Below are 72,089 nucleotides of genomic sequence, written 5' to 3' on the forward strand. Positions count from 1 at the left end.
GCACTTTGGACAGCACAAAACCATGCTGCTTGTCACCAGGCAGTTCTGGTGGCCAAGGGTGAGGGAAGATGTACGGGAATTTGTACGGAGGTGCGACCGCTGCCAGAGGGCAAAGGGGGAGAAGGCTGCCCCCGCAGGGTTGCTGGAACCCTTACCCACGCTGGGAAGACCCTGGGAGGTGGTGTCCATTGATTTTATGACAGATTTGCCCAAGTCAAGGAGGAAGACAGCAGTCATGGTAGTAGTCGATCTACTGACGAAGATGTGCCATTTCATAGCTTGCTCACATGCGGTGATGGCAGAGGAGACAGCCAGGTTGTTTGTGGATCACATCTTCAGGCTGCATGGGGCTCCCTCGAGGGTCATCTCAGATCGCGGGAAACAATTTACTTCCCGGTTCTGGAGGAAGCTCATGAGCTTGTTGCAGGTCGAGGAGGGCTTCTTGACGGCGAGACACCCGGAAACCAACGGGCAAGCACAAAGAGCGAACAGTATACTCCAGCAATACCTATGCTGCTACGTCAGCGAGAGACAGAACGATTGGGTAGAGAAACTAGCGCTGGCTGAATTTGCGTACAATAACGCTGAACATGTGTCCACGGGAATGAGCTCGTTCATGGCCAATTATGGGTGTCACCCCAGGGCCTTCCCGGGGAGGGGGGAGGAAGGATGGAGTGTACCTGCGGCAGAGCAGTTTGTGGAAGAAATGGAGGCCTTGCACCAGCAACTCAAGATGAACTTGGAGCGGGCCAAGGAAGTTTACAAGAGGCAGGCAGACAAGCACCGTTGGGAGGGGAGGCCATACGGGTGGGAGACCGAGTGTGGTTGTCCACCCTAGGGTTACCCCTAAAAGGAGGGAGCAAGAAGTTGCAGCCAAGGCGGCTGGGACCTTTTGAGGTAACACAGCAGGTGAACTCTGTGGCATTCAAGCTCAAGTTGCCCAACAGCATGAAGATACATCCGGTGTTTCATAGGTCCCTACTCTCACCGTACAGGGAGGGGCGGGAATGTCCGGGGCGGGAGGGAGGAGTCACCACCCACCCGCGGGTAGAGGAGAGGGAACACCACAACCAAGCCACGGAAATACTCGATTCAAGGTGGCGAGGGCGCCAGGTGGAGTAATTGGTAGCTTGGGAGGGAGAACCCAGGTCAGAAAACACGTGGGTTCCTGCTGAAGCGATCAATGACGGTTATCTGGTGGAAGAGTTCCACAGCCTGTTCCCAGATAAACCAAAACCACTAGCGAGATTCTGGGAGGAAGAATTTGGAACCACAGACGATGAAGAGGACTTTGTGGGTTTTCCTGCCTCCGAAGAGGAGGGAGGGGAGGTGTCCGAGGGAGAAGAATCAGACTGGGAGGCCCACACCGCGGGAAGAGATCGGCGCGGGTGGGAAGCGGGTTTTGAATCCTCAGAGGAGGGCGACAGCTCCTTCAGGGGATTCCCCGCATCGTCGGCCGAGGAAAGGGACGAGGTTGGATCAGAAGGTCGGGCCGGGGGTGGAGGGGGTCCTGGGGGGGAGGTGGATGTCAGGGAACTGCCATCAGAGCTAGAGGCGGAGGCAAGGCTCCAGAGGGATGCTGGAGAGGGTCCCAGTAGGGAGAGAGGCAGCCCATCTGCTCAGGAAGGAAATCAGCTAACACCAGGGGAGAAGGGGGGCAGATGGGGGAATCAGCGAGGGGGCTCCAGGACTCTTTACCGGAGACCAGCGGGGAGAGCACGGGTCCTCCGCTACCCACACCCTCCCTGCGCAGAAGACTTCTGCGCAGGGAGAGTAGGAGGAGACTTGGCGTCAAAGAACTTCTTTGCTGGAAGAAGTTCAAGAAACGCCCACTGACGGATTCTGCCAGCGACTGAGACAGCCACGAAGTGAAGGGCTGTCCAGACAGAAAGGGTTCAACCAGGTAACCTAGCCAGGAGTGGCGGCAACTTACGCACGAGCAACCCCTAGAACCATTACAACTTGCTACATCGGGGCCAAGAACGGGCCACATGATTTCCTGAAATGATTTTGCAAAGTTTTTTGCAGATAATGTCGCTCAGATTCTGGAAGAGGTAGATGCCACTGTGGGAGCAGGGCCGGGGCGGGAGAGTGCTAGAGTCCTGTCTAGTCAAATTGTGTGGGATCAATCCCAATCTGTTACCTCCAAGGATGTGGACAGGCTGCTTGGACGAGTGAAACCAACCACCTGTCTCCTTGATCCTTGCCCATCCTGGCTTATAAAAGCTAGCCGGGAAGGGCTGGGCGATGGGCTTCATGGGGTGGTGAATGCTTCCCTCCATGAGGGAGCCTTCCCAGACCAGCTTAAAGAGGCAGTTATTAAACCACTTCTTAAAAAAACATCTTTAGATGCGGCCACGATGGCCAACTATCGCCCAGTCTCAAATATTCCATTCTTGGGCAAAAGGTGATTGAGCGGGTGGTTGCTGAACAACTCCAGGCACGCCTGGAAGAAACGGAGCATTGGGTCCCTTCCAGTCAGGATTCAGGCCTCATCATGGGGCTGAAACTGCCTTGGTCGTACTGGTTGATGATCTCTGGCGGGCTAGGGACAAAGGTGAGAGCTGTTTCCTAGTTCTGCTGGATCTCTCAGCGGCGTTTGATACCATCAACCATAACATCCTTCTGGACCGTCTTGAGGGGCTGGGAGCTGGGGGCACTGTCATATAGTGGTTCCGCTCCTTCCTCCTGGGCCGTGTTCAGAAAGTGGTGGTGGAGGATGAGTGTTCAGACCCCTGGGCTCTCACTTGTGGGGTGCCTCAGGGTTCTGTCCTCTCCCCCATGCTTTTCAACATCTACATGCAGCCGCTGGGAGAGATCATCAGGGGGTTTCAGTTGGGTGTTCATCAGTATGGAGATGATACCCAGCTCTACCTCTCTTTCAAATCATAACCAGTGAAGGCGGTGAAGGTCCTGTGTGAGTGTCTGGAGGCAGTTGGCGGATGGATGGCGGCTAACAGATTGAGACTGAATCCTGACAAGACAGAAGTACTGTTTTGGGGGGACAGGAGGTAGGCAGGTGTGGAGGATTCACTGGTCCTGAATGGGGTAAGTGTGCCCCTGAAGGACCAGGTGCGCAGCCTGGGAGTCATTTTGGACTCACAGCTGTCCATGGAGGCACAGGTCAAATCCGTGTCCAGGGCAGCTGTTTACCAGCCCCATCTGGTATGCAGGCTGAGACCCTATCTGCCTGCAGACTGCCTCGCCAGAGTGGTGCATGCTCTGGTTATCTCCCGCTTGGACTACTGCAATGTGCTCTACGTGGGGCTACCTTTGAAGGTGACCCGGAAACTACAACTAATCCAGAACGCGGCAGCCAGACTGGTGACTGGGAGCGGCCGCCGAGACGATATAACACCAGTCTTGAAAGCCCTACATTGGCTCCCAGTACATTTCCGAGCACAATTCAAAGTGTTGGTGCTGACCTTTAAAGCCCTAAACGGCCTCGGTCCAGTATATCCGAAGGAGCGTCTCCACCCCCATCGTTTTACCCAGACACTGAGGTCCAGCACCGAGGGCCTTCTGGCGGTTCCCTCATTGCGAGAAGCCAAATTACAGGGAACCAGGCAGAGGGCCTTCTCGGTAGTGGCGCCCTCCCTGTGGAACGCCCTCCCACCAGATGTCAAAGAGAACAAGAACTACCAGACTTTTAGAAGACATTTAAAGGCAGCCCTGTTTAGGGAAGCTTTTAATGTTTGATGTATTACAGTATTTTAATATTTTTTTGGAAGCCGCCCAGAGTGGAATTAATTTTCTACTTAATTCTTTATACTTTTCTATTTTAATATTGTTTATATTCTTCATCAGTTCTTGAGCCGTGTTTGGATGAATCATACCTTCCTGCTCCCATTTAATCTGAATTATCCTTATCATTCTTTCTTTGTCGCTAATCATCAGTTTATATAACATCCCTGCTATCCCTTTCTCCATTATTTGTCTTTTGTTCAGCACCATAAAGGTAAAGGTAAAGGTACCCCTGCCAGTACGGGCCAGTCTTGACAGACTCTGGGGTTGTGCGCCCATCTCACTTAAGAGGCCAGGGGCCAGCGCTGTCCGGAGACACTTCCGGGTCACGTGGCCAGCGTGACATCGCTGCTCTGGCGAGCCAGAGCTGCACACGGAAACGCCGTTTACCTTCCCGCTAGTAAGCGGTCCCTATTTATCTACTTGCACCCGGGGGTGCTTTCGAACTGCTAGGTTGGCAGGCGCTGGGACCGAGCAACGGGAGCGCACCCCGCCACGGGGATTCGAACCGCCGACCTTTCGATCGGCAAGCCCTAGGCTCTGAGGCTTTTACCCACAGCGCCACCCGCGTCCCTGTTCAGCACCATATCTATTTTCATTTCTGTCCTCATCGTTTCCTCTGCTCTTTCTGTTTTTACTAAATCATAAAGTCCTTGCACTTTCAGCCAATATTGTTTTCCTATTTTTTCTAAAAAAAGTTTTTTTGTAATTAAATTCCCTTCTTCATCGAATATATCTTTTAATTTATAAAATCCCTGATCTTCTAATTTCTTCCACCAACCTGGTTCCCTTTGACCCTCCTGCATAACGGCGTCCACCTTGAGTATTGTAATGGTTATAGGGGTTGCTCGTGCGTAAGTTGCCGCCACTCCTGGCTAGGTTACCTGGTTGGACCCTTTCTGTCTGGACAGCCCTTCACTTCGTGGCTGTTTCAGTCGCTGGCAGAATCTGTCAGTGGGTGTTTCTTGAACTTCTTCCAGCAAAGAAGTTCTTTGACGCCAAGTCTCCTCCTACTCTCCCTGCGCGGAAGTCTTCTGCGCAGGGAGGGTGTGGGCAGCGGAGTACCCGTGCTGTCCCCACTGGTCTCCGGGGAAGAGTCCTGGAGCCTTCTCTCTGATTCCCCCATCTGCCCCCCTTCACCCCTGGTGTTACGCTGATTTCCTTCCCCAGCAGATGGGCTGCCTCTCTCCCTGCTGGGCCCCTCTCCAGCATCGCTCTAGAGCCTTGCCTCTGCCTCTGGCTCCGATGGCAGTTCCCTGGCATCCACCTCCCCGCCCAGGACCCCCTCCACCCCCGGCCCGACCTTCTGATGCAACCTCGTCCCTTTCCTCGGCCAATGATGCGGGGAATCCCCGGAAGGAGCTGTTGCCATCCTCTGAGGATTCAAAACCCGCTTCCCACCCGCTCCGATCTCTTCCCGCGGTGTGGGCCTCCCAGTCTGATTCTTCTCCCTCTGACGCCTCCCCTCCCTCCTCTTTGGAGGCAGGAAAACCCACAAAGTCGTCTTCGTCGTCTGTGGTTCCAAATTCTTCCTCCCAGAATCTCGCTAGTGGTTTTGGTTTATCTGGGAACAGGCTGTGGAACTCCTCCACAAGATACCCGTCATTGATTGCCTCCGCGGGAACCCACGTGTTTTCAGAAGGTCCCAGCCGCCAAAAGGTCCCAGCCGCCTTGGCTACAACTTCTTGCACCCTCCCTTAAAGGGTAACCCTTGGGTGGACAACCACACTCGGTCTCCCACCCGTATGGCCTCCCCCTCCCGACGGTGCTTGTCTGCCTGCCTCTTGTAAACTTCCTTGGCCTGCTCCAAGTTCATCTTGAGTTGCTGGTGCAAGGCCTCCATTTCTTCCACAAACTGCTCTGCCACAGGTACACTCCATCCTTCCTCCCCCCTCCCCGGGAAGGCCCTGGGGTGACACCCATAATTGGCCATGAACGGGCTCATTCCCGTGGACACATGTTCAGCGTTATTGTACGCAAATTCAGCCAGCGCTAGTTTCTCTACCCAATCATTCTGTCTCTCGCTGACGTAGCAGCATAGGTATTGCTGGAGTATACTGTTCGCTCTTTGTGCTTGCCCGTTGGTTTCCAGGTGTCTCGCCGTCGAGAAGCCCACCTCGACCTGCAGCAAGCTCATGAGCTTCCTCCAGAACCGGGAAGTAAATTGTTTCCCGCGATCTGAGATGACCCTCGAGGGAGCCCCATGCAGCCTGAAGATGTGATCCACAAACAACCTGGCTGTTTCCTCTGCCGTCACCGCATGTGAGCAAGCTATGAAATGGCACATTTTTGTCAGTAGATCGACTACTACCATGACTGCTGTCTTCCTCCTTGACTTGGGCAAATCTGTCATAAAATCAATGGACACCACCTCCCAGGGTCTTCCCGGCGTGGGTAAGGGATCCAGTAACCCTGCGGGGGCAGCCTTCTCCCCCTTTGCCCTCTGGCAGCGGTCGCACCCCCGTACATATTCCCTTACCCTTGGCCACCAGAACTGCCTGGTGACAAGCAGCATGGTTTTGTGCTGTCCAAAGTGCCCCGCTGTTGGGTTGTCGTGGAGTTGTTGTTGTTGTTGTTTTAAAATAATTTTTTATTAAGATTTTTTTAAAAAAAAGGTTACAGAGAAAAAGAAAAAAGAAATGAAGAAAAAATATAATTAGAAAACAGACAATACAATAAAAAACAATACAAAAACAATACATAAAAGAAAACAGTACATAAAAACCCTTTACTTACTTTCATTCACTTACTTCCTTGACCTCCTCACACCTCCCATTTTTATATTCTAGTTCAGTTAGATATTTCAGCAAATCCTTTCCAGCTTTATTTTTATATTAATCATAATCTTAATATACTGTAATTTAATTTCTCTTCTTTCATCAATTCACTTTTGCTTAATCCTTTATATCTTTCCTGCTAAAAGCACATAGTTTTATTCCAACATCTTTCTAACATTCCTTAATTTTACAATATTTCTGTAAATAAACTTTAAATTTCTTCCACTCTTCTTCCACCGACTCTTCTGCTTAGTCTCGGATTCTGCCAGTCATCTCAGCCAGTTCCATGTAGTCCATCATCTTCATCTGCCATTCTTCCCGGGTGGGTAGATATTGTTTTTTCCAATACTTTGCGATAGGTATTCTTGCTGCTGTTGTGGCATACATAAAGAAAGTTCTATCCTCTTTTAGCACCAACTGGCCGACCATGCCCAGGAGAAAGGCCTCTGGTTTCTTCTGGAAGGTATATTTAAATACCTTTTTAATTTCATTATAGATCATCTCCCAAAAGGTCTTAATCTTTGGGCATGTCCACCAAAGGTGAAAAAAGGTACCTTCAGTCTCTTTACATTTCCAACATTTATTATCGGGCAGGTGATAAATTTTTGCAAGCTTAAGCTTAACTGGAGTTATGTACCACCTGTAAATCATTTTCATTATATTCTCTCTTAAGGCATTACATGCCGTAAACTTCATACCTGTGGGTCGTGGAGTTGTTTCAGTACTTTTCCCCTCAAGGTCTCCCCCGGTACGTACATCGCACCCTTATAGTACAGTAGCCCTTCCTTTTCCTCAAACCCTCCATGGTTTTCCCTTCCATCCCGGAGTTCCCTGATTTTAGTTTGAGCGAACTCGTCGTTTCTAGTAAGCCCGGCCAGTTCTCGTTTCCCAACCAACGCTCCCCCCCACACCCATCGGTTCTCGGGGAACACGTGTCGGATCTCCGGCGGTCCCTCTCCTTCCATGTACTCCGGCTTCCGGGAGAGAGCATCTGCTCTTACGTTTTCCTCTCCCGGCACGTACCGGATCTCGAAGGAAAACTTGGAGAACGCCTGTGCCCATCGAATCTGTCTCTGCTTGAGTACTCGCGCGGTCCTCCAGTATTCCAAGTTCTTGTGATCCATACAAACCTGGATCTTGTGCTGTGCCCCTATTAACAGATGTCTCCATCGGCGAAACGCTGCATAGATAGCTAGCAGTTCGCGGTCATACACCGTGTAGTTTTGCTCCGACTTGTTCAGCTTCCTCGAGAAAAAGGCACACGGCCTCCAGCCCTGCTGGGCCCCTGGCTGCAAAAGTACCGCTCCGATGGCTCGGTCTGACGCGTCGGTCTCCAGCCTCATGGGCTTCTCCAGATCCACGTGCAGGAGCTGCTCTTCCGAAGCGAACGCCTTCTTCAGTCTTTCAAAGGATTGCTGGGCACTTTCTGTCCAGGCAAACTTCTTTTTGCTACTGAGACAATCTGTGATAGGCGCTGTCAAGTGGGCGAAGTTCTTGATGAACTTCCTGTAGAAGTTGCTAAACCCTAGGAACCTCTGCACGTCCTTCCGGATTTTGGGGGCCTTCCATTCCAGCACCACCTGCACCTTGCTTGGGTCCATAGCTAGGCCCTTGTCTGACAACTTGTACCCCAGAAACTCGACCTCTCTGGCGTGAAATTGGCATTTTTCCAGCTTGACCCACAACTGGTGCTTCTGCAGTCTCTTTAGCACTTCCCTGACGTCTCTGACATGTTGCTTCTCATTGTCCGAATAGATTAAGACGTCGTCCAAAAAGGCTACGCAGTTCTTGTACAGCAATGACCCCAACACGTGGCGCATGAATGCTTGAAAGCAGGCGGAGCCCGACTGTAATCCAAATGGCATAACTAAGTACTCAAAGGCCCCCAGGGGGGTGAACATGGTGGTTTTCCATTCGTCCCCCTCCCTCATCCTAATCAAATTGTACGCTCCCCTGAGGTCCAGCTTGGTAAAAAATTTCCCCTGCCTCACCCGTGTTAATATGTCGACAATCCTGGGCATTGGGAAGGTTCTGATACCAGGTTCAAGGCCCTGTAATCTACGACTAATCTGGGCTGATTAGTATCCTTTTTGTGCACAGAGAACACCGGACTGCCCCCCACCGCCTTTGATTCCTGCATCTCCTGGTCAGACATGGCATACAGCTTACCCACCGGCAGCTGAGCCCCTGGGAGTAAGTTGATTTGGCAGTCAAAGGGCCTATTGGGGGGGTAGTCTATCCGCCTCCTTCTCGCTGAAGACTTCCTTCAGGTCAGCATATTGTGGTGGCACCTCCCCTTTTGGCTCCACAGCTAGCCCAGACACCCTGGCCACTGTCATCCTTGGGTTCTCCCCCCCCCCAGACAGTGTTCCAAGCAGTAAGCTGACCCAAAGGTGACCGACCACTGATGACATGACACTACTGGATCATGCAGTGCCAGCCAGCTCATCCCCAGTATTATTGAGGGTCCTGCCAGTGTGGCTACGTGAAAGGCAATTGTCTCCGTGTGCCTGGAAACCCTCATTCTCATTGGTGGGGTCTGGTGTGTCACTCTCCCCCCCCCCCGAAGTTCCCTGCCATCGATGGTGGTCACTTGCAAGGGAAAATCCAGGGGCAGCAGGTGGAGATGGTGCTCCAGAGCGAAGTCCCTGCTGAAGAAATTGCAGGAGCTGCCTGAATCCAGCAGCCCCTCCACCTTGACTGGGTGCCCATTCGGGAGTTCTAGCACCACTTCTATGGCTATAGCTCCCCTGGGAGGGTCAGGCTGGGGCACTTCTATTGGTTGCTGGCCTGGCTGCTGTCCCCGCTGGTTGGCAGCCAGGCGTTGTCGTTTCCCTGTGCCTGCCCTTCCTCCCCCTTCTCCTCACAGCCAGCAGCTCCCACCATCCCTTGCCATGCCTTTCTTTGAGGGCAGACCCTGGCAAAATGTCCTGGCCGTTGGCAGAGGAAACACTTCTTGGTGGTTTTCCAATCCTTTCCCTCCCTCTTGCGAACTTCACTGGAGTTTGAAACCATTCTCGCACGTACGCGCCATCTATTTCCTTTGGCTCAGCCGGCTGGGAAGGCTGCCTCGGTATTTCAGGAATGCAGTAGTCATGGCAACGTTCCCCTCTCCCTTCGCGCTTCTCCTGAGCCCGTGCTTCCTGTCGTACTCCAATCGCAAGCACAGCCTTGGTCAGCTGATCCATCGACTGCGGGCGTGGCACGGGACAGCTCGTCCTTCACAGTTGGGGACAACCCCTCCTCAAACAACATTTCAATGGGTTCAGAGTCCAGATCCCACCCTAGCCGTTGGATCAACATCGCAAAGCGCGACCAGTAGTCTCTAACTGATTGGCTCCCCTGCTTGCACCCCATCAATTCCCGTCGAGTCACATTTTGCTCCACTTCACTGGAATACATCGCATGGAAAAATTTCCTAAGGTCCTTCAAGGCAGCATTTTGCATTGCCATTAGGGGCCTGATCCATTCCCGTGCCCCATCCTCTAGATGCCCCACAATATAGGCTACCCTCTCCCCATCATCAGCAAAGTCATTATGCTGCAGTTCCAAAGCGTACTCTATTTCCGTTCGGAACGCGTTGTAGTCCTGGGGCTTCCCCCCAAACTTGTGTACCAGCCCCGGTACCTTCCTTGCGATGGGGGTGGGTCTGACTTGTGCATCCTGAGTCCGTCTTTCGTCCAGCCACGCCGTCAGGAGAGCCACATGCTGTTCCAAATCTCGGTTCCTCTCTACCAGATTTTGCACTCCAGCTGCTTGCTCCGTCTCTCCGGCTTCTCTGGTTTGGCTCATTATGCTGCCTGCCTGTAGCTGCACACAAGCAACGTCGGTGACTGACAGATTGCTGTAATGGTTATAGGGGTTGCTCGTGCGTAAGTTGCCGCCACTCCTGGCTAGGTTACCTGGTTGAACCCTTTCTGTCTGGACAGCCCTTCACTTCGTGGCTGTTTCAGTCGCTGGCAGAATCCGTCAGTGGGCGTTTCTTGAACTTCTTCCAGCAAAGAAGTTCTTTGACACCAAGTTTCCTCCTACTCTCCCTGCGCGGAAGTCTTCTGCGCAGGGAGGGTGTGGACAGTGGAGTACTCGTGCTCTACCCACTGGTCTCCGGGGAAGAGTCCTGGAGCCTTCTCTCCGATTCCCCCATCTGCCCCCCTTCACCCCTGGTGTTACGCTGATTTCCTTCCCCAGCAGATGGGCTGCCTCTCTCCCTGCTGGGCCCCTCTCCAGCATCGCTATGGAGCCTTGCCTCCGCCTCTGGCTCCGATGGCAGTTCCCTGACAAGTATCTTGGCATCCATTTTGTATTCCAATTCTTCCAGATTCCTAATGCAGTTTTCCTTGGTCCTATTGTCTTCTTAAAAGCCGTATTAATATCTCTATTAAATATCCCTTCTCTTCCTATTCCTTCATTTATTTCATTCTCCAACCTTATCCATTTAATCCCATCCTTATATCCCATATCTATTAGATTTTTCAATTGGAATGTTTCATAGTAAAATTCTATTTTTTAAAAAAATTCTTTTTATTGATTTTCTCTTAAATAACCAAAAAGAAAAACGAAAAACGAAAAAACAGTTACAACCATTACATAAAACCCAAAAAACACAAAAAGGAAATTAAGTAAATTTCTGAGCATAACAGAAAAATAGCGACCATTTCCCATTACAATTCTTTGTCTTCTCATTTATCTCTTTATATCTTTAAATACTTAAAATTCTAAGTTTGGTATTCCCCATCCCATCTCTTCTTGAGATGAATAATTTACTATGTCTGGGGTTCTAACTCTTTTACTTCCAAAAATCCAATTTTTAAATACCTTATTCCATGTTTTGAACCATATTTTCCTAATGGGTAGTGTAATTACTTGAAATAAATATAATAATTTTGGTACCAGAAACATTTTAACTGCTCTAACCCTACCTAGAATAGATAAATTCTTATTTTTCCATGATTTTATATCCTTCTTGATCTTCCTCCATGCTTCTTTGTAATTTACATCTGGAATCGTAGCAATATTTTTAATAATATTTACCCCCAAGTATTTAATTTTCCCCCCTATTGCTATCCATCTTTGTCATTTTTGCAATTTCCTTCTTCTCCTCTTTATTTACATCCCAAAATAAAATTTCAGACTTCTCCAAATTTACTCCCAATCCCGACTCCTCTTTAAAGTCCACCAGGATTACCATAAATTCTCTTACACCCTCTAAGGGGTTTGTAAATAATAATAGGATATCATCTGCATACATGTTTAACTTGATCTCTTCCATTCCTTTCTTATATCCTCTTATCCTTACTTATACAGTGGTGCCCCACAAGACGAACGCCTCGCAAGACGAAAAACCCGCTAGACGAAAGGGTTTTCCGTTTTGGAGGCGCTTCGTAAAACGAATTCCCCTATGGGGTTGCTTCGCGGTGCGAACGGTAATGGCTGCCCGCTCCTAACAGGGAGAGGGAAGCTCCGCTGAAACGGGTCGTCCGCTGCGGCGAAGCGGAGACCCACTCAGGAAAACCACAGGTGGCAGAAGCCTGTGGTCTTGAGACCCGGCGGGCGCCAGAAGCAGCCCCCAAAAAGCTGAAGGGACCCCGTAAGGGGCTCCGGATCGCAGAGGGGGTAGCGGCGCTGTGGGTCGTTTCGCAATCAACGGAGCGAAGCCGCGTTGCTGTTGCCGGTGAGCGCTGACCTTTCTTCTTGAAACCTCTAAATTCGGAAAGCAACAACCCGTGAGTAATTTGGACCTTACAAATTTTAAGACTTTTAAAACTTTGAACTTGGCTGAAAGCGGAGCGAAGATAAACAGGAAGTCCGTCTTCCGCTCACACTGAACTTGAAAAGTAAAGAGCAGGAGGAGTGGAGGCTAAGAGCAACGTTTTAACCAATTGATCTGGCACCTATCTAAACTGTCTTTCTGGGTGGATTAAGGACTTTAAGTGGCTGATTTTGTCAGCATCGCCCTTGAGCCAGTGTACCAACTGGACTCATGCACTACAGCCCCGACTGGGCTAGGCGAGCTGGGTAGCACTGCCAGAGTCCTCCTTTCCCACAGGAACTGGTCACAGTGCTGTGGACTCACAGCTTGGAGCTGAGAGCACCGGATTCACTGTCTCAATAATGCAGTCGTTGCGCAGCAGCGTTTTGCAGAGTCTTGCAGAGTATAAACCACTCGGAGAGCAGCTCTGTAAAATATCCTCCTTTATTCTATAACTACAGCTATAATACAAACTATATACAGAGCTAAATATTCTGAGCATACATCAATGCTACTCTGAGTGCCTGCAGCTGCTCTTAGCAGCAATCTTATCTCTAAATACTATCTCTTGCACTCACTCTCCGACAAACTGACTGACTCTCTCTCACACACACAGAGACTCATTCACTTGACTAATTAAGTAGAGAGCAGTACATTGCTCCTCCTCTCTGTAGAGTCAGCAGAGACCTCAGGAGATGATCAGGAGATTCTTGGGTATGGGAGGGGTGAAATCTCCTCAGATTTTTGGATTTATATCAAGACAAGGATATCTTTCTTCTGTTGAACTATTGGATTATAAATTAAGCAAGAAACCCAGGTGCTGGAGCTGCCTGAGCAACTGAGCAGTCAGTCTGCAAATTTGGATACTTTGAATCTAACCCTTGAAATACTCTGAGTCTGAACTTGTTACTTTGAAACATCAGCTGTCTAAGCACTGTTAGAAACATTGTTCTGTTTTAAGTTAACTCTGCAAAAATTTATCTTTGTGGAGGTCTTTGGACATTGAATTAGACTCATTAATTTGAATTGGATTTGACTTCCTCCCTAAAGACATTTTAAGCTCCCCCTAGAGGATTTTGGACCTATAGCAGTGACATTGTTTTACTTTCCTTTTCCCGGCCTCCTGCTTGAATGCTGCTATCTGGGCCGTTGCTTTCTCATGGGAACAACTTAGCTTGACCTTGGCTTTTAGATAACTTTGGAATGAGTGGAACAAGAAAAGGAGGAAGAACCAGACAAACAACTTTAACTTTATCTGCAGCCTCACAGTGTAGATCATCTGTGCCTGCCTTGCCTTCCACTTTGCTTCCTGAGGTAGAAGCAGCCTCCCTGTCACAGGCAGGGGAGGGAGAAACTGAGGAATTACAATTGGAAGATATGGCCTCAGGAGCAAGTGGTTCTATTTTAGAGAAAATTTTTGAAAAATTGGAGGCTTTGGACAGAAAGGTTGACCAGCAAACAGCTAAAATTGATCAAAATACAGAAAGTTTGAATAGATTAACTGGACAAGTTGCACAGAATGTTCAATCTATTGGAGAACTGAAGGAGGCTGTAGGGGAAAATCGGAAATTGGCTGAGGACACCAGCCAAAGACTGGGAGAGCTTGAAAAAGAAGTAAGACCACTCAGTAAACAAGTAGGAGAACATCAGATTTATTTTTCTATGACAGAACTGCGGAACAGGGAGGCCAACTTGAGGATACGGTCAATACCAGAAGTGGAAGAAGGCAACTTAACTGAGTTTCTGACTAAAGAATTCTCCAAGTTCTGGAACATAGAGGAAAAAGACTTCAAAATAGTATCTGCTTTCAGGCTTGGAAGACTTATAAGGAAAGAGAAGCCCAGAGACTGTTTGATAATATTGAGATCAAAGGAGGAAAGGGATAAGATTTTGGGCCTGCTTTACGGAAAGTCACTGGACATTTTGGATAAAAGAATTGAAATTTACAAGGACATTCCTAAACAACTGTTGGACCTTAGATCGGACTATTCGGAATTAGTAAAATTGCTGAGGAGCAACTCAATTATCTTCAGGTGGGAGTTTCCCCAAGGATTATCTTTTACTTTCAGAGGGAGGAAGATCAAAATTAGAACGCCGGAGGACAGAGATAAGTTTTTGGCGGCACACGGAGAAGATCTTCACAAAGGACTTGGATTACCTCCTGGGCCTGAACTCCCAGGGGAGCCTGCACCCCCGGATCCTCAAGAACCGGAGAACAAGGTACCACCCCAGCAAGAATAACCAGATTCATTCAGGATGTCTCTGCAACTTCTGAGTTGGAACATAAATGGCTGTAACATTCCAGAAAAAAGGAGAAAAATCTTCCACATATTAAAAAAGGAACAATTGGACATTATCTGTCTACAAGAAACACATGTGATCAGGCTCCACAGAAAAGTGTTAATAAATAAAAGACTCGGTCAGGAATTTATATCTTCGGACACAGTAAAAAAGAGAGGTGTGGTGATCTATGCAAAAGAGAGCCTTTCACCCAAATTTCTGTTTAAAGACGAACACGGAAGAATTTTGGCAATAGAAATACAATATCAAGGAGAAAAAAATTTGATATTAGGAATTTATGCTCCAAATGAAGGCAAATCGGAATTTTACAAGAAGTTGCATGAGACTATGCTGGATTATCTGGATTACAACAACATCATTATGATGGGAGATATGAATGGAGTCGTATCAACTAACATGGATAAGTCACAGAACCAAAATGTCACTAAAGATGGGAGACTACCAAAGACTTTCTTTGAAATGACAGACAATATGGATTGGATTGATATTTGGAGAGTGAGAAACCCCTTGGGTAGGGAAGGAACATTCTTCTCTGAAGCCCAACTGACTTGGACAAGAATCGACCAAATATGGATAACTAGAGGTCTGGCACCTAAGATTAGAAGGGTGGAAATCTGCCCAAAGACATGCTCCGACCATAACGCACTGAGAATGGACATGACATTGACCCCAACCGGCTCCTTTAGATGGAAGATGAATGATGGCCTGTTTAGAGATCAGGAGATTGCCAAGAAGGCCCAAAAAGCTCTAAAGGACTATTTTGAGATTAATATGAACACCACGGTGGAAAAAAGAACTATCTGGGACGCAAGCAAGGCCGTGATGAGGGGGTTCTTGATACAACAGAATACCGTAAAGAAAAGGAAACAAAATGAAAGGAAGGACAAAATTTTGGAAAAAATAAAAGAGTTAGAGAAGAAGCTAAGATTCAATCCGAAGTCTCAGCCGATTCTGAGAGAAATCAAACTCCATCAAGCACAATATTCTAAACTGATAAACCAGGAAATAGAATGGAAGATTAAATTAATGAAACAAAAAACTTTTGAATCGGCTAATAAATGTGGAAAACTGCTAGCTTGGCAGTTGAAGAGGAGACAAAAATTAAATACAGTGACAAATTTAGAGATCGAAGGAAGAAGTATTCAGAACCCCGGAGAGATTAGAAAGTGTTTCCAGAGATACTTCAAAAAATTATATACTCAAGGGCCACAAGATGAAATTGAGATGAAACAATTCTTGGAGAAAAATGGACTAGCAAAATTGTCAGAAGAAAACAGAACAATTCTGAATGGAAAAATAACACGACAAGAGATTGAGCAGGCTATCCAGAACATGAAACAGGGCAAATCTCCAGGGCCAGACGGGTTGACCTCCAAGTATTACAAGACTCTGAAAGACTATCTGATACAACCACTGATGGAGGTCAGCAATGAAATTATGGAGGGGAAGAAGGCGCCGGAATCGTGGAAGGAAGCTTTTATCACATTGATACCAAAATCGGAAACTGAAAAGACACAACTTAAGAAGTACCGTCCCATCTCCCTTTTAAATGTGGATTACAAAATATTTGCAGACGTTTTGGCAAGTAGATTCAAGAAGGTTTTAAACGAAGTAATTCATAAAGACCAGGCAGGCTTTCTCCCAGGAAGACATATGTCTGCTAATACAAGGAACATTATTGATATATTGGAACTTTTACAAACAGACATAAACACCAAAGCAGTTTTAATTTTCATAGATGCGGAGAAGGCCTTTGACAACATATCCTGGAAGTTTATGAAGGGGAATCTAAAAGAAATGGGAGTGGGTCCGGGGTTCGAGAATGGGATTGATGCAATATATTCAGAACAAAAGGCTAAATTGATAGTTAACAATGTGGTTACAGAAGAGTTTAAAATTGAAAAAGGAACACGACAAGGCTGCCCGATTTCCCCTTTACTATTTATTTCGGTTTTGGAGGTGCTCTTGAATATGATCAGAGGGGACCGGTTGGTGGAAGGGATTCAGGTCGGAGCGAAACAATATAAACTTAAAGCTTTTGCAGATGACCTTGTTTTGACCCTGCAGGAGCCAGAATCTAGTACGAAAAGAGTATTACAACTGATTCAAGACTTTGGTCGGGTGGCGGGATTTAAACTAAATAAACAGAAAACCAAGGTATTGGGAAAAAACTTGACAGATACAGAGTCAGAACGGTTTCAGAGAGAGACAGAACTAAATGTAGTTAAAAAAGTAAAGTACCTAGGGGTGAATATAACAGCAAAAAATCTGAGTCTATTTAAGGACAATTATGAAAAATGTTGGTCTGAAATTAAGAGAGACTTGGACAGTTGGACAAAACTGAAACTTTCTTTGTTAGGCCGAATTGCCGCTATTAAGATGAATGTATTGCCAAAAATGTTGTTTTTGTTTCAAACATTACAAATTGTGGACAAGACGGAGTGCTTCCGGAAGTGGCAGAAAGATATCTCTAAATTTGTCTGGCAGGGCAAAAAGCCCAGAATTAAGTTTAAGATACTAACTGATGCGAAAGAAAGAGGGGGCTTTGCCCTGCCAGACTTAAAGTTGTATTATGAAGCCGCAGCTTTCTGCTGGCTAAAAGACTGGCTACTTCTTGAAGACACAGATGTACTGGACCTGGAAGGTTTTAACAATGCTTTTGGTTGGCATGCATACCTATGGTATGATAAGGTTAAGATCAATAAGGCCTTTAAGAATCATATTGTCAGGAAAGCAGTGTTTAATGCCTGGACAAAATACAAAGACTTATTGGAGAATAAAACTCCGAGGTGGCTGTCACCCTTGGAGGCCAAGGCCCGAAAAAGACCCAATATGGAGGCCAATTGGCCAAAGTATTGGGAAATATTAGAAAGAGATGGAGACAATTGGAAATTGCAGAGTTTAGAGAAAATGAAAGATAAAGTGCGAGACTGGTTACACTATGCTCAGATTAAAGAAGTGTTTAAGAATGATAAAAAATTAGGATTCCAGGTGGAGAAATCGAAGTTGGAAACAGAACTGTTAGAACCTAAGACTAAAGTACTTTCAAAAATGTATGATTTGCTGCTGAAATGGAATACACAAGACGAAATGGTTAAATCGGCTATGATAAAGTGGGCACAGGACATTGGGCATAATATTATGTTTGAAGACTGGGAAAGGTTGTGGACCACTGGGCTGAACTTCACTGCATGTAATGCTCTGAAGGAAAATGTAATGAAAATGATATATAGATGGTACATGACCCCAGTTAAGTTGGCTAAAATATACCATTCGTCTGATAACAAATGTTGGAAATGTAAGGAAAATGAAGGAACATTCTTTCACCTCTGGTGGACTTGCCCTAAAGTGAAGGCCTTCTGGGAAATGATATATAATGAGCTGAAAAAGGTATTTAAGTATACCTTTACTAAGAAACCAGAGGCCTTCCTTCTGGGTATTGTCGGCCAGAATGTGTTAAAGAAGGACAGAACATTTTTCATGTATGCAACAACGGCAGCAAGGATACTGATCGCCAAGAACTGGAAGACTCAAGATTTACCCACCCTGGAAGAATGGCAGATGCAGCTGATGGACTATATGCAACTAGCTGAGATGACTGGCAGAATCCGAGACCTGGGAGAGGAGAGGGTTGAAGAAGATTGGAAGAAATTCAAGATTTATTTACAAAAGTATTGTAATTTGGTTGAATGCTAACAAGGATGTCAGAGTAGAAATAACTGTCTACCACTAAACTAGATATGAGTTTTGATTATAAAGGAAATAAGGAAAGTATATATTTCTTGTAAGAGAAAGGAAGAGACTGTATTTTTGATGATTGAATTTAAGACTGAGAACAAAATGATAATTTGCTTGAAAATAATTTCACAATGGGACTTCCGGTCGGCGCCAGCGTTTTAATGGCGGTCTTAGCCTCGAGCTCCGAGGCGAGACTGCTCTGCGAGTTCGGGTCTGACCCGCTACGGCAAGCGGGGGACCCCTAAAATCGCAGGCGCTGAAGCCTGCGAACAAGGAGACTCGGTGGGCACCTTAGCGCCCCCCGGTACCGCGAAAGAGCCTTTTTAAAGGCTCCGGAGCGGCATCGGGTGTGAGCGCGGTGCTGAGAGTCGCTACCCAGCCCGCAGAGTGAAGCCGCGTCGCCATTAACGGAGAGCGCCGATTCCTTCCTGAAACTACAATTGGCATCGATACCCGTGAGTAAGAACTTAAAACAACTATTAACGGGACTTAAAAACTTGGATTTGGCTGAAAACGGGAGGTATTAAATCAAGGAAGTCTGCCCCCCGGAAACTGCATGTTTAATCAAGCAACGAAAAAATCAAGCTGTTTTTATATGACAATTGCCTTTTAAAATTACAAGCCCGACATCGGAGAGTAGCCTCCCCCCCTTTGGGCAGGAATAGGGGGGGAAGAAGAGATAAAGAGACACTATCAACCTGCTGAAAACATTAAGAGAAGTCCCCCCCCCCCACTGCTAAACCCCTCTGGCAGGGGGCTGCCTGATCAGAGTTGTATCGCCGGAAAAGGGGAGCTGTCAAAAGGGAGCTGTCAAAATCGGACTCTAGATCTGAATGACTCTATTTGACAAAAGTAACGGTTTTGGCTTATTTAGAAGATTGCTTTACCTTGATACAAAGTAAAGTTCGTGTTGGACTATTGGATTTATATTGTTACATGCTTAAGGCTTCTTTGTGACTTTCTCTTTTGGGATACATTTTACTCCCTCTAGAGGGAAAGAGAGACATTGTTCCATTGGAAAAAAACAACAGTGGGATTTTCCACTTAAATCTTTCCTGTGAGAACGACCTTGGCTATGAGCAATCCAGTGGAGGAAATATCAACAAGGGCCAGAACAAAAGCACAAGCACAAAAGAAAAGGGCCTCCACGGCAGGCTTACCAGCTGCACAGGAAAGAGTAACAACAGCATCAATGGATTCTATGACACAGGCTCTGCTTAAAATTAACCAGTCTCTAGAGGCACTGACAAAGCAATCCACAGACAACTCCAAGAAGTTGGCAGAAAATTCCAAAAAATTGACAGAACTCACAACAAGACTAGACCTGAACACGACGATAATTTCATCTCATACTGACTCCATAAATAAATTATTACAGGAAAATACAGAAACGAGGAGAATAGCTGAGAGTGCTCAAAGTGCGGTTGAGGAATTCAAAGGAAAATTTGTTCCAATTGAGAGAAAAGTGGGTGAACATGACGCAACTTTGGCCTTGATGGAACTTGAGAGAAAAGGGAAGAATCTGAAGCTGAGACTTGTCCCTGAGGAAGAAAAGGACGACCTTAAGGAATTCCTTACAGAAAATATTCATGGATTTTGGTTGGAAGTTCTGGAAGGAGAAGAAGACTTTGAGATAACCACAGCCTTTCGGCTGGGCAGGAGACAAGGCAAAAAGCCGAGGGATTGCCTAATCACATTAAGATCTAGAGAAGAGAGAGATAAAATATTAAACCTACATTTTCAGAAGGCACTGGTGATAGGAAACTCTCAGGTACAGATTTTTAAAGACATCCCTCGTTACATCTTGCAAGTAAGGACCTACTTTAAAGACCTTGTGGACCTGCTGAAGGGAAATAGCATCCCATTTAGGTGGGAATTCCCACAAGGACTGTCCTTCAACTTTAAAGGGAGGAAGATAAAGATCAAAACAATACAGGACAAGGACCAGTTTCTGGAAAGAAACTTTGAGGACTTACAGAAAGGGACTGCGACCTTAAGAGAACCAACAGACATTTCAAATCTATCATTTGGACTTACTACACCACTACCAACCGAAGAAGAACAATTACTTGGTGCGGTCGGAGGAACAGATACCCATCAATAAGCAAAGATGTCTCTGCAACTACTAAGCTGGAATTGCAATGGTTTGAACCTTCCCCGAAAAAGAAAACAAGTTTTCTATATTTTAAAAAAAGAACAATTGGACATAATATGCCTTCAAGAAACACATATAGCCAGGACCCACAGGAAGCTTCTGATAAATAAGAGATTAGGATTGGAATTTATATCATCAGACAAAGTCAAAAAAAGAGGCGTAGTGATGTATATTAAAGAAAAACTGGCTCCAAAAATGATATTTAAAGATGAGCAAGGAAGATATCTGGCGGTTGAAATTCAATCACAAGGAGAAAAACTTTTAATAGTAGGGGTGTACGCACCTAATGAGGGGAAGGTGGAATTTTTCAAGAAACTGCATGAGACTTTATCAGATTTTATGGACTATAAAATTGTAATGATGGGCGATATGAATGGAGTAGTCTCCACAAATATGGACAAAGCACAAAGACTTGTGATATCTAAGGACGGGAGACTACCAAAGGTTTTCTTTGAAATGACTGACACCATGGACTTAATAGACATTTGGAGAACAAGGAACCCTCTAGAAAGAGAGGGAACCTTTTTCTCCGAAGCAAAGATGACATGGACTAGAATTGATCAAATTTGGATCTCCAGCAATCTGGCATCAAAAGTTAAGAAAATAGAAATCTGCCCAAAAACCTGCTCCGACCATAATGCTGTAAAAATGGAAATGAAACAAACAACGGCGGGAACATTTAGATGGAGAATGAATGACACCCTCTTAAAAGATGAAGAAATTTACAAGAAGGCCCAAAAAACTTTAAGAGATTATTTTGAGATAAATTTAAGAACAAATGTGGAGAAAAGAACAATCTGGGATGCAAGCAAAGCCGTGATGCGTGGTTTTCTTATTCAGCAGAACTCCCTAAAGAGAAGAAAACAAAAGGAGAGGGAAAAGAAAATCTTGGAAAAAATAAAGGAAGAAGAGAAGAAGTTAAGATCTAAACCAAAATCACAAGAAATATTAAGAGAAATAAAATTTTATCAAATGCAATACATGGAATTGATGAATCAAGAAATAGAATGGAAGATAAAGCAGATGAAACAAAAGACATTTGAATCGGCAGATAAATGTGGGAAACTGCTATCATGGCAACTGAAAAAAAGACAAAAACTGAATACTGTAACATCTTTGGAAGAAGGAGGGAAAACAATCACTAGACCAAATGAGATAAGCAACTGTTTTCAAAGCTTCTTCAAAAAATTGTATACGCAAGGTTCAACAAATGAGCAAGAAATAGAGGAATTCATCAGAAAATATGGACTTTCAAAAATCTCAGAACAGAATAAGATGACCTTAAATGGGAGAATAACAGAACAAGAAATAGAGGGCGCCATTCAGAATATGAAATTGGGGAAATCTCCAGGACCGGACGGTTTAACCGCAGGATATTACAAAATGTTAAAAGAATGGTTGATTCAACCATTGAAAGAAGTTTGCAACCAAATTTTGGAGGGGAAAAAGGCTCCCGAATCGTGGAAAGAGGCATTCATCTCACTTATACCAAAGACAGAGACTGGCAAAAGCCAAGTAAAAAACTATAGGCCTATATCACTGTTGAATGTGGATTACAAAATTTTTGCAGACATTTTGGCAAAAAGATTTAAAAGAGTGTTAGTAGGGGAGATTCATAAGGACCAAACAGGCTTTCTCCCAGGGAGATATATGTCAAGTAATGTAAGAAATATCTTAGATATCTTGGAACTGTTGGAAACAGACATTAACAGAAAGGCAGTTTTGATCTTTGTGGACGCGGAGAAAGCCTTTGACAATATAAATTGGAATTTTATGAAAAAGAATCTCCAGGGAATGGGGGTAGGCCAAAGATTTCAAAATGGTATAGGTGCGATATATGCAGAACAAAAAGCAAAATTAATCGTGAATGGTATGGTGATGGATGAAATATCAATAGAAAAGGGAACACGACAGGGATGCCCTATGTCTCCCCTCCTGTTTATATCTGTCCTGGAGGTTTTGTTAAACATGATTAGAATGGATCCGCTGGTTAAAGGTATTCAGGTCGGAGCGAAACATTATAAATTAAGGGCATTTGCAGACGACTTAGTTTTAACATTACAACAGCCAGAGGAGAGCACGAAAAGAGTGTTGGACCTAATTGAAATATTTGGTCAAGTGGCAGGATTCAAATTGAACAGACAAAAAACTAAAGTGTTGGGGAAAAATTTGACATCAGAAGAAAAAGATAGATTTCAAAATGTCACGGGTTTGGAAATTGTTAAAAAAGTTAAATATCTGGGGGTAAACTTAACATCAAAAAATGCTAACTTATTTAAGGATAATTATGAGAAATGTTGGACAGAAGTGAAAAGAGATCTAGATATATGGTCTAGACTGAAACTTTCCTTGTTAGGCCGTATAGCTGTTATCAAAATGAATGTATTGCCGAGAGTGTTATTCCTGTTTCAGACTTTACAAATTCTGGACAAGATGGAGTGTTTCAAGAGGTGGCAAAAAGATATATCTAAATTTGTCTGGCAGGGCAAAAAGCCCAGAATTAAGTTTAAGATCTTAACAGATGTAAAAGACAGAGGGGGGTTTGCCCTGCCGGACTTGAGGCTTTATTATGAGGCAGCAGCTTTCTGCTGGCTAAAACAATGGCTACTGCTTGAGGACACAGACATCTTAGATCTAGAAGGTTATGATAATAACTTCGGCTGGCATGCGTATCTTTGGTATGACAAGGTGAAAGTGCATAAAAGTTTTAAAAACCATATAGTAAGGAAGGCTTTGTATAATGTTTGGATTAGGTATAAAGATTTAATGGAAAACAAAACCCCTAGATGGTTATCACCAATGGAAGCAAAAGCAGTTAAAAAACTTAACATGGACTCAAACTGGTTAAAATATGATGAAATTTTAGAAAATGATGGAGAAAAGTTTAAATTAAAGAGTTATGAAAAATTAAAACACAGAGTTAGGGATTGGCTACATTACCACCAAATAAATGAAGTGTTTAAGCTGGACAGGAAAGTAGGATTCCAGAGTGAAAAGTCTAAGCTAGAAACGGAACTGTTAGAATCCAATACAAAAAATTTATCTAGAATGTATAATCTGCTGCTGAAATGGAATGTACAGGATGAAACGGTAAAATCAGCAATGATCAAATGGGCACAAGATGTTGGTCATGACATTATGTTTGCTGACTGGGAACAGTTATGGACCACCGGTATGAAATTTACGGCATGTACTGCTTTGAAAGAAAACATTATGAAAATGATTTACAGGTGGTACATGACCCCAGTCAAGCTTGCTAAGATTTATCATTTGCCTGATAATAAGTGTTGGAAATGTAAGGAAGCTGAAGGAACTTTCTACCATCTTTGGTCGACCTGCCCAAAAATTAAGGCCTACTGGGAAATGATCTATAATGAAATTAAGAAAGTCCTTAAATGGACGTTTTTAAAGAAACCAGAGGCTTTTCTTTTGGGCATGGTGGGCCAACTGGTACTGAAGAAGGATAAGACATTCTTTATGTATGCAACTACGGCAGCAAGAATTCTTTTAGCAAAGTATTGGAAGATGCAAGAACTACCCACTCTGGAGGAATGGCAGACGAAGGTGATCGAATATATGGGACTGGCAGAGATGACCGGCAGAATCCGAGACCAGAGGAAGGAGGCGGTGGAGGAAGATTGGAGAAAATTTAAAGTACAGTGGTGCCCCGCAAGACGAACGCCTCGCAAGACGAAAAACCCGCTAGACGAAAGGGTTTTCCGTTTTGGAGGCGCTTCGTAAAACGAATTCCCCTATGGGGTTGCTTCGCAAGACGGAAAAATTTTTGCGTCCCCCCGCGGGTTTCTTTCGCTTTTTTTGCCCTTTTCCTAAGCCGCTAAGCCGCTTATCAGCTGTTCCGCTGATAAGCCGCTTAACAGCTGATCGCTGGAAGCCGCTTGACAGCTGTAGCGCTAATCCGCTAAGCTGTCAATGGGCTTGCTTCGCTAGACGAAAAAACCGCTAGACGAAGAGAATCGCGGAACGGATTCTTTTCGTCTTGCGAGGCACCACTGTATATCTTAAGAACTACTGTAAAATATTGGATGGTTAAGATGTTGAGAGGCTAGAAACAAAGAATTACAGCTGTAAATCGTAAATTAAAGGGGAAAACTTAATGAGAATATATAAAGAAATGGACTGAAGGGTTGCTGACACATTATAAAATAACAATGCAGAGAAGGGGAGGTATGGGGAAGTCATGTTTTATGTATTCGTTTGTGATGTGTTTGTTTTTCCTTTTTCCTTTACCCTTGTTCCCTGTGTTTTCTGTTTTGTAAAATAATAAAAAAATCATTATATAAAAAAAAAAGAAAATAATTTCACAATGATGCAAGTGGGAACGGGAGACGTGAGGAAGTCCAAAGTAGTAATGAAAAGATGTTAAACAATCAATGTTGTTTTACCAAACATGCAATTGTATTGAAAAACTTTAATAAAAATTTATATGGGAAAAAAAAAAATCTTGCATCCCCCCGCGGGTTTTTTCCGCTTTTTACGCCCTTTTCTTAAGCCGCTAAGCCGCTTATCAGCTGTTCCGCTGATAAGCCGCTTAACAGCTGATCGCTGGAAGCCGCTTGACAGCTGTAGCGCTAATCCGCTAAGCTGTCAATGGGCTTGCTTCGCAAGACGAAAAAACCGCTATACGAAGAGCTTCATGGAACGGATTAATTTCGTCTTGCGAGGCACCACTGTATCTTATATCCTCTTATCCTTACTGAGTTTCGTATTCTATCTGCCAAGTACTCCATACCCAATACATATAGTAGTGGTGAGAGTGAACACACTTGTTTAACTCCTCTTTGTATATTGAATTGATCTGAAACCCCCTCATTCATTCTGACCACAGCCTTCCCTTCTCTCTTTTTTTTAATAAGATATTTATTAAGATTTTATAAACAGACAAAAGTTACAAAATAAAGAATAAAAAAATAGAAAAAATACAAGAATACAAATGAAAAATACAAAATACATAAAAAATAAATGATAGATAAAAAACACACAATTAAAAACATATCAATCTTATCATGTCTTAAGTTTCGTTTACATATTTTCCTGACCTCCTCATGCCTCCCTTTTTTGTATTCCAGTTTACATGGTTAATTCAGCAAATCCTTACCCTCTTTGTTTTAATCTTAATTATATATCTTAACATATTGAACTTCATATTTTCATCTAATTATCAATCCTTTTTTACCTAATCTTTTAACTTTGTTACTAAAGCCATCTCATTTCAATCCTACATCATTTTAACATTCATTAATTTTACAGTGGGTTTTTTTGCAGATAGTCTTTAAATTTCTTCTAATCTTCTTCCACCAACTCTTCTCCCTGGTCTCGGATTCTGCCAGTCATTTCCACCAATTCCATATAGTCTATCACTTTCATCTGCCATTCTTCCAAGGTCGGTAGATCTTGTGTCTTCCAATACTTCACGATGAGTATTCTTGCTGCTGTTGTTGCATACATAAAGAAAGTTCTGTCCTTCTTTGGCACCAATTGGCCAACCATGCCCAGGAGAAAGGCCTCTGGTTTCTTCAGGAAGGTATATTTAAATACCCTTTTCATTTCATTATAGATCATTTCCCAGAAAGCCTTAATCTTTGGGCACGTCCACCAAAGGTGAAAGAATGTACCTTCATTTTCTTTACACTTCCAACACTTATTATCGGGCAAATGGTATATTTTTGCAAGCTTGACTGGTGTCATGTACCACCTGTATATCATTTTCATAATATTCTCTCTTAAGGCATTACATGCCGTGAATTTCATACCTGTGGTCCACAACTGTTCCAGTCAGCAAACATTATGTTATGTCCAACATCTTGTGCCCATTTTATCATAGCAGATTTAACTGTTTCATCCTGAGTATTCCATTTCAACAGCAAGTTATACATTCTTGATAATGTCTTAGTTTTGGGATCTAACAGTTCTGTTTCTAATTTTGACTTTTCCACCTGGAAACCAATTTTTTGATAATAATGAAGCCAATCTCGCACTTTATCTTTTAGTTTCTCAAAACTCTGCGATTTCAGTTTGTCACCCTCCTGTTCCAAAATCTCCCAATATTTTGGCCATTTGGCCTCCATATTGAGCTTTTTCTGAGCCTTCGCTTCCATCGGTGATAACCCCCTTGGGGTTTTATTTTCAAGAAAGTCTTTATCTCTTGTCCAGACATTAAACAATGCTCTTCTGACAATATGATTTTTAAATGCTTTGTGAGCTTTAACCTTGTCGTACCACAGATATGCATGCCACCCAAAAACATTGTTGAAACCTTCTAGATCCAAAATGTCTGTGTTCTCAAGAAGCAGCCATTCTTTCAACCAGCAAAATGCTGCTGATTCATAGTAAAGTTTAAGGTCTGGCAGGGCAAATCCACCTCTATCCTTTGCATCAGTTAGTATTTTAAATTTTATTCTGGGCTTCTTGCCCTGCCATACAAATCTAGAAATATATTTCTGCCACTTCTTGAAACAATCCATTTTGTCCAAAATTTGCAATGATTGAAATAAAAATAACATTCTTGGCAATACATTCATCTTTATAACAGCAATTCGACCAAACAAGGAAAGCTTCAAATCTGACCATATTTCATGATCCTTTTTCACTTCTGACCAACATTTCTCGTAATTATCTTTAAATAAATTTAAGTTCTTAGCAGTCATGTTAACCCCCAGGTATTTTACTTTCTTAACTAATGTTAATCCTGTCTCCTTCTGAAACCTCTCTTTCTCAATCGGTGTTAAATTTTTCTCAAGAACCTTAGTCTTTGACTTGTTCAACGTAAATCCTGCCACTTGACCAAATTCCTGAATCAATTCTAATACTCTTTCAGTACTAGATTCTGGCTCCTGTAATGTCAATACTAAGTCATCTGCAAACGCTTTAAGTTTGTACTGTTTAGCTCCGACCTGAATACCTTTGATCAAATGGTCCCTTCTAATCATGTTCAGCAAAACCTCCAGGACCGAAATAAAAAGCAGTGGGGAAATTGGGCAGCCTTGTTGTGTCCCTTTCTCCATCTTAAATTCTTCTGTCACCACGTTATTAACTATCAATTTAGCCTTTTGTTCTGAGTAAATTGCACCTCCTCAACTAGTACCTTTTTCAGTCTTTTAGCCAAAATATCTGCAAAGATTTTGTAATCCACGTTAAGTAGGGATATGGGGCGGTAGTTCTTAAGTTGTGTTTTTTCGGACTCAGTTTTCGTTATAAGTGTAATATAAGCTTCCTTCCACGACTGTGGCGCTTTTCCCCCCTCCAAAATTTCATTACAAACCTCCTTTAGTGGTTGAATTAACCAATCTTTCAGAGATCTATAATATTTTGAGGTTAAACCGTCCAGCCCTGGAGATTTGCCCAACTGCATATTTTGGATGGCACCTTCCACCTCCTGATCTGTTATTTTATAATTCAGCATTAATTTATTTTCTTGAGAGATTTTTTGTAATCCATTTGTTCTTAAAAATTGATCTATGTCGGTCTCTTTCTGTGGCCCTTGTGCATATAGTTGTTTAATATATCTCTGGAAGCACTTTCTAATCTCCACTGGATTCTGTATATTCTTTCCTTCCACTTCCAAGTTTGTAATGGTATTAAGTTTTTGTCTTTTTTTGATCTGCCAAGCCAGCAGTTTCCAACATTTATTAGCCGATTCAAATGTCTTTTGTCTCATCTGCTTGATTTTCCATTCTATTTCCTGATTTATCATTTTCATATATTGTACTTGATACAACTTTATTTCTCTCAGAATCTCTTGCGACTTTGGTTTCACTCTTAATTTCTTCTCTCCTTCTTTTATTTTCTCCAAAATTTTATCTTTTTTCTCATTTTGAGTTCTGTACTTTATTGCATTCTGTTGAATCAGAAACCCTCTCATAACCGCTTTGCTTGTGTCCCAGATTACTCTTTTTTCAACCGTAGTATTCAAATTTATCTCAAAATAGTCTCTCAAAGTTTTTTGGGCCTTCTTGGTAACTTCTGCATCTCTAAACAAGGTGTCATTCATCCTCCATCTAAAGGAACCAATTGGTGTTAATTTCATCTCCATTCTCACAGCATTATGGTCGGAGCAAGTTTTAGGGCAAATTTCCACTTTTCGAATTTCAGGAGCCAGTCCTCTAGTTATCCAAATTTGGTCAATTCTTGTCCATGTCATTTTGGCTTCAGAGAAGAAACTTCCCTCTCTACCCAAGGGGTTCTTAGTTCTCCAGATGTCAATTAAGTCCATGTTGTCAGTCATGTCAAAAATGGTTTTTGGTAGTCTGCCGTCTTTGGTAATTACCTGTCTTTGTGACTTGTCCATATTTGTAGACACCACTCCGTTCATATCTCTCATCATAATAATGTTATATTCCATGTAGTCCAACAATGTCTCATGCAACTTCTTAAAAAATTCAGATTTCCCCTCATTTGGTGCATAAACTCCTACTATCAAGAATTTCTCTCCTTGAATTTGTATTTCAATTGCCACAAATCTTCCTTGATCATCTTTAAAAATAAATTTTGGTGATAGGCTCTCTTTTGCATAAATTACAACTCCTCTCTTTTTAACTTTGTCTGACGAAATAAACTCTTGGCCCAATCTTTTATTAATCATTACTTTCCTATGGAGCCTTATCACATGAGTTTCCTGTAGGCAAATCAAGTCCAATTGTTCCTTTTTCAATAAGTGGAAAACCTTTCTCCTTTTCTCTGGGGAGTTAAAGCCATGAATATTCCAACTTAATAGTTGCAGAGATATGGTGTGATTATTTTGCTTCTCCTCCAACTGCTCCAGGTAGTTGTTCTTCTGTCAGTGGTGGCTCTTTCTCTGATTTATCTAATCCCAAAGGTAGTGATACTAATTCTAGTAATCCTGGTTTTAATGCTCTTGGCTCTTCTCCTTCTTCAGCTTCTTTTTGTAGATCTTCTTCGTGGTCTCTCAAGAATTTTTCTTTATCTTCTTATCTTCCACTGATCTTATTTTGGTTTTTTTCCCTTTAAAGGTAAAAGAAAGGCCTTGGGGAAATTCCCACCTGAAAACAATTCTATTTCTTCTCAGCAGGGCCACCAGATCTCCGTAGTTAGCCCTAAGATCCAATAAATGTTTTGGAATATCCTTGAAGATCTCTACTCTTGATTCTTTTTTAAAAAAAAGATATTTATTAAAATTTTCAAGAAAATCCAGAAAAAAGAAAAAAGAAAAAAAAGAATTAAAAACACTCAACGTTTACAATCCTTATTTTCAATAACCTATTTCCACGACTTCCCCGTGCCTCCCCTTCTTGTATTCCATTTCCAATTGTTAGTTCAACAAGTTCTTATCCCCAATTTTTAACCTTATTATATTTAATTCATTATTATATTTAATTCATTTTATATATCCAATTTTAACTTATATACATTAGTCTTTGTACGTCAGTACTCCTTCTTAAAACCTTTTTCTAAGGTTGACCCAAATTCCCTTCCACGAATTCCCCATTTTTATTCTAATAACAAAACAAAATAAAAAGAATCAGAATATAATTGTAACCCTTTGGATTCCCAAACCCCACCCTCCCTTTCCCAGTTTCGATCCCCAAACCAATGTCCATCAGTCCATCTGCTATCAGCCTGGAGACCTCACGTCCGAGGCTCTTAATTCTCTCTCAATTCCTCTCTGCCGGTTTTTTTGATAGTCCTTTGTATTAAACACCAAATCTCGGAGAAGCTCTGTCCCAGTAATGTCCATATTTCTTCCAGCCAGACCTCCGTATTTAAAAGTGGAGCTCAAATCTTGTTTCTTAATCCTTTTAAGTCCAAATGTCCTGAAGGCTCCAACTTCCACCTTGATCAAATTTATAATCCATAGATCTTCAGATCTCCACAAAAGGAGATCTTTCCATTCTTCATTCTTCAATTCAAACCAGATTTTCATCATCCAGTCCTTATTTTCCTTTGTATCCATCTTGACAGGCCTCTGGCTCTCCTCTGCCATCTGCAGCATTGCAGCCCCTCCTTCCTGTTCCTCCTGATCAGCATATATCTCTTTCTCCACTTCCTCAAATTTCTCAGATTTCTTTTCTTGTTCAGCTGCCTGGACTTTTTGAGTCAAGTCCTTATCCAACTCAGTAAGTTTATTTACTGTTGACTTCAAAGTTGTGACACTTGTAGCCAAAACATCACTTTGTTCTTGCAACTTTCCCAAGAGAAAAAAAGCCTTGTCCAGTTCAGCCTGTATTTTTCCACCTGCAGCCATTCTTGTAGTGTCCCTGAACCCCCTCTAGAGGGATTCTGGTTATTTAGTATTCCTTCCACTTCCAACCCAAAAGTCAAGTTAACTTGTTTCAGTTCTTCTTTGTTTCCAACAATTTATAACTATATTGTAACAAATATAACCAGCAAAGACAACAGAAACAAAGTTCTCTATTTTTTTTCCAACTTTGACAGCTAGTTTGACAGCTGTCAAAATCTTCTATGTCTCCTCAACAGGCTCTCTCTCACGGATCACTCCCGGGTCCCGGGGGGGGGGGGGTGGCACTTCAGCTCTCAAAATTAACTCTTATCCTCCAGCAAGGTTGCTTATACTGCTGAATCGTGCAATTAATAACTTTATCCAATAAAAAGATGTTTTCTCGACCTTAGTTATCTAGTCCTTGCTTCAAATTGTTTACAAGGCAGGGAGACGGACTTCCTCTTTGCGCCTTCCCCGATCGTGCCAAATTCAAACAAAAATTTTCCTTTTATAAATCCGATTTCCGTATTACTCATGGGTTGTTACTTTTAGTCCAAATGTTCAAAGGAAGAAGTCAGCGCTCTCCAACCATGGCATGCGGCTTCACTCCGTAGGAGGAGCAGTCGACTCTCAGCCCCACGCCTCTCCCCATCCCCCGTTCCGAAGCCTTTAAAAAGGCTCCTTCTCGGGTCGGGGGGGCGCAAATGGTGCCCGCCAAGTCACCAGGTCCACAGGCTTCGACGCCTGTGGTTTCTGAGGGTCCCCGCGTCGCCGCGGCGGCAGGACCTGTCTCCTACTGAGCCGATTCCCTCCGGAGCTTGGAGGGAATCCGCCATTAGACGATGGCGCTAACCCGGAAGTCCCTCTACTCTTGATTCTTGTATCTCCAGAGTCTGCTGGAAATGCAGATTCAATATTTTGTCTCTCTCTTCTTTCGTTCGGAGGGTAATCAAACAGTCTCTCACCCTGTTTTTTCTCCCTCCTCTTCCAAGTCTAAAAGCACTTACAATCTTAAAGTCTTGCTTAGCATCCAGGTTCCAAAAGTCTGCAAATTCCTGTGTAACAAAGTCACTTAAACTGTCTTTTTCAAGTTCAGGTACTGCCCTGATCCTCAAATTAATCTGTTTTTCCTTAAGTTCAATCATAGACAGAAGCATCCGGTGGTCCTCAAGTCTGCCATAACACTTTATCTGAGGATCAAGGTCAGTCCCATGGCTCGAAGCTTGTTTTGCAGTGGAAATTTCCCTGGCCAGTTAACAGTGGAAAATCCCCAGCTAGTTGTAACAATTTCAGTATTCCTCTAGGGGGACACAATAACAGTCAATGGAAACAATATATTGTCTTTTCCAGTTTTCCAAAGTCCCCCTTCAACAAAATAGGCAACAGTTTCAAATCCAGAGAAGCCCTTCAGAATAAAAGTATCTCACTTGCAGAGTTAACTGTCAAAAAGTAACATTGTCCATAAACAGTGCGTCTCTTATTGATCCTGGCAGTCTGTTCCCAGGGATTAAGTGGTGGTCTTTATTCTCTTTACTCTCCTTTTTTTTTGCAGGCAAAAAAATACTTTCTCCTCTTTCCTCCCCTCTCCTGCAGTTCAGGGGGGGAATGCTTTTAGTCTGATGTTAGGATTTAAGTCCTTTTAGACACAACTTTTAGACACAACTCTCCAGGTCTTATCTTAAAGAGTCTTTGCTTTGATCTATATACAGAAAACGGAAGGTGGACTTCCTGTTTACGCCTTCCCGCTTCAGTGCCAAATTGATCCTTTTTTTCTTATATCCCCGATCTTAAACTTGACCTACTCACGCGTAGTTGATTGTCAGCCGAATTGTCACAGGAAAAAGGTCAGCGCTCTCCGGCAACAGCTGTGCGGCTTCACTCCACGGAAAGAGCAGTTGGCTCACAGCACCGCGCCAAACCCCTGTCACGCTCCGGACCCCCTTGCGGGGTTCCCTCGCAAATTGGGGGGGCGCTAATGGTGCCCGCCGAGTCCCACAGTCACAGGCTTCTCCCGCCTGTGAATTTCAAAGGGGTCCCCGCTTCGCCGTAGCGGCAAGACCCAAATTCTGCGGAGCTACTCCCTCGAGGTTAGAGGGAATCCGCCATTGCCAATGTCACCGCCTCCGGAAGCTCCACAGCCTTCCCTTCTCTATACAATTCCTGGATTGCTACCACAAAGTTCTCTCCTAATCCTACCACCTCCCGCATAATATTCCATAAGAATTTACGTCTAATCGTATCAAAGGCCTTATACACATCCAATTTTAATACCACCAATTTTCCTTTTACCCTGCTTGTTAATACGTTTAACACATTTCTTATAGAATGGCCTATGTATCTTCCCTTAACAAATCCATATTGATCTTCCTTAATTATTTTAGGTAGTACCTTTTCCAGTCGCCTTGCCAGGATCTTTGTAAATATCTTATAGTCTTGATTTAATAGGCTAATTGGTCTGTATGACCCCACCTCTGTAGGGTCCTTTTGTGGTTATTCAATCACTACTATTTCCGCTAGTTTCCAAGTGTCTGGGGCTTTCCCCCCTTCTAAGAGATTATTAAATCCTTTTTTTTCAGTTCTGAGCCCAGGATATCAATTGTTTCTTTTTAAAAGTCTGCCGTAATTCCATCTAATCCTGGGGATTTCTTGCTTTTAAATGATTTAACTACATTCTCTATTTCTTCTAAAGAAATTTCCTCCTTCAGTATTAATCTATCACTTTCTTCAATTTTAAACTTTCCCTACTAATATTTTTATTTTCTTCTTTATATAAAGATTGATAGAATTCTGCAAATTCTTTCCTTATTTCTCTAGAGCTTTGTGTGAGTATTTTCCTTCTGATCTCAATGGCCTTCACCCTCTGTTTATCCCTTCTTTTCTTTAAATAGTTTGCCAGTCTCTTATATGATCCTATTGAGGTTCTCTGAAAATCATTTTTGATCATATTATCGCTCTTCCACACCGCAACTATATCCAGCTCATCCAATTCCTGTTTTAACTTTCCTAACTGCTCCTGTCTGCTCCTTAGAAATTTAACCTGTTCCTGTTGTTGCAAAATTTCAATCTCTTTAATTTTTTCCTGTCTCCCCAAGTACCAATCTTTCTTAATCACAATCTCTTTCAGTATACAATGTCCTCTTATAACCGCTTTGAAAGCGTCCCATACTACCGGGATCTCGGCCAAACCATTGTTCTCTTTAAAATACCATCCAATTTGTTTTCTGATATATTCCCTGTCAATCTCTTTTGTCATTATTAGGTTATTGTACTGCCATCTGCTGCTTTTTCCATCCTCTTCCAGTCCCAGCTCTACAAATAGTGGAGCATGGTCTGAAATCCATATTCCCATAGTCTTTGCTGTTCTAACACTGATTTCATTCCCTTCTTTAATTAGCATGTAGTCAATATAAGAGAAAATCTTATGTCTGTCGGAGAAGAAGGTAGGTTTGGTGTTGGGGTTTCCCCTCTTAAAAACATCCTTTAATCCCCATTTAGATAATCTGAAAGTACCGGTACTATTGTTCTTTATATTCCAATTAAAGTCTGCTTTAACAATAACTTCCCCTTCAGCGTAAAGCTGCAGTCTGTTCAAGGTTTTCTTTATAATTTTTTCCTGTTTTGTGTTAGGGCTGTATGTATTAGCTATTGTAAAGATTTTTTGTGACAGTTTAATTTTTAAGAATATAAATCTACCATCATTACCTTTTTTCTGGCTCAGAACCTCTGGCCTAAGATTTGCATTACAAAGTATAGCAACCCCTCTAGCCTTGTTCGTCGCTTTCGATTTTGCTATTAGGCCCTATTGCTGAGAGCATAACAAAGGTCTATTGTTTGCTTTGGCTCTATGTGTCTCCTGAAGGCATAGTATATCCACTTTCATTTTCTTTGCCAGTGTCAGTACCCTGTAGCATTAGGTGTTTGAGGCCAGCCCATTAACATTTAAAGATAAAACCTTTAAAGATCTATCCATTATCCCGACTAATGTTTATTTTTTGAATCCCTCTGTGTACATATATTAGATTTTCAATTCTGGCCCATTCAACCCCCCTCTCCCTTCCCCCTTGAGACTCAGCTAGGGATCTCCATGATCCCTGTCTCATGGTATCTTGGAGAACCACACTCCTCTCCCTTTGCTCTTGTAAAGTTTATATCAGAAAAAACACATATATATTTACAAAGCCCCTTTTAGATGTCTCTAGCTGGGATGTGGGTGGCGCTGTGGGTTAAACCACAGAGCCTAGGACTTGCCGATCAGAAGGTCGGTGGTTCGAATCCCCGTGCCGGGGTGAGCTCCCGTTGCTCGATCCCTGCTCCTGCCAACCTAGCAGTTCAAAAGCACGTCAAAGTGCAAGTAGATAAATAGGTACGGCTCTGGCGGGAAGGTAAACGGCGTTTCCGTGTGCTGTTCTGTTTTGCCAGAAGTGGCTTAGTCATGCTGGCCACATGACCAGGAAGCTGTACGTCGGCTCCCTCGGCCAATAAAGCGAGATGAGTCCCACAACCCCAGATTCGGTTACGACTGGACCTAATGGTCAGGGGTCCCTTTACCTTACTTTAGTATATATTATTTCTTGCTGTTTCCTTCCCCTCTCGACTTCCGTCTTCCCAAAATATTCTGGGAGAGAAGAGATTATTCTGGGAGAGAAGAGAATGCTCTAGAAAAGATACCGCTGTTCTAGAGCACTCTGGGATGTTCTGGAGAACTCTGGAACGTTCTAGAGCACTCTGGAACATTCCAAAATATTCTGGGAGAGAAGAGATTATTGTGGAAGAGAAGAGAATGCTCTAGAAAAGATGTTGCTGTTCTAGAGTACCGCTGTTCTAGAGCACTCTGGGACATTCTAGAGCACTCTGGGACATTCCAGGATATTCCGGGAGAGAAGAGAATGCTCTAGAAAAGAATAGAATATTTCCTGCCATCTCTAAAAACCAGCAGTGTAGCAGGGTAGGCCCAGGTAAAGAGGATTTTATAATTGTAGAGAGCTTGTGCAAACTGCTGCATACGTTTCCTGTCTTGAAGCATTTCCTGAGAAAAATCGTGTCTCACTATGACCTTTCGCTGTTTAAACTGCAGGTCTGCATTCTGCAGGAGTGATTTATAAATTTGATCTCTTAACATCTCTCTTGTGAATGCCATAATTACATCCCTGGGTAGTCCAGAGCCTCCTCGTGATGTGGACACCCGGTGCACTCTCTCAATTTCATTCTGCTCAATTTCAATTCCTTGTTCTTTGAGCCATTCTAACATCTCCTTTTCCAGGTCCTTATTCCCAATATATTCAGAAATACCAGAGAATTTTAAATTCCTTCTGCGCCGTCTGGCGTTCATTTGTGAAATTCTTTTTGTCAGAGATTCTATTTTGTTTACGTTTGCATCAGCTACCTCTTTTGCATGTTCTGCTATTTTCGTAACTTTTTCTACTGTAGCAGTCATTCTTCTCATCTCTCCTTTCAAGTCTTGCATATCAGCGCGGACATTTGCTTCCGAACGCTGAATAATTTCACCCAGCTCCTTCAAAGACTTGGCCATCCTGTTAAGCCCTTCTCAAGTCTTTCCCAAATAAATAGATAAACCACCGTTTTAAACACTAACTCACTCCAATCCAGGACTTGGACCTAAGCCCAGTTTTTGGTGAGTTATCTCAGCTATCAGTTTGCAGAGAGTTATTTGTTTTTCAGGCTTTTAATTAGTGAACTTTCAAGAGCGAGACGGGTGTGCGTCTACCCACCCTTGTTGTGTAACCTCTCAGTTCCTGTGGGAGGAAAGAGGACCTCAGAATCAGGAGGCTGGTCTGGGGGAAAGAGGCAGACCACTGTGAAGCCCTTTACACTCTCAGAGAGAGATCCGTTTCTGTTCTAAAATGGCAATGTCCTCCAGCCCCAAATTGTAGCTCTGCATCCAAGGCCCTCCTTTGGCTGTCTGGGCAAGTGGGCCTTTGCTGCCTATTCCATGTGGCCAGCTTGCCTTACAAGAGGGGAAGGGCCCAAGAGGTGCACTGCTGAGAAAGTATATGCTAGGTGGCGGCTTCTCCATGAAAGCTTTCTAGGTCAAACAGCCACTGAGGCCATCAATATACTTACATTCATCAGCAAGTTCAGGATCTTAGTACTTGGGGCCACCCAGAGGAGACCTCGCAGCATCAGACTATAACGTTCCTCTAACTCCTGCAGGCAATGGCAATTTTCATCCACATGGGTTCGTTGAGGGAGGGAGAGGATGCGCCAAGCAGGGGAAAGAGAGATCAGATGTTGAGCAATGGGAGCAATGCTTAAAGCGTGTGAAGAAGAAACAACAACTACAGAAGTCAAATTTCAAGGCTAACAACTTACCTGCTTGTCGGGCTCAGTTTTGACCTCAATGACCGCCGCAAAGGCTGCATGCACAATCAGGTTGTGGAGCTTCAGTGGTAATTTGGGCTTCATGAGGCTGGAGAGAAGGAACGGAAAGTTTTTAGACTCTGTCTCATATTGGAGGGGGCATCAAATACATTTCATTCTCTTGAACTTCTAGTGAATGCATGTGTTAGCTTAAACCACTTTTTACAATCAAGCAGTGAATAAATTTTACAGGATAAAAATGAATAAAGGTAAAATTAAAATAAACACACAAGGGCACTGTTTATGTGGCAGTCTACATGGCACTTTGTTTGCAAGCCTCTAAAGGTAAAGGGACCCTTGACCATTAGGTCCAGTCGTGACCGACTCTGGGGTTGCGGCGCTCATCTTGCTTTATTGGCCGAGGGAGCCAGCGTACAGCTTCCGGGTCATGTGGCCAGCATGACTAAGCCGCTTCTGGCGAACTAGAGCAGCGCACGGAAATCCACTCCACTTCCCAGTGGGGAGGAGTTGCGGTGGACCGTGTGGCCACCCACTCCCCACCGGGGCCGGGGGACTTTGTCCCCCGTTGCCTGGGGGATCCTGGCCACGTCAGAGCCCAGCCAGCCAATCCGCTGGCCAGGGGGACGTGGCCGGGGCCATTTAAACGGAGGAGCGAGCCAGAGGACTTCCTCTTTGGCTCGCTTCCTCAATGGATCAGGACGTCGGTCTCTCTGCTCTTTGGATTTTGCCTTTTGTTTTGTTTCTTGGTTGTTTCCTGCCTCGTGGTTCAGCGTTGCGAGAAGGACCAGGGAAAAACCGAGTGGGTGAGTTGTTGCACCCCCTCAGAATTGCTTACTGCCTGCTTTTGTCCTTTGTCCCTCCTTCCTGGCCCTTCTCCACATTTCCGATCCGCCAAAGGCACCTGGGGTTGCAACTCCCCCCCCCCCATTTCCTCATCCATCCTTTCGGGGGCTAGTCGGCTGAAGTACGCTCATTCATGGCTTCTGCTCGAGCCGCATGGATTAAAGGCTAGCGGCGGTGCTGGTGAGTCCCATTACGCCCCCCCCCCCACCTTACACGCTCGGTCACAGAGGTGTTTCGCTGTAGCCTTCCCTTGGGTCCCCGGTTCCCCCCCATCTGCGTTCCCTCGCTGCCCCGAGGGGAGGATTGCTTCTTATTGTTTCCTCCCTCGCCGCAGGGCTAGCGAACGGCTCGGTTATCCTTTTAAACACGGTATTTTGCATTGTGTAGCAGCCGTTGGGAGACCGAGCGCTGAGCAATTTAGGGGAGTGCTTGAGTCTTCTTCGAGACGCATAGACAGCAAAGAGTGTTTGGGGCTTTCCAGCGCTTCAACCTTAAGGGCGCGTTTTGAGCCTTGGAGCACTGTCTCCGGACCGCTGCCTTCGGCGGCTCAAACCCCTGCCAGCACACACACACACACCCGCTCGGCACGGCTGTTGAGCCCCATGCGGCTCCTTCCAGCTTGCCTCAAGCGGCTCATTGTTTATTTAATACAGCTTCAGCGCTGCCTTGGCTTTAGCCGCTGATTGTGGTTGCTTCAGCCGGTCCTTCCAGTTTGTTTGTGTGCATGTGGGTTGTGGGTTGCGTGGGACGGCAGAAAGAGTGTTTTGGCTGCAGAGAGGGAATTGGGCTTCCTAGGGCGCAGAACATTCGCGAAGGTGCTTTTGCTATTAGCCGCCGTTGCCCTGCAATTTGCTGACAGGCGAAGAGTGCCTTTGTGTTCCTTTGCTCCCCGCTCTCTTTGCCTTTTCATTGGCTGCAGGCTTCGCCTTTGTCCCACCCTCTTTGTTTTCAGGCTTGCTCAAGTCTGTATGCGCTCACAGCTGGCACCAGCCAGGTTTCACATCCCCCCCCCCAGCGCAACATTAAGGGAAGGGGAAAAGTTTCTGAGGCACAGGGTTGCCTTTTGGCTGTTTTGTGAATTCCTTTGCACTCACGCCTACGATCCTCATTGGCGGCAGGGAGCACGTGGTCGGTAGCGACCATTTTAGAAGCAACCACGTGCTTGTGTAGTCAGGCAGCGGCCGACTGCCGTCTTGGGAGGGGCAGAGAAGTGCCCGGTTGCTTGCAGCTTCAATCATCCTAACTCCTCCATAAATAAAGCAATTATTCTTTGGAAATCCTCAGGCTGTTGTATTGGTTTCATTAGAGGTCATTCATAGGAATAATTCATAATTGGGGCAATAAATTGATTGTATACAACGGGTTAAGAAATAAATAAATAATTACATATCAACTATTAATAATTAAAATATAATTACTTTAATTAATTAATTAATTCATACTTCAGTTTAAGTCATACATTAGTTTATTATTAATTCATACAACATCTATAATATTAATCCGTACAATTTTAATTAATTTTAAATTATATTCTAATTATTAATTTATTCAATAATTTAACAACTCTAATTTAAACTTACACACATACTATAGGGTAGGGCAATTTTGGAGGTTAGCAATTTTGGTGAGGTGTTTTGTGTGTGTGACTTCTGGGTTAGCGCCATCGGCAATGGCGGAATTCCTCTGATTCAGAGGAACCCGCTCCGCAAAATTCGGGTCTTGCCGCCGCGGCGAAGGCTGAGACCCCTTAAAAATCCCAGGCGAAGGAGGCCTGGGAACGTGGGATTCGGCTGACACCAGGAGCGGCCCCCCCACCCGTAGGGAAACCCCCTTTTGGGGGGATCCGAAGCGACGTGGGGCGAGCGGTGCGGTGTTTTGTATCGACCGCTATTTTTATGGAGTGAAGCCGCACAGCCGTTGCCAGAGAGCGCTGACTTTTTCTTGTGGACAATTGGATCTTAAACAACAACCCGTGAGTAGAACGGGAAATTGGACTTTTAAAATAATTTAATTCGGCATTAAACGGGGAAGGTCTAAACAAGAAGTCCACCTTCCCTTTTTGTAAATAGACTGAAGCAAAGAATTTATTAACTAAGGTCTTGGACAATCCAACGTAAAGGATCAAAACTCCACTGGTTGAAATATTACTAATATCTTTTTTGGAAGCAGGGGAACCCTGCAGGAAATGGTGAAAATTTAAGAATTGAAGCGCCACGTCTCTAAACCTGGGAGTGGTCCGCGAGGAACCCATCGACGGTGAATAGATAAATTTGACAGCTAGCTGTCAAGATACAAAAGATAGACTTTGTTTCCATTGTCCGCTTCTGTGCTTAAGAAGAAGGAAGGTAATTGGAATTGTTACTAACTTACTTTTGGGACTTTTGGGACTGTGCTGGAAGGATTGATAAATGGAGACTGTTTCCCTCTAGAGGGAGTTTTGGGACATTGTTACAAGAATGTAGCTGGGAAACTGGTTTCTAAAATAAAGGCTCTGAGAAACCAGCTGTGACCCTGAACACTTCAAGGATGTCTGTTGAGAAGGAAGTAGCTTCTGTATTGAATAGGACATTTTATCTGCTGGGAAAGCTGCACGAACAGATAAATGTCATGGCTACCAGCGTTGATATTTTGGGAACAAAAGTGGGGATCAGTAAAGAAGTTGACAAGAATCCGGCACAGGAATCCTTTTCAATGGAACATATTGAAGAACCAGAGAAGGAGAGAGTTGTGGTGAAAGTGAAGCAAGGGGGAGCCTTAACCCTACAGAGGCAAATGGAGGAGTATAAGTTGAGGCCTTATATGAATGTAATTAAGAGAAGCCAGGTTTTGGAGATGGGAGCCTGGCTTGATCTGGAAAATGAAAGGTCGAGAGATCACCTTATGTGGGGATCAAATGACTTTGGGGATATGAATTAGAACCAGGAGGAGATTGGAGTACTTGGGGCCTTTGGACTGGAAAGAAGTGTGAAGCAAGGCCTGGAATATTTTAGGGGCCCTACCTTTAATTATGGAAATCTGGCAGACCTGCTAAGAAGGAATTTGACCATCGTTGGGTTGGAGCCCCCCAGAGAACTGTTTTTTAATATCAAAGATTATCAAGAAGATTGACAGACGGGACAGGGAGAAGAGTTAAGAGCCTCGGATTTAAGATCTCCAGGTTGATGGACTGTTGGAGGTTGATGGAACTGCTGGTTGGGGCCGAGACCGGGGAGGGGGGACAGTGGAAGAAAATTGGGAATTTAAAATGTATATACTGAGATTTCTTTTTCTTTTTTTGTAATGAAAAATGGAAAAATCGTGGAATGAAATTTTTATAACCCTAGGGGAAATGTCTTAAGAGAATAAGTAAAAATATATTAGTTTTAATGAGAAATAAGATTAAATAAAGTATAAATGGATGGATAATTGGTGAAAGAGAGAATGAAAAATTACAGTATATCAAGATTAACTATTAGGATGAAAACAAAGATGAAGGATTTGCTGAAATACATACCTGAACTAGAATACAAAGAGGGGAGGTGGGAGGAAGTCAAGGAAATAAGCTAAAGAAACAAAAATATGTAAAGGTTCGATTTATTCTTTTTTTTCTTTTTGATTGTATCTATTTTTAATGTATTTCTAATTTTTTTGTTTGTTTTTTCTTTTTCTTTTTTCTTATCTGTTTTTGTTCTTCTATTTTTTTCTGGATGTGATCTGTATTTATGTATCGGTTTGTTTGCTTTTGCGATTTTTTTTGTAACCTTTAAAAATTTGAATAAATATTATTGGGGGGGAGAGGTGTTTTGTGTGTGCTGTGCAGATTAGTTAATTCTCATTCAGTGGATTGAGTTTTCGGGCCTATTTGTTTTGGTTAATAATCGAATAGATTGTCGCAGCGCTGCCATTATTGAAGGTCCTTTTACTAAAAAGTTCAGCATTTCGATTTGTTAATTTTAACTGGCTTCTGGCCTGAATACCGGGTTTTAATTTAGTATTTGAGGCCTTTTGCCTCGTCGCTGCTGAATTAAATTTGCTTTATTGAGTTCTATTTACAATTGGTGTTTGCTGCTCTACCTTGGAGTTCCTTCACTTACCTTCACTTAATGCTTTCAATCCCAAGTGGTAGTTGCAATTAGATATTTGGGTAGGGTGCGCGCTCTTTGATACTGTTTATATTATTACAGTTGCCAGCAGTGTAATTAATACCTGAAGGCGCTGCCTTTTAATTGAAGTGGTTGAGAGCGTGTTAGGTGGTCTCATGGCTCCAAAGAAAAATATTGATCCGGCCCCTGCTGTCTCCGAACCAAAGAGCGCTCCTGTCAAGCGTGCACAGTCAGCTCAGTCAGGCAAGGGTTCCTCCATTACGGGGCAGGCAATAGGGCTATTGGGTTGAACCTTAGCAGGCATGGCTAAAATCCCGCATGCATTGCGTACGTTTTTTTACCGAATTTGACTCTATGATGGATAGGTTCAGACCGGGAGACGATAACCAGGGTTCAGGCCATCAGTCTTCCCCTGACCACATTTCCGATACGGGAACCAGCGGCTCTAGTGGGTCCCAGAGTGATGATGGTGAGATGCCTGGCATATCCCAGGCCTTCTTTGATAATTTGCAAGCGACTAATGCCGCACCCTAGCAGGGGGCTCCCACACCTAAGCCCCACAGCAAGCAAACTCATTCTGCATCGTGCGTGCGAACAAATGTTCAGTCTGCCATCGTGCCCCAAAGGAGGGATGAGCAGCCTCGGCGCACAGGCTGGAAGGCCTTGCGAAAGACGGATAGGCGGGCTTCTTCCCCCCATTCCCGTCTCGGCTGGGAGGCAGCCATCAGTGTCGTTTTCCTATATATATATATATATATATATATATATATATATATTTGCTTTCGTAGATTTTCACGGGTACAGGAATGTAGGTTTTGGTGTCCTCGGGTGTCTTCCCTTTTACACGGGAAGACACCCGAGGACACCAAAACCTACATATATATATATATATATATATATATATATATATATATATATATATATACATTTTTATTAATTTTCCAACACAATCATACAATTTTATCCAAATTTTTACAAATTTTAACAAATTACTCTTTTTGGACTTCCTTCAGTTTCTCTGGTAATCATCCATAATTACTCTTCAACTAGAGCCAGGGCTTTCTCGGCCGCGGCTCCAATCTGGTGGAATGCTCTGTCACAAGAGACTAGGGCTCTGCGGGACCTGTCATCTTTCCGCAGGGCCTGCAAGACAGAGCTGTTCCACCAGGCCTTTGGTCAGGGCGCAGCCTGACCCCCTCCTCTGGCAACCTACACAGAATTTTGCTTGATGGTTGCCATTAATTTGATTTTAATTAATTTTATAATGAATGTTTTTAGAATGTTGAACTATTTTGACTGTTGTTAGCCGCCCTGAGCCCAGCTTCGGCTGGGGAGGACGGGATATAAATAAAATTTATTATTATTATTATTATTATTATTATTATTATTATTATTATTATTATTATTCAATACACATTCCTTTCATTGCATTGCCATTTGTCTTCCCTCCCTTTTTTATTTCTTTTGACAATACCTCTTAAACTTTTACAGTGCTTCTTGAAACCCCACTAGCGTTGTTTGCACACATACATTTTTCAGATCATCTACAAATTTTCCCCAATCTTCGATGAACTTTTGGTTTCGAACATATCTTATTTTCCCAGTCAATTTGTCCAGTTCCGCATAGTCCGTCAATTTCATTCTCCATTCTTGAATCGTCGGTATTTCCTCTTGTTTCCATTTCTGGGCCAATAAAATTCTTGCTGCAGTAACTGCATACTGGAATAGTTTACAGTCTTTTCTTCTTATTTCTTTTCCTGTGATCCCTAAAGGAAAAACTTCTGGTTTCTTAACAAAAGTATATTTTAACATATTTTTCAATTCATTATATATCGCTTCCCAGAAGCTCTTCACTTTCTTACATTCCCACCACATATGGTAAAACGTTCCCTCTTTTTCTTTACATTTCCAACACTTATTACATGTTTTATACATTTTTGCAAGTTTTACCGGTGTAATATACCATCTAGAAAACATTTTCATAACATTTTCCTTCAACCCCATGCATGCAGTAAATTTTAAATTTTCCTTCCAAAAATTTTCCCAATCTTCAAATTTAATATTATATCCAAAATCTTTGGCCCATTGTATCATTACCGATTTAACCTCTTCATCTTTCGTATACCATTCTAACTTATGTTAGAATCTTATACATTTTTGACAAAATTTTATATTCATTATTTATTATCTCTGTTTGGAACTTTGAGTCTTTTTCTGAATAACCACTTTCCATTATATCTTTTTTAAACATTTCATTTACCCAAAGGAGGGATGAGCAGCCTCGGCGCACAGGCTGGAAGGCCTTGCGAAATATGGATAGGCGGGCTTCCCCCCCCCCCCATCCCCTGTCTCGCCTGGGAGGTAGCCATCAGTGTCGTTTTCCAGCGCCACACCGAGCAAAGCGTTGGCACAAATCGCAGGCGCTTACACGTCCTCAGAGGGCGAAAGTGTGCTTCAATACCCAGATGCAGCTATAGCACCCAAGAAGCGACAGCATAAGAAGCATTCCAAGAAGAGCAAGAATTCCAAGAAGGACGACTCAGACTTGGACTCAGGTACGTCCTCCTCTTCATCCAGCTCTGACTCTGATAGCTATGAGTCACTGAATTGCTACTGGGGCCTGGGTGAAGGGGTTCCTGGTTTATGGACATGGAATATGGGCATGGAATAGGAGAGCAAATTCCCATTGTAAGCGGTTTGGCGGGACCTTGAAGTGTAAGGACGGGGTGCTACTGGAGGACGTTAAAGTCTCTACCAACAGGCCCAAAGATATTATCCTGGGTAATCATTTGTCTGCAACAACGAGGGCCAAAATATTGAATGGTGAGTATGTAGATATCTTTAAGCTGCTCCCGCTAGATGAAAAATCTGAAAGAAAGTGTGTTTATGGTAAGCAAAAGTAATAGTCACCCAGCGCAGATAAAACTTTTGAAAATTGGCTAAATGGCCTCCAAGTATTTTTCTGCGTAGTAGCAGCGGCTTATCCAAAAAGAGCAGTGCATTTGATTGTCTATCAAGCACTCGTGAGGACGGCCTATGCTACGGCCGGAGAATCTGCGGCCATTCGTTACAATAAAATGTTCCAGAGAAACGCTGCACTGCTGCCCTCTGCACACTGGGATCGGGTGGACCAATTTATCTGGCTTACGTACATGGGTCCCCACATTGAAAAGAAACCGTTGGGGGGGCGCTAGGGGCGCATTGGAAGATGGCCGACAATACCATCTCTCTGGCTCACACGAGGTAATTAAGAAGTTAATATGGGAGTATGTAGCCTCCCTTGTTTCCCCAGGGAATGGGGGAAACAGTGCCTTCGCCTGCGGTTGCTGATAAATCACCCCAGAGTTCAAAAGAAGAAGGGGGTGAAGGCACTAGGCGCACAGCACTCGTGTGAGTTTCTGGCTCTCCCGACGCCATCTCTGATTGCGCGACCTGGTTGCAGGAGCTTAAAATAAACAATTAGAGAGAGCAGAAAATGCACATGTTTCGAGTGAAGAACAGGAGTTTAGGCTGCTAATTGAAGTGACCTCTGTGAAGTTGAGCGACGGGCTGGATTCAACAGGAAAATATATCAAGAAGAAGATACATCAAAGGGTTGGTATGTCAGAATGGGATGGAAAGGGGGTGACTTTTCTTTTTCTCTCTATGTGATTACCTAACAATCCCTCCCCAAGAAGAACCGTTGCAACAATTGACTATAAGTGGGGTGATTAAGAAACTGTGTGGAAATGAATTACTAACCAAAGGCTTGGCTTGTGGAGATCTGGAAAGGAGTGAAAGGCTTTTGGAATGACGCAGTTATAAAAAGAGATTCGCCATGACGGCAGGCTTTGTTGCAGGATTGACGATCAAGAGGGGGAGGAAGCCATGGGTTTGTTATTATATTGGACTCTGTGTCTGACCTGGCAGAACCCCCTGAGAAGATCAAAAAGGGAGTGACAGGCCTGCGAAGATTAATGAGCAGATGTTAAGATTGTTTTCTATGGAAGTGATGAAATGCATTTGCTGTCTGAATATGACTCTTGGATGAATGGAAAAATCCACACAGGATTATAAAAACGCTTGTTTTCAACTCGCTTGTGGAGACTATCAGAGGTCACAAAGAAAGGAAAAATATACGAAAACAACAAGAAGAGATGAGGAAAACAACAAAGAGAGGAATGGATAGAACTGTGAACATTATTTGGACAGAACTGTGAACATCAAAGCAGCAGCAATAAAGATGATCGGATCCCTTTCTGAGCTCGAAGCATGGGTACCCCCAACAAAAATTTAAAATTTGACTCTGTAATTTGGAACTAATGTGATTTGATTGGTTTGTTAATATAAAAAAAAATTTTTTTAAAAGAAAGAAAAGAAACCGTAGGACCAGGGTAAATTTCTGAAATCTGACTTCAAAAGAGATACGCGCCACAAGGTATGCTGGGAGTTTAACAAAGGGTTATGTCAATGGCAAAGTTGTAACTACTCACACGAGTGTAACGGGTGCCTGGGGAATCACCCTGTTGTGTCTTGTTACAGGGGAAAGCAGCCCTTTCGGGGAGGCAGGGGGTCCCGCCAGCAGAGTAGACAGGGTGGACAACCCCCTGCCCAAGGGGGTGCACGGAGACAATAATTCCCTTTCACTTGCATTTTCACCCATCAAGCTTCACACCTTAAAAGCCCTCCTTGATTTGTACCCCAATAAGAAAGATGCAAACTACCTTTGGGAGGGCTTCTCCCAGGGGTTTAGAATTCCTGTATTGGTGGCTCCAAATCCCAGGGATCCACCCAACCAAAAATCTGTAAGAGAAAGGCCCGAAGTTGCAAAAAAGAAAATAGAAAAGGAAATATTGGCAGGGAGGGTGGCTGGTCCTTTCACTAGCCCACCTATTCCAAATTTGCCCTTGAGTATCATGCCCAAGAAGGCGCCTGAGGAATTTCGTATGACTCTTAACTTGTCTTATCCCGAAGGGGGCTCAGTAAATGATGCCATCCCAGGCGAACTCTGCTCAGTAAAATACGCCTCCTTCGATCATGCCATCAAACCTATCTGGAGCTTCGGAAAGAGAAAGGCCCGAAGTTGCAAAAAAGAAAATAGAAAAAGGAAATATTGGCAGGGAGGGTGGCTGGTCCTTTCACTAGCCCACCTATTCCAAATTTGCCCTTGAGTATCGTGCCCAAGAAGGCGCCTGAGGAATTTCGTATGATTCTTTTTTTAAAAAAAATAATATTTATTACTTTTAAAGCTTACAAAAAAGGAAAAGAAGAGGAAAAAAGACAAAAGAAAAAAACAAAAGAGAGAAAAAACAATACAATACAACATATAAACAATACAAACCACAACCTTAACATATTAAACTAAACACATTAAACTAAACTAAACTAAACCCTAACCCTAACCCTAACCCTAACCCTAACCCTAACCCTAACCCTAAATAAAACAAAACAAAAACAATTTAAAAACATACATCACACCTTTTCCATACTCTATCTTTCATTCCCTTGTTTCCTCGACCTCCTCTCACCTCCCTTTTTGTATTCCACTTCTGTTAATTGTTTCAGCAAATCCTTTCCATCTTTCTCTATTTTCTATCATATTATAAATATCTTAACATATTTTTAACCTTATTTTCCATTAAAACTAAAATATTTATATATGCTTAACTCCTTATGACATTTCTACTAAGGCCATAAAATTTTATTCCACCATTTTTCTATCACTCATTAATTTAACAGTATTTCTATATATAAACTTTAAATTTTCCAATCTTCTTCCACCATCTCCTCTCCCTGGTTTCGGATTCTGCCAGTCCTTTCCGTCGATTCCATATAGTCCATCAACCTGGAGATCTTATATCCGAGGCTCTTAACTCTTTTCCAAGTCCCTTCTGCAGGTCTTCTTCATATTCTTTAATGCTAAAGAGCAGATCTCAGGAAAACTCCGGCCTAACAATGCTTTTATTCCTTCTCGACAGGTCAGCCAAATTTCCATAGTTGAAGCTGAGATCCATAAAGTGTTTCAGGACACGTTTCAAGATTCCTCCAAATCCAAAGGCCCCCAGAACTTCAATCTCCTCCAGACCCAAGTCCATGTCCCAAAAGTCAATTAATCCCTGCATAGAGGGATCTTTCCAACTTTCCTTCTTCAGTCCAAGCCGGGATCCGATCCTCAGAATCTGACTTTTTCTAGATTCAATCATAAAATGCCTCAACTTATAGTCCTCAATTTGCTTCTGTAAGACTGAGGATCCCGCTTGTATTACTTTAGGTTCAACAACAACAGCTTTCTCCTTTTCCTCCACAATTTGTCCTGCCAAAGTAGATTTCTGTACCAAGTCCTGAATTATTTCTGTGTTGGTGCTCACTTTTTGTCTCAAATTAATCACTTTTTGTCCCAAGTTAACAATTTTAGTAGTCATGTCATCCGTCTTGTTGTGAAGCTGTTCCAGCGAATAGCTTATCTTACATAATACAGTCACTATGGCTTCTCCTGTCAACATTCTTGTCAGGGAACTGCCATCGGAGAGTCAGGTGGTGGAAGGACTCAAGGAGGCTAGGAGAGCCTCGGATGCGGAGGAAGGAACCAGTAGGGGGAGAGGGAGAGTTCCTGCAGAAACACAATCGGAGGAAGGGCTCCAAGATGTTTCCAGTGAGAATAGCGGGGAGGGCTCAGGACCTCCACTGGGGACGCCCACTCCGCGGAGGAAGCTGTCACGTAGAGAATCTAGAAGAAGAGTCTCTGTCAAAGAACTCTTATGTTGGAGTAAATTCCGGAAACGCCCACTGACGGATTCTGCCAGCGATTGAGGTAGCCACACGTCCATGGCTCCTCGGACTGGGAAAGTTTAGGAACTGACAGTAAAGCTTGGAGGCTTTAAACGCTTACGCACAAGCAGCCCCCTTTTTCCATTACAATTCTTAAATGGTCCAAGGTCAATCCTGGTTCTCACAATTTCTTATCTTGCAGCTGGAGATTCCCCGGTTCCACTCCTGTAACAGTTTCAAAAGCTCCCTCTAGAGGCAAACAGTCTCCACTTGTATCAATCCTTTCAAACACAACTCAAACAATAAAGATAGTTTCAATTTTCAGTTGCTTTTCCTCCTTTTTAAACGCAGAAGAGGACAGTGGAAACAGTATACTTTTCTTATTTAGTTAGCTGTCAAATACGTTCTGTTCGCAGTCAATGAACTCTCACAAAACGTCACTCTTTCTAGCAGCCTGTTTCCAGGTTCAGAGCGGTGGTAATTTGATTTTTCACTCTCTCCTGCAAGCTCGCTAGGTTCAAAATTTCCCCCCTCTTCTCCTGCTTCCAAGGGGGGTTTGGTGATTTTGACCGATGGAAATTTAATCCTTTGCCAAAGATTTTCCAAGACTTTAGCTTGTAACGTCTTTGCTTCAATCTATTTACAAAAGAGGAAGGCGGACTTCCTGTTTAAAACCCTCCCGTTTCGATGCCAAATTAAGATATTTAAAGTTCCAATTTTCCGTTCTACTCACGGGTAGTTGTTTAAAGTCCAATTGTCCACAGGAAAAAGTCAGCGCTCTCCGGCAACAGCAATTTTTTCACTCCGTGAAAAAAGCAGTTGATTCGAAGCACTGCGCCACTCACCCCACGTCGCTCCGGATCCCCAAAACAGGGTTTCCCCGTGAGTAGGGGAGGCGCAAAAGGTGCCAGCCGAATCCCAGGTTCACAAGCTTCTCCTGCCTGTGATTTCAGTGGGTCTCCGCCTTCGCCGTGGCGGTCATACCCTGGTTTCCACGGAGCAAGTTCCTCCCAATCGGAGGAGCTCCGCCATTGCCAGAGGCACCAACCCGGAAGTCGAATTTCGTATGATTCTTAACTTGTCTTATCCCGAAGGGGGTTCAGTAAATGATGCCATCCCAGGCGAACTCTGCTCAGTAAAATACGCCTCCTTCGATCATGCCATCAAACTTATCCGGACCTTTGGAAGAGGGGCACTATTAGCAAAATGTGAAATTGAATCCGCCTTCTGCCAATACATCCTGAGGACTTTCGTTGGTTAGGTTTTAAGTTTGAGGGCTCCTGTTATGTGGATAAAGCAATGCCAATGGGTTGTTCTGTCGCATGCGCTGCTTTCGAAACTTTTAGCACCTTTTTGGATTGGGCCCTGCGTTTCAAAACTGGTTTATCTGATTTTTTACTGGTTGGACCGCCAAATAACAATTCATGTGCAACATTGCTTGATGCTCTTGCCTCTCTTTTGCTGGAGTTAGGTGTTCCCCTGGCAGCAGAAAAAACCGAGGGTCCGGTCACGACTATGACTTACTTGGGCATCAAGCTCGACACGGTCGCCCAGACGTCGCGTTTGCCTGAGGCTAAACTGACAGCTCTTAAAACGGCAATCTCCCAGCTCCTCCCGCTCAAAAAAGTAACACTCAGGCAAATTCAGTCCTTGCTAGGCCACTTAAACTTTGCCTGTCGGGTGATAGCCCCCGGGCGCCCATTCTGCTCACGGCTGGCTACATCACAGGGTACGCCTCATCACAGGGTACGCCTCACAAAGTCCTGGTTGGACAGACAACCAGTCAGTAGTCAATATCCTGACCAAACAATCTTCGCGTTCAGAAAGGGTGTCCACGATGCTGCGATCGTTTGTGTTACGGTGCCTGGAATTTAACATAATATTTTCAGCAAAATTCATTCCTGGTATTAATAACAATATTGCGGATGCGCTATCTCGATTTCAGATGGACCGCTTCCAGTCGTTAGCCCCAGAAGCACAGCAATTGCCAGAGCTATTCCCGGAGCACCTGTGGAGCCTTGGAAGCGAGACGTGATGCAGGGAGTATTGGTTTCGATTGCCCCTTCTACGCTTAGGTCCTACTCAAAAGCCTGGCCTGATTTTCTAGCATTTCAGAGAAAATCTTTGGGTATTGTGCATCAAGAGCCCCCCACCACGGACCAGGCGCTGCAATTCTTAGTTCATCTGCGTAACCTTGGTCGTGCAGCAAAGACCTTAATTATACAATCGGCTGCAATTTCCTTCTTTGCAAAATCTATTTACTGCACTGACCCTTGCGCTGAGTTCGTGGTGCGCAGGGCTCTCGAGGGGTGGCGCAGATTACAACCACCAAGTAAGGAGGGGCATAGGCCCATTCCATTCAATCTCCTCAGTAAAATACACAATAAATTAAAATCAGTGTGCTGGTCCAAATACGAGGCCCGTTTATTCTCAGCTGCATATTCTATAGCATTTTGGGGGGGCTTTAAGAGTTGGTGAAGTGGTACATGAAGGTGAACCGGGTCCTTTATCCCAAGGCCAGCAGCTTGATGATATTCAGCTTTCTGATTCAATGTTGGTGGTTCGCATCCTTTGCTCAAAAACAGACCAAAAAGGAAAGGGTGCCTTGGTTCGGTTGATGGCAACCATGAAAAGCGGTCCCTGCCCTGTAAAGGACACAAAAAGGTTTTTGGGTCTCAGGCCCCCAGGTTCTGGCCCTTTCCTGGTACACGATGATGGGTCCCGTCTTGCCAGGCAGCAATTCACTCGGGTGTTGCGCAAAGCCATTGAAGCTTGTGGGCTTCCGGCTAGGGAATATGCTGCCCATTCTTTTAGGATCGGGGCCGCCACAACGGCAGCTCACTTGGGATTGCCAACAGACAGAATAAAAGACATGGGTCGCTGGCAATCCAGCGCGTACAAAAACTATATCCGCGACAGCTCCAAAATTTAAAACAGACCAATCACTTACACGCCTCTGTCATTTTTCTTGCTTTTCAGGGTCAAGCCTCATAGAAATCTGGATTGTGGGACACAGTATTGTCCACTGGGCCCAGGAACGGGCGGTCGCTAATGGCCAGGGATGCCAAGTGGGTTTTCCACCGCACTTCTTCGATAACGAGGCGTGGGATGCGCTGGGCAGAGATGATGCCAATTGTGATGGCCAGGGTGGAGGCACATGTCCCCCCCAACACTTTGGTTGTGCAGCTGGGAGAGAACGACTTGCCTTGCCGGAAGGGTGTGGACTTGCTTTTCACTATCAAAAAGGACTTGGGCACTCTTGCGCTGAATTTCCTGAGAATGACTCCCGTTTGGTCGCTGCTGTTGGAGAGATGCGTTTGGTGTGGCAGCAATTCCTCAGCCACTACAGACCGTGCCCGGAAGCATTTGAATCATTCCATTTCACAGAAAGTGGTTGCATTGAATGGCCGGGTGATCCTGAGGAGAATCAGAACTTACAGAGTTAAACAGTTCTGAGTGACGTCTCACATTCTGAGGCGCGGTTATGTTCACATACGGGAATCTTCCTTTGTGTGAGTTCTCTTTCGTTTTTGACTGAAGAGGCGAAGGGATGCCTGCTCTTTCGCCGGGCTGATTTACGATGTTTTTCTACGCAATAAAAGACTGTTGGAGATAAGTGAGAAGCTTGCAGTCTGATTTATTATCCACACACGGCAACAGTTTCTCCCGCTGCCTAAACTCTGCTGGGACTATGCTTAGAGAGCTAATGAGTTTTTCTATCGGCACAGAAGCACAATGGCGCAGAAGGAATGTGCCGGACGCCATCTTAACTTCACAGGTTATGGGAAGTCAGCCAAGCTTTGGAAGCTGTTGCCACGCCGTGCCTGTGTGTGTGGGAGAAGCCAGTTAGGGCTCCTGCCTAACGTTTGAGGCAGCGAAGCTCGCTGGGGAGGATCTCATCTTCAGGACCGGGTGCCAGGAGGAGCTGCTGTTACGTGAGTAGGCTCAGCCCCGGGGGAGAAGATGGCAGACGGTCAGGAGTCATACTCCGTCCCTTTTGAAAAATTAAATGGCAAAAATTGGGAGGAGTGGAGCAGGAAGCTGAAGGCCTGGCTGGTAGCCAAGGGTCTGTGGGGGGCAGTCCAAGAGCTCCCACAGCAAGCTGCAGCCGATGCAGCAGCAGCAGATGTAGCAGCTGCCCATGCCTCACAGAGGAGGAACCAGAAAGCCCTGGGAGCTATAGTGCTCAGTTTGGAGGGCTCCCAGCTACCTTTGGTAGAGGGGCTAGAGACTGCTCATGAGGCCTACCAGGCACTAGAGAGAGTGCACCACAGGACCACAGCTGGGGCAAAAATCCACACCACCAGACGCTTGTTTGAGATGAAGCTGCGCCCTGGTGATAGCATCAGACAGCATGTGACTGAGATGCTCTCTGTTTTCAACCAGCTGAGACTGTTGCAAGTCAACTTTACTGAGGAACTGAAAGTTTATATTTTGCTCAGCTCTTTGGACAAAAGTTATGACAATTTGTGTCTAACTTTGGAATCAATGAATCCTGCAGATCTTACGCTCCAGTATGTGACTGGACGCTTGTGTGACGAACAGGAACGCCGTCTCAGAGAGGGCCGAGCTGGCACAGAGAGCCCTGCCGGTTGCAGAGGGGGGCCAAGCCAGCAGAGGGCACAGTTCAGGCTTATTCCATTCGTCGCTGCTTTATCTGTGGGTCGGTTGACCATCTGCGTCGTTCCTGCCCGTGGAGAGCCAGAGAGGCCGGGCAGGATGTCTCCAAGGTCGCTTCCCATGGCAGTCAGCCAGGTTTCCATGGCAGCCAGTCCAGGAGAAGAGGCCAGCGTGGGAATGCGAAGGGAGGACGTGACACAGGAAGTGAGGACGGTTCTTATCACCTAGCTGCCTCCATGGCAACGCTACGGGACAACTGCAGTGAGGGCAGAATGCTGCGTTGGGTCATCGACTCAGGAGCCAGCCACCACCTGATGCCAGCGCCACCTGGTGGTGAAATGTGGAACTGCAGGGCTGTTTCAACTGGGAAAACGGTCGTTTTTGCTGATGGGTCACAGAGACATTTAACTACTGTGGGGAATGTGTTTGTTTCTTTTTTACAGGCGGAGCTGGAGGTCTACATTGTGCCTGGGATGAAATGTTGTCTTTTATCTGTATCTTCTCTTTTACAGGACGGTTATAAGGTTTGCTTTGAAAATGATGTCTGTTCAATTTCCAGGGGTGGGAGACAACTGGTCAGTGTTGCATGTCAGAACAACCTCTTTGTTCTGGAGACACCTCTGGAGGGTAAGGGGGACACTGAGACAGCACAGGCGAAGTGTGCAAATGTTCCCATTCATGATTCTTGTGCTCACTTGTGGCACAGGAGAATGTCGCATGGCTGTTGGGAAGATATCCAGAAGTTGCCCCAATGCACTGAACGTTGCAAAATGAAAGCATGTGGTAAATCCCTAGATTGTAGGGCATGCAGAAGGGCAAAGGTAAAAAGGTGCAGTTATCCCAGAACGGAGAGGGTAACCACAAAGCCTTTTGAGCTTGTGCACACAGACCTTAGTGGTCCCATGCCAAGGCCGAGTCTGGGCGGGGCCAGGTATGTGCTGACGCTGACAGATGATTTTAGCCAGAATGGGTGGTTCTTCTCGCTGAAAGAGCAAAGCGAGGCAGCGCAACTGATCAAAGACTGGGTTGCAGCGGTGGAACTACAGTTTTCCACCAAGGTGCAGAGCTTTCAGAGTGACCGGGGCGAAGCGTTCACTGGGTCTGCTCTGCAGAGTTTCTTCCACCAGAAGGGAATACGTCACAGGTTGACGGTTGCTACTTCTCCTCAGGAGAGTGGCGTGGCGGAGCGCAGGAGTAGGGCATTGGCTGAAGCAGCTGACGCTCTACTGTTTGACTCTGGTTTGCCTCAGAGCTTTTGGGCGGAAGCCTGGAGGACGGCCAACTTCACGATGAACAGGTCCTATAGCTCTGTTGTAGGTGACACACCGTATTTCTTGCTGCACCAGAAGAAACCGAAGGTGCATTTCTTCCGTGTGTTTGGTTGCGAAGCCTGGGCGCTTGTGCCAAAGGTTCAACGAAAGAAAGGTGACCCGAGGTCCCGGAAAATGATCTTTTGTGGGTACGAGCCTGCGACAAAAGGGTGGAGGTTTGCCTATCCAGAAGGTGATCAGTCCAGGCTTCTAATCAGCAGAAATGCTGAGTTCTGTGAGCAGAATGGGTGGTCCAGGATCCATGCGAATCCTGACGTTCTCTCAGAATGGCTGTCTGATTCTGAGGAGGAGGGAGATGCAGAAGCTGAACCTGTTGATGAGGACCAGGTCTCTGACCAGGGTCAAGAACAGGGTTGGGCATCTCCACAGGTTGTTAAAAGAGAGCCCAAGAGTGAGCCTTCATCTCCCGTTAGCAAAGTGCAGAAGGCCCGAAGACGCAGTAAGTCAGACGGGGAGTCTTCTGGTACCAGTGACACACTTGCTGGCCCCAGTGGGTCAGAGGGGGCACCTGAGACAGTGCTCAGACGTTCCGCACGCACCACAAAGGGGGTACCACCTGAGAGGTTTCAGGTTACCAGCGCGTGGGTTGGTTTCGCACAGTGCGAACCTGGGAGTTTTGAGGAGGTTCAACAGTTGCCTGAGACAGAAGCCAGAAAGGGGCAAGAGGCAATGGGAAAGGAGTTGAACTCAATGAGGTCTTTAAATGTGGGCTCGACCACGAAGCTGCCAGAGGGCAAACAGGCCGAGAGCTGTGCACAAACAGATAGACAGGTGCAAGTTTTTGCCAAAGAGCTTGGCAGGAAGTTTCGGATGTCTGACTGTGCAGAGGTCAGAACGCCCGTGGAGTCCAACACTGTGAAGGGTTGAGTTTGGGGAGAGTTATACTCACAGTTTCCCTCAGGATGCGAGACAAGAGGGGGTGTGAGGAGAATCAGAACTTACAGGGTTAAACAGTTCTGAGTGACGTCTCACATTCTGAGGCGTGGTTATGTTCACATACGGGAATCTTCCTTTGTGTGAGTTCTCTTTCGTTTTTGACTGAAGAGGCGAAGGGATGCCTGCTCTTTCGCCGGGCTGATTTACGATGTTTTTCTACACAATAAAAGACTGTTGGAGATAAGCGAGAAGCTTGCAGTCTGATTTATTATCCACACACGGCAACAGTTTCTCCCGCTGCCTAAACTCTGCTGGGACTATGCTAAGAGAGCTAATGAGTTTTTCTATCGGCACAGAAGCACAGTGGCGCAGAAGGAACGTGCCGGACGCCATCTTAACTTCACAGATCCTGCACCCTTCCATTGTTTTCAGCAAAATGACCTTATTTTGCGACGATGGCGTGCATCTTTCCGATTGGAGGAATGATATCTTGAACTTCTGCCTGTCCAGTGCACTTTCCCTGTGCACAAAACACTGCTCAGTGCAATCTTCTGGGGGAAAACTTCACCTATGGCAGGTAATAGCAGAGCTGCAGCGATGTTGCCTCCGTGAAGAAAAACAGGGAGTAAAAGAGTCCAGAGACACGGTTCTTCTAATCTAAGAAGCGTTTATTTACATGCCAAGCAGTAAATCAGCCCACCAGAAAATTCAGACATCTTCTCCGGCTCAAAGCACAACTCCGACTGAAATCGAAACCAACTTTCACAGAACAAAGAACAAAGAACTGTGACGTAACATCCTGGCTGACTTCCCATAGAAGCCCTTCCCTCAGACTCAAAGTACAGAAGGTTAACCCTTTAACCACCGCACTCTACACCCCCTCTTGCTTCGCGTCTGAGGGGAAACACATCCCAAACCCAGACCCTCGCAGAACTCTCCATGCCTCTGGAAGGTGAGTGGTTTTGTGAACCCATCAACGAGGTTCTTGGCGGAGGGACAGTACTTCAGCGCAACTAACCCCTCCTGAACACTCTGACACACATTCTGAAAGCGAATGTCTAGGTGTTTGGTCCTAGCCTTGAATTGCCCCGTCTCGGCCAATTTGAGACACGGTTGATTGTCTTCGTGGACAACTATGGGCAAACAATTCTCTCCACAGAGTTCCTGGACCAAACAGGCATAGAACTCTAACTCTCTGCACACTTCAGAAAGAGCACTGAACTCAGCTTCAGTGGATGAGAGCGCAATGAGGCTCTGCTTCCTGGACCTCCACCCAACTACTGAGTTCCCAAACTTCACCACTAGGCTACACGCGGACTTGCGATCCTGAAGATTAGCCCAGTCCAAGTCCACCTAACAGGTCAGCTTGACCTCACCCTGCGCTGACAACTTAAGACAAAAGTCTTTGGTTTCCTGTAGATACCGCAGAACTCTCTTGATGCCATTTCAGGCCTGCACACTAGGATTTGAAGCCTCCCTGCTGAGCAGATTGATAGCAAACGCTATGTCTGGTCTGCAACACTGGGACAAATACAGCAAACCTCCTAGAGCTGACTGAAAGACTTCAGCATTTTCGAACATAGTGCGTTCTACTTGCTGACTATCCTTTACATAACTAGTCTCCATAGGGCTTCTGACACCTGCACAATCGCTCATCCTGAACTTTTGAAGCAGTTGCTCAATTTTGCCTCTCTGGCTGAGCAAGAAACCTCCATCTTGTGTCCTAAAAACATCCACGCCCAGATAAGTCTTAACAGCTCCAAGCTGCTTGAGCTTGAACTGTTTACCAAGCTCCCTAGCAAAGTTCTCTACCTGTTTACCTGTCACAGTGAAATATAACAGGTCATCAACATAGACCTGCACAATTTCCTGTGTCGCACCTGATCCTTTCAGGTAAAGACAACTATCAGCAACACTTCTTTTAAAACCTAGCTCTTCCAAAGCTTCATTCGAGCACATATTCCAGTTTCTGGCAGATTGACGTAACCCATAGATGGATTTGTGCAATCGCCACACAATGCCTTGCCTCATGATCTCAAACCCTGGAGGAGGAAGCATGTACAGCTCCTCCTGGAGATCTGAATTCAGGTAGGCAATATCCACAGCAAAGTCGTTTACCTTCCAACCTCTCTGTGCAGCAACAGCTAGAAGCATCCGTAGCGTTTCACTCCTAGGCGAATACACTTCCATGAGGTGAATCCCTTTCCTCTGGGTGAGCCCACGGGCAACTAATCTAGCTTTATATTGTGGTTCTCCAGCTTCTGTGGGTTTAAGGCGGTAAACCCATCTGCAACTCACAGCTTGTTTGCCCGGTAGCAACTCTGTGAGTGAGAACACACCTATATCTTCCATGGATCTCATCTCCTTCTGCATCGCCTCATGCCATTTGCTGGCTTCTTCCTGAGGCAAATTCTGAACATCCTTGAAGGATTCAGGTTCACACCTAGCCACACCAACCCACACACCAGTAGCTTCGAACCTATCAGGTGGCTTCCCTTTGGTTGACCTTGCTGACCTTCTCAGCGTGAACCCAGGTGTTCCTTCTGACCCACTAGGTCCAGCTAAATCATCTTCAGTGTCAGTGACTTCCCCCTCTGACCTGCTGCGCTTTTGGGGCCTCACAGCCGGTCCAGCAGGTGAGGAAGGCTCACTCTTTGGCTCAGACTTAACAGCTGTTGGAGGAGGTGTTCTAGGTTCCCCCCTCTGAGGGATCCTGAGCTGTACCTGCCTTGGACTCTGTCCCTGCGGCGGACCCTGTTGCTCCGGACCTTGGTCCCCAGCAACAAGTTCCTCTTCCTCCTCACCGTCTGAGTCATAGAACTGCTGCGAAAGCACGTCTGGATTAGCATGCAGAGGTGACCAACCAGCCTGTTCACAGAACTCAGCACTATTGCTGATCACCAGTCTGGACTGGTTCCCACTTGGGTACGTGAACCTCCAAGCCTTTGAGCCAGGCTCATACCCCACAAAGATCATTTTCTTGGATCTTGGCTCACCCTTCCTGCATAGAGCCTTTGGAATAAGAACCCAGGCCTCACAACCAAACACACGAAGGTAATGCACCTTGGGTTTCTTACCATGCAGCAGAAAATAGGGTGTGTTCCCTACACTTGAATGGTACACTCTGTTCTGTGTGAACACAATAAACTTCCAGGCTTCCACCCAATAGCGCTGGGGTAGCCCTGCATCATACAAGATGGCTGACACTCCCTCCTGAATAGTCCTGTTTTTTCTTTCCGCAATTCCATTCTGCTGTGGACTATAAGGAGCTGTCAAACGGTGGCTTATCCCCTTCTCTCTGAAGAAATTATGCAAAGCAGAACCAGTAAACCCCGCCCCACGGTCACTCTGAAAGTTTCTCACCTTGGTGGAGAAGGTCACCTCAACTGCAGTGATCCAATCCTTGATCAACCCAGCAGCCTCCCCCTTGGTTCGCAAACAAAAAGCCCAAGCAGATCTAGAAAAATCATCAATGAGAAGTGCATATTTTGAACCTCCCAACGACTCAACTGACATTGGGCCACACAAATCTGCATGCACTAACTCAAAAGGTTGAGTGGACTTCCTCTCTGACTTGGGATAAGAGCATGTGACAACTTTTGATTGTTTACAAGCTCGACAATCCAAGAATTTGTCACAAGCCTTAAATTTGCACCCTTCTGTCAGTTCCGGGGCTTTCTTAACATACCCCCAAACCAAATGAGCAAATCGTCTGTGCCAGAGATGGGCACAACCACTATGGGGTGCTACATTCACACATTGCACCCTTGCATCTTCAGTGGCATCCTCAGTAGCAACCGGCATCCCTACAATAAACAAATTGTTTCTGGATTCCACTGTGTACAGCTCTTCACCGTTCCTGTAAAAAACACATTTGTTACCTGCAAAAGACACACAGAAATTGGCAGCAATTAGATCAGACACATTTAGCAGACAATTAGCTACCTCCGGTACAACATAAGCTTGCACTTCATGTTTAAGAAAGGAACAATAAAGTGTCCCAGACTGGGTGAGCTGTCTTCTAGTTCCATCAGCTAACGTAACATATCGAGCAGTTTTCACTTTCCTGCAGTTCCTCAAAAAGTCAGAAGAGGGAACCAAAGTGTTCGCCGCTCCACTGTCAATCACAACAGTGAGTGTGGCTGGTTGTTGACATTCCTGAAGAACTGCCATGGCAAAGCTCTTCCCCCGACTGTCCCCCTGGCTGGGGCCTTTGTAGATGTCCGGCACGGTTGCCACAGAAACACTCCCCCCCCCCCCCCCCGGTTGGGGGACTTGCCAACGGCCTTCACAGCTACCGTAGTTGCAGCTCTCCTAGTTGTCATGGTGACAGGACCTCTGCTCAACCTGATAACCGCCCGTTATCAGCATCTTTCCCAGCTGTGCGACCTTGGGAACTCTAGCAGCACAAAGCTTTCCACAGCCAGACTCCGGCTCACGGCGTAAACAGCACTTGGAGACTTTTGGAGAAAAAGGCTTCTCAGAGTTTTCACTGCTGACTGCCCCCCCCCCCTTGCTGGGCGCAGGGCTTCCAGAAAAACAGCCCGAGGAACAGCTTGTCACTGCTGTCCTCTTAGCTCTCAGCCTCTCTCCTTTCTCCTCACACAGCTGTATCGAAGCATCCAAACAGCTTTCGGGCACAGAAACAGCACCAGCCGCAGCAACGGTCCCTTCACCCCCCTCTGGGGGCACAAGGCTCCTCTCAGCCTCCGATGAGCTCACAAGGCTCTGGCCAGCGCCATCTTGGCTCACATGGCTCACTGGACTCACTGCCCTCTCAGAGCACGACTTTGCCCCTTCTGGTGTCACATCAGCCATCTCTCGGCCCTTGCCTCCCACTCCTGCCTCACAAGCTTTCCGGAGGGATTCCCAAGCGGCCCTTGGCTCTTTGACACACTCCAGGACACACACTCCAGGGCTGGCAAAAGACAAGCCTCAACGCTTTCTTCAAGAATGCTCATCACACGCTGCTCCATCTCATTTTGGACTGCAGCCATCTTTGCCTTAGCTTTCCCAGCTTCGGGCTGTGGGGGTAGCACAAACTGCCATAGCTGTTCCCCCACTAACAGGTATTCCATCTGAAAAGACCACTCAAGCCAATTTTGTCCATTTAGTCTCTCAAAGGAATGAGCCATCTTTTCCCCTTCCCTTTCGTGGCTAGAGTACTCACTCATTCTTGCCAACCGGGCATCCGGAAAGACATCGGCTCCATTCTTCTCCAGCGCTCTTATAACTGCCTTTGTAGTCATGGCAGGAGATCTAGCTGGCACAGCGTCTCCTTGCACTCCCTTCTCATCACGTAGCAACCAAATGACCACTGACCCATAACCTCTTGGACTTCTGCCTGTCCAGTGCGCTTTCCCTGTGCACAAAACACTGCTCAGTGCAATCTTCTGGGGAAAACCTAAGGCAGGAAATAGCAGAGCTGCAGCGACGTTGCTTCCGTGAAGAAAAACAGGGAGTAAAACAGTCCAGAGATACGGTTCTTCTAATCTAAGAAGCTTTTATTTACATGCCAAGCAGTAAATCAGTCCACCAGAAAATTCAGACATCTCAAAGCACAACTCCGACTGAAATCGAAACCAACTTTCACAGAACAAAGAACAAAGAACTGTGATGAAACATCCTGGCTGACTTCCCGTAGAAGCCCTTCCCTCAGACTCAAAGCACAGAAGGTTAACCCTTTAACCACCACACTCTACATGATATATGGCTGGCTGATATTGCAGAGGGCTTGAGGCATTGGCTACAGATGTGAGCCTTTGGGCTCTTGTGGCGGTTAGGCATTGTTTGACCTTGTGTGGGGGAGGGGAGGTGTGGCCATCAACTGCCCCTCCATGATTAAGGGCATTCCGTTAAAGGAATCCAGGGGTGTTGATCTAGTCTGAAGCCCGGCTGGGGGCTAGGGCCTTGACACGACCCCGACGGGAACACCAGGGGAAGCTTGAGTTGGTTTGCATCGACAGGGCTCCCCCTACCAGTGGCTTACCCTTACTGGACTTCCTGCACAATGGGCAGGAGTCAGATATAGTCAGGTCCAATCAATGCCTAAGCCAATACCGCTCACATTCTGTAATTCAATAAAGTTGTGGCCAAAATTTGCCCAATAACATAAACCTAATATCTGTGTCCTTGTGTGAGTTATTTCCAACGAGGGGGTGGCTGCGGGGTCTTGACACGCAAACGCCGTTTACCTTCCCACCAAAGCGGTACCTATTTATCTACTTGCACTTTGACGTGCTTTCGAACTGCTAGGTTGGCAGGAGCAGGGACCAAGCAACGGGAGCTCACCCCGTCGCGGGGATTCGAACCGTCGACCTTCTGATTGGCAAGTCCTAGGCTCTGTGGTTTAACCCACAGCGCCACCCGCATTCCTTGCAAGGCTCTAGGTCTTAGTTAATCCCACCCCTAAAAGCTGAGCTGTTTCGAAATTATCTCTAGAGAATATATCTTCTATTTTCTCTCACTTCTTCACTCATCCTGTAAATAGTTGCTGCATAAATAAAGCTTTTTGAACGCAAAAAAACTCAAGAAATTCTAAGCAATTATTTCAATCTACAGTGGTACCTTGGGTTACATACGCTTCAGGTTACAGACTCCGCTAACCCAGAAATAGTATCTCGGGTTAAGAACTTTGCTTCAGGATGAGAACAGAAATTGTGCTCCGGCAGCACGGCAGCAGCGAGAGGCCCCATTAGCTAAAGTGGTGATTCAGGTTAAGAACGGACCTCTGGAACGAACTAAGTGAAGAAGATTTATTGCTCAGATAAGCCTTGGCGTCCAGCCTGCTTCGGCTGCGCAGCTGCCGGCCAGGGCTCTGGACTTCAAAGGCCACATTCCAAAGGCTCTGAGCAACACGCAGAGACCAGCAGCGGTCAGAGAAAGCTGCAAACTCAAGTGCTTTCCTTCAGTGTGCTTAAATAAAGTCCACTCAGGATCTTAGCAGCAAAAAGCAGTTTTATTTAAGCAGAAACTATCCATTGTTGAACAGCATCGTGAAAACACGTCCACTCTCCTCAAAAGCGAAAGTAGAGAAAAAGAACAAAGTCTGGAGACTCTCGGATATGACGCAGAATCTCCCCCCTCCCAAATAGTAGACAGGGCGTACACTCTGAGCTGTTTAACCTTGAAAGCTCAGGTTCTCCTCACACTAAGTACGTCACCAGAGTTACCACTGTAATTCACTGAAGTGGCAAGGTCTGGCATAGCTGTCAACCGTCCCTTATTTGGCGGGAAACTCCCTTATCCCAGCGCCATTTCCTGCTGCTGTCCCGGATTGATGATGTCCCTTAAATTTCCTGGGTTTCATACTCGCCCGGCTCGAGAGGGAAGCAGGTGGAAACACCTTTCCACATTTTGCTCCCCCCCCCAGCTCCTTGTCAAGCTCAAAAAACCCAGTATACCTCAGTTAGTAAAGGGATTCCAGTGCCGTAGCAAGGACCAATTCAGGCTGCGTAAAGCACGCAATCCGTGCCATGAGATCCTGATAGAGAACAGAGGGCGGAGGGGGAAAACGTCAGTTTCCTATGGACATCAGGTGGATTCCTCCAACCCCAAACTCAGTGCAGGAATTGGCAATTTAATGCCAAATGCCTGCACAACCCTTCTCTTGGCCAGACCCCGCCAGGCCTTCCTTCTGCCCAGCATCCCCCAAATCCCATCCCCAGCTCTCCTGCCCACCTCACCCCTGGATACCTCATCCAGGTACCCCCTGGATACCTCACTCACCGCAATTGCCTTGACGGCCATCTTTTTGGAGTACCTCAACCTGTGCTTTTCTCTCTGGTGGGCCTCCGAGCAAGTGGCCAGCACGCAGGAGGGGAACATCTCATCCTTCTCCAGTTGCTGGAATGGCAAGAGTCAGGCTGTCAGTTCATGGCAGGAGGGCTTCTCTGCATCTGAGACCGCCAAAATGGGGGTACAAACAGCACTGGTGGATGGGGGGGTGGGGGTGAGGGATTTCGTATGTACTGTGCTGTTTTCTCAAATACTAACCACAGGCGATGCCCAGACCCTGCCAGTCTCTGAACCATCTGCAACAAGAGAAGAAGGAAAGGACATGGGGGCAGGTTAGTTCATTTCTACTTATTTTCCACAGTTGAGGATTAGAGCATTAAGGCCACCCCTCCTTACGCTCCAAAATGAAAAGGAAGCATTTGCTCACGTGGGCCCCCAGCAGCCCTGGACTTCTGGGGGACTTTGTGGGTCCCCTTCTTCTTGCGGGCTGCCATGTCCCTCAGTCTCCTGAACCTAGAAGAGAAGGAGAGGGGCAGACCTTGTTGTTGTTGTTGTTGTTGCATGGCGAGTTCCCCCCTCCCCCCTCAGAAATAAAGACACGAGACACAAGAATTCGGGTTAATGGGTCGAATTAGGCCACAACTTTATTGATTACAGGAATTGAGCGGTATTGGCTTAGGCATTGGTCCTAACAACTAACCGGCTTCAGCCCGCTTGCTTGAAGACCGGTAAGGGTTAACCACCAATAGGGGGAGTCCTGCTGATGCACGTCAACTAGGACGTCCCCCCGGAGTTACCGCTTGGGGACGTGCCTGTTGGGACACTCCTTCAGATCATATTTAGCAAAACCTCAAGGACCGAAATAAAGAGCAATGGGGAAATTGGGCAGTCTTGTCGTGTCCGTTTTTCGATCTTAAATTCCTCTGTCACCACATTGTTTGCTGTAATGGTTGTGAGGGGTTACTTGTGCGTAAATTGCCTTTGGTTTAGTTAGTTTGCTTGCCCAACCATGCTTAGGGTCAGAGCTCGCCCTCCGTGACCTGTTAGTCACTTGCAGAATCCGTCAGTGGGCGTTTCTTGAACCTCTTCCAGCATAAAAGCTGTTTGACCCCGAGTCTCCTCCTATGTTCCCTGCACGGAACGCGTCTGTGCAAGTAAGGGGAAGGCAGGGGCGTGCCAGCGCTCTCTCCACTAGTTTCGGGTGAAGGGTCTTGGAGCCCTGTCACCAATTCCTCCATCTCCCTCTCTTCTCTATTGGTGTTTCGCTGAATTCCTTCCCCCATGCTGGTCCCCTCTCCTGCGTCGCTCTGGAGCCCTGCCTCCGCTTCTCGCTCTGATGTCAGTTCCCTGACATCCACCACCCTCCCAGGACCCCCTCCACCCCGGCCTGACCCTGTGACGGGACCCTGTCCCCTTCTTCAGCCGACGATGCAGGGAACCCCCGAAAGGAGCTGCTGTCGTCGTCCGAGGACTCAAACCCCGCTTCCCACCCGCTCCGATTTCTCACGGGAGGGGCTTCCCAATCTGATTCCTCCTCTCCTGACGATTCTCCTCCTTCCTCCTGGGAAGCAGGAAAACCCACGAAATCCTCCTCCTCCTCATCGGTGGTGGCAAATTGCTCCTCCCAGAATCTCTCAAGGGGTTTGGGCTTCCTCGGATACCTGTTGTGGAACTCTTCCACCAGATATCCATCATCTACTTCCCCCGCGGGAACCCACGTGTTTTCTGACTCGGGTTCCCCCTCCCAAGCCACTAGGTAGTCCACCTGCCGCACTCGCCAGCGCGAATCCAGGATCTCCATTACCTGGTGGTGGCGTTCCCTCTCTTCCAGTTGCGGGTGTGTGAGCCCTTCCCCTCCTACCCCCCAGACCCTCCGCTCCCCTCTGTACGGTGAGAGCAGTGACTTATGAAATACCGGGTGGATTTTCATGCTGTCTGGCAACTTGAGCCGGAAAGCCACCGGGTTCACTTGGTGTGTCACCTCAAATGGTCCCAGACGTCTTGGCGTCAGTTTCTTACACCCGCCCTTGAAGGGTAAGCCTTGTGTGGATAACCACATCCGGTCCCCCACCCTAATGGTCTCCCCTTCCCGGCGATCTTTGTCTGCTTGTCTCTTGTACGCCTCCTTTGCCCTTTCCAGATTCATCTTAAGCTGCTGGTGCAGGGCTTCCATTTCTTCCACGAAGTGCTCTGCGGCGGGCACGCTCCACCCTTCCTCCCCTCTCCCGGGAAAGGCCCTGGGGTGACACCCATAATTAGCCAAGAACGGGCTCATCCCCGTGGACACATGCTCCGCGTTGTTATACACAAACTCTGCCAGTGCTAGCTTTTCTACCCAATCGCTCTGTCTCTCGTTGACGTAACAGCGTAGATATTGCTGTAAAATGCTGTTCGCCCTCTCTGCTTGCCCGTTAGTCTCCGGGTGCCTCGCTGTCGAGAATCCCACCTCCACCTGCAATAAGTTCATAAGCCTCCTCCAGAACCTCGAGGTAAATTGTTTCCCTCGATCCGAGATAACCCTCGAAGGAGCCCCATGCAACCTAAAGATGTGATTCACGAACAACTGGGCGGTTTCCTCTGCTGTCACTGCATGAGAGCACGCTATAAAATGGCACATTTTGGTTAGCAGATCTACTACTACCTTGACTGCTGTCTTACCTCTGGATTTGGGTAAATCAGTCATGAAGTCGGTAGACACCACCTCCCAGGGTCTTCCCGGCGTGGGTAAGGGTTCCAGTAGCCCTGCCGGGGCTGCCCGCTCTCCCTTGGCCCTTTGGCAGCGGTCACACCCCCGTACATACTCTCTTACATCTTCCCTCACCCTTGGCCACCAAAACTCCCTGGTGACCAGTAACATAGTTTTGTGTTGCCCAAAGTACCCCGCTGTTGGGTTGTCGTGAAGCTGTTTGAGCACCCTTTCCCGCAAGGCCTCCCTGGGCACATACATTGCTCCTTTGTAATACAGCAGTCCTTCCCTTTCCTCAAAGCCTCCCCGGTCTCCCCCAGTTCCCCTGAGTTCCCTGATTCTGGTTTGGGCGAATTGGTCCTGGCGAATCAGCTCAGTTAGTTCTCGTTTCCCAACCAACGCTCCCCCACAAACCCATCGTTCCTCTGGGAACACGTGTCGAGCTTCCGGCGGCCCTTCTCCTTCCGTGTACTCCGGCTTCCGGGAAAGCGCGTCTGCCCTCACGTTCTCTTCTCCCGGCACGTACTTGATCTCAAAGAAGAACTTGGAGAACTCCTGTGCCCATCGAATCTGTCTCTGGTTGAGGACTCGAGCTGTTCTCCAATATTCCAAGTTCTTGTGATCAGTGCAAACCTGAATCTTGTGCTGAGCCCCTATTAGGAGATGTCTCCACTGCCGAAATGCTGCATAAATGGCTAACAGTTCACGATCATACACCGTGTAGTTCTGTTCCGATTTGTTCAGTTTCCGTGAGAAGAAGGCACACGGCCTCCAGGTGTGTTGGCTTAGTCCCGGCTGCAGCAACACCGCTCCTATCGCTCTGTCTGATGCATCGGTCTCCAGCCTCATCGGCTTCTGCAGATCCACGTGCAGGAGCTGTTCCTCCGAGGCGAACGCCTTCTTTAGCCTTTCGAAGGATCGTTGGGCACTTTCCGTCCAGACGAACTTCTTTTTGCTACTGAGACAATCCGTGATGGGTGCGGTCAAGTGGGCGAAGTTCTTGATGAACTTCCGGTAGAAGTTGCTGAACCCGAGGAACCTCTGCACATCCTTCCGGGTTTTGGGGGCCTTCCATTCCAGCACCTCCTGCACCTTGCCGGGGTCCATGGCTAGGCCTCTGTCCGACAACCTGTATCCCAGAAATTCCACTTCTCTGGCGTGAAATTGGCACTTTTCCAGCTTGACCCACAACTGGTGCTCTTGTAGCCTCTTCATCTTGGAACTTTGAAGTGTCAGGCATAGCTCTAATGGCTTTAGCCCAAACGTAGCAGAGTTTTCCTGCACAGCGAAGAAGCTAGTTGCGGTGGAAATGACTAGTCAGCTAGACTCAGAATAACTATTTACAGGATTTATTAAAAGGAAAAATAAAACCAGCAGAGTTTCTGCATACAAATAAAAGCAAAGCAAATCCGCTCTTTCTCTCTCTCTCAAAACCATACACAGCACTTCTACTCCTAACACACCTCACATCAAACTGAGCTAGCAATCCCTAGTTAAGAGTTGAATGCTGGTCACTAACCAATCAGAGTAAGCAGTTTCTAGGTCAAGCTGACCTGGGCTTTCTGCCAAGAGTAAATTGACACTGCCTTGAGTTAATTGTTTGAAGCCAGAATCTGCAAGTTTCCCATGAGAATCAATTAACAGAAACTGAACACCCCCTCACAGATTCTGCTGGACAATTAACATCAAATACACCTATGTAGAAGATCATTTTTCCAGCAAACCTAAACCCTTGCACATTTGCTTGTTCTTTATCTTTGCCAATGGTTTAGTTAATACATCTGCTACATTTTCTTCACTTGATACATAAGTACAGGTGATTATATTGTCTTGTACACAGCAACGCACATTTTGGTATTTTACAGAGATATGTTTAGAACGTGATTTGAAACCCTCTGTTTTACTTAAAGTTATACAAGCTTGATTATCAATGTAAACTTGTACTGATTCTCCACAATTTACATTTAAATCTGCTAACAAATGCTTGAAATAAATCACCTCGTTGCACAATTCACTCAATGCGGCGTACTCTGATTCCGTTGATGACACACTTACAACGTCTTGCTTGCGTGACCGCCAGCTGATTAAAGCTCCACCGACCATTATGACTAGTCCTGTGACAGATTTTCTATCTGGCAAATTTCCCCAATCACTATCACAGTAGCAACTCAACATTTCATCCTCTGAAGAATTTAATTGTAACATATAGCCAATTGTCTGTTTGAGATACCTCAGAACTTGTTTTACCCCTTTCCAGGCATTTAGTGTGGGTTTTGAGACCAATCTACTTAATATGCCTACTGCATAACTAATATCAGGTCTGGACCACTGTGCTAGATACAATAAACTTCCAATTACAGAATGATATACATCAGGATGTTCAAATTCAGGACTCTCATCTGTATGAAGTGTTTTTATGAAACCTGGATCCATAGGCACCACTGCCCCTTTGCAAACCTGCATTCTGTATGTAGTCAGTAGTTGTTTAATTTTGTTCTGCTGACTAATTGGGCAGCTGCCATCTTGGGCCCAGCACACTTCCAACCCTAGATATGTCCTAACCGGGCCTAAGTCTTTCACGTTGAACTTACTGGACAATTGTTTGGCAAACCTCTTAGTTTGTTTATCTGTTTTGCAGGCATACAATACATCATCTACATAAATCAGACAAAACTCTTGATCACTGCCTGTACCACGTACATAAACACAATTGTCAGCTGTACTCTGCTTGAAACCAAATGACACTAAGGCCTCATGGAAACATTTGTTCCAAGATCTTGCAGCCTGTTTGAGACCATATAGAGCTTTGTTTAATTTCAACACTCTATTGGAACCTGTCTCATAACCAGGCGGTTTGGCTAGATACAGGTCTTCTGATATTGATGCATGTAAATATGCAGTCTGGATATCAAAATGGTTTAACAGGAGTTTTCTCTTTGCTCCAAGCGTTAGAATCAGCCTTACACTGTCCGCCTTAGCAGTAGGGGAAAAAGTCTCGTCATAATCTTTTCCAGGCCTCTGAGAGTATCCTTGTGCCACTAAACGAGCTTTGTATTTGTACTCTCCTGTCACCAGAGGTTTAAGTTTGTACACCCACCTGCAGCCTACAATCTTTGCCCCCTCAGGCGCTGCTACTGGTGTAAAAACCTTGTGCTCATTCAGAGAGGACATCTCTTCCTCCATTGCCTGTTTCCAGTGCTCTGCCTCCTCTTTTGGTAACTTTAACACCTCCTGAAAACTCTTGGGTTCTGCAATCACACTAAAAACATTTGCAGTATCAGGAGAAAAACGCACTGGAGGCACTCCTTTGTTTTGTCTTTTAGATCTTCTGGGAGAAAATTTTTCTTCTGACCCACTTTCCTCTTCAGAACTACGACCTCTCTTTTGTTGCTTAGCAACTGGTCTCTGGCTAATTCCACTTTCTTGAGAGCTCTTATCTGAACTTTCCTCCCCCTCAGACTCTGATTCTCTATGTTTACCTTCAGAGTCATGAATCTCCTGGGAAGGTTCAAACCAAACCTCTGTATTGGCATGTAGTCTCTCCCAGCCACTGTGTTCACAAAAACTGGCATTCCTGGAGATCACAATGCCATTTGTCCCTTCAGCAAAGCGGAAACCTTTTCCCAGCTCCTGGTAACCCACAAACACTAACTGTTTGGTCTTAGGATCTCCCTTCTTTCTCATTTGTTTTGGAATTAATACCCAGGCTTTTGATCCAAACACATGCAAATGGTCAATTTTGGGTTTTTTCTGAAACAATTTAAAGTACGGGGTTGTACCTATTGTTTGATGAAAGAGCCTGTTTTGGAGATAACACGCGGTGAGCATGCTCTCCCCCCAATAAGACATGGGCAAATCAGCATCATCAAGCATGGCAAACATCATATTTTGTAAAGATCTGTTTTTTCGCTCTGCAACACCATTCTCCTCTGGGGAAAAAGCGTTCGTTTTTCTATGCCCAATGCCACGCTTCTGTAACCAATCTCTAAAGGCATTTGACATAAATTCGCCACCTCTGTCCGTCTGAATCCTTTTAAGTTTAGTGGACAGAAATCTTTCCACAGATGCCACCCAGCCTTTAAACTTAGTGAACACGTCACCCTTGTTCTTCATGGGAAAAACCCAAGAATAACGTGTGGCGTCATCCACAATTGTTAATGAAAAACGCGATCCACCCCTGCTTACAGCAAATGGACCAATTACGTCCATGTGAACCAGCTGTAGCGGTGACTCACTAACTCTGTCACTTCTGGGGTAAGAGACTCTGTGGGTTTTAACCTTTTTACACACATTACAATCAAGGTACTTGTTACAACTCTTTAAATCACCCCCATCAGCCAATTCAGACATTTTTAGTACACTTTTCCAGCAAGCATGCCCCATTCTCCTATGCAATAAGTGCACACAGTTGTCATGTATAGCTTTGTTATTCACTGCAGGCTGAGATTTACTGACTACTGCTGCAACTTGAGATCCTGCTTTAAGCCAAAACAAGCCTCCCTCTGACTTAGCAGTGCCTAAAATCTCACCAGCCTTCTTAATAATGCAACTGTCTCCTTCAAAATACACTTTAAACCCAGCTTTTAGCAAACAATCTACAGACATCAGATTGCTCCTTAATGAAGGCACACAAAGTACATTTTGCAGGCATTCACGAAGACAAGGAACAAAAACTGCACCCCCTGAAATCACTTCGGAAGTACTTCCGTCTGCTAGAGCCACCTGGCTGCGCTGTGCTGAGTTCTTGGAAACAAATAATTCATCTGAATTTACGATGTGGCGAGATGCTCCCGAATCGACCACCCAGACTGCTTGTTTCTCATCAGCAATCTTGACCTCGCCGGTCACCAGCTGGGCCGACTGTTTTCGATTGAAGAATTTCTTTTTCCACTGCTGCTGCTGATCTCGTCTCTGCTCCTGCACCGGCAACTGAGACTTGACCAACTCCGGACATTGTCGTTTTAGATGCGCTGAGGACCCACATCGGAAACAACGCCTAACAGCAAACGCTGACTCCTCACCGGTACGCTGCTTTTGCTTCACCTCTGGCACGGCATGAGAACTCCTTCCAAACCGCCCGCCTGTAGAAGCCTCTGCAGCAAACGACCTTTCTTGCCTCTTCTGCCATTCTTCAATCAAACGCCCAGTAACGTAACTGACTGATAAATCACGCTCCTGTATGCCTTCTAGAGACAAAACTAAATTATCCCAGCTTTCCGGGAGAGAACTCAAAATAATAGCCACCTTCTCCTGCTGGTCTAACGCACAGTCTCTTTCCTGTAGCGCAGTAAACTTTAACTGTAAACTGTGTAGGTGTTCCTGCATTGTAACCCCAGGCTGTAACATTGCCTTATACAATGCCTTGCGAATGAACAGCTTGGAAACCGCTGTCTCACGCACATGGAGTTCTTTAAGTGCTTGCCACACACCTCTAGCTGTCTTGATTCCCCTCACATACGGCAACTGGGAATCTTCCAGCCCCAAGACAATTGTGGCCCTTGCTCTTTGGTCTTTATCGAGGTCTTCATCATCAGGCTTCGCAGGAAACTTACTCACCACTTGCCAGAGACGATCCCTCTGCAGCACTGCCTGCATGCGTTCCGACCACAGCAAGTAATTGGAATCATTCAGACGCTCAAAAGCCATCTGAACTGGTTGTGAGGCCATCTTGAGAGCGATGTCCCTGGAACCCGGAACCAGCTACTCACGACCACCGAGAGAGAGAACAGGAACCACAGCACCCAGCACTCACACGCTGCAGCTGTTGTCCTTCTGTCCGCTGCGTCACCAGCTCACCACGGTCAGGAACCAGCCAGGAACAACAACTTCTGGAACTACTGGAACCAACGCCGTTGATGCTGACACCACCGCAACTCAGGCTGGCAGCACAATGCCCATAACCTCTTGGAACTTTGAAGTGTCAGGCATAGCTCTAATGGCTTTAGCCCAAACGTAGCAGAGTTTTCCTGCACAGCGAAGAAGCTAGTTGCGGTGGAAATGACTAGTCAGCTAGACTCAGAATAACTATTTACAGGATTTATTAAAAGGAAAAATAAAACCAGCAGAGTTTCTGCATACAAATAAAAGCAAAGCAAATCCGCTCTTTCTCTCTCTCTCAAAACCATACACAGCACTTCTACTCCTAACACACCTCACATCAAACTGAGCT

The 72,089-nt window shown here is 45.4% G+C and overlaps 2 long non-coding RNA genes across 2 annotated transcripts; one reads left to right on the forward strand and one right to left on the reverse strand.

The window, feature by feature from the left end:
• The first annotated feature begins 37,653 nt into the window (after window positions 1-37,653).
• Window positions 37,654-52,082, forward strand: LOC309361322. The gene is made up of 3 exons (XR_014164420.1): window positions 37,654-37,801; window positions 50,616-50,713; window positions 51,650-52,082. It is a non-coding gene; the product is annotated as an uncharacterized lncRNA (long non-coding RNA).
• An 11,188-nt stretch (window positions 52,083-63,270) lies between these two features.
• Window positions 63,271-63,751, reverse strand: LOC309361190. Its single transcript, XR_014164381.1, has 3 exons — window positions 63,662-63,751; window positions 63,493-63,530; window positions 63,271-63,342 (listed from the first exon to the last, which is right to left on the reverse strand). It is a non-coding gene; the product is annotated as an uncharacterized lncRNA (long non-coding RNA).
• Between the last annotated feature and the right edge of the window lie 8,338 nt (window positions 63,752-72,089).

Source organism: Podarcis melisellensis (assembly GCF_964234715.1).
Source record: "Podarcis melisellensis genome assembly, chromosome: W".
Lineage (NCBI taxonomy): Eukaryota > Metazoa > Chordata > Lepidosauria > Squamata > Lacertidae > Podarcis > Podarcis melisellensis.